This window comes from Silene latifolia, chromosome X (assembly GCF_048544455.1).
Source record: "Silene latifolia isolate original U9 population chromosome X, ASM4854445v1, whole genome shotgun sequence".
Classification (NCBI taxonomy): Eukaryota; Viridiplantae; Streptophyta; class Magnoliopsida; order Caryophyllales; family Caryophyllaceae; genus Silene; species Silene latifolia.
The window spans coordinates 66443820-66510961 of NC_133537.1; the positions used below are offsets into that span (position 1 = coordinate 66443820).

The window sequence follows — 67142 nt, forward strand, 5'->3', positions numbered from 1 at the left end:
AATCCTCAACTGATGATATCCCGGTCTTAGATCAATCTTTGATAACACTCCAGCACCACTCAACTGGTCGAACAGATCATCAATCCTCGACAGAGGATATCTATTCTTCACAGTAACATGATTCAGCTCTCTGTAGTCGATGCATAACCTCAAATTGTCGTCCTTCTTCTTTACGAATAAAACTGGCGCACCCCAAGGTGATACACTAGGTATGATATACCCCTTATCCAGCAATTCATTCAACTGTTTCTTCAACTCTTCTAATTCTTTCGGTCCCATATTGTAAAGGGCCTTACATATAGGTCTCGTTCCCGGTTTAAGCTCCAAACTGAAGTCAATGTCTCTCTTAGGAGGTAATTCCGGTATTTCCTCCGGAAAGACATCCTTGAACTCTCCCACAATTGGTATACTTACTGCTGAAGTTTCCTCCACGCGGGTATCTCTCACATGACACAAAATCATAGGAGATCCCTTCCTCAAATGACTTTAAGGTCATGGCTGCAATGATCTTAACCATTGGTTTCATTACAAACTCTCGATAAGACACTCTAATCCCCTTAGGACCTCTCAAAGACACCTTTTTCTGATGACAGTCGATGTTTGCCTTATACTTTCCCAGCCAATTCATCCCCACAATGACCTCAAACCCATCTAAAGGAAACTCAAGTAAGTCAACTGGAAAATCTACTTGCCCAACAACCATAGACACCCCTTTATACAATTTACAACATGACACAGACTCTCCCGACGGTATAAACACCTCATATTTTACCAACTGAAACTTTCCCAAACCCATAGTCAAGGCATGACTCTTAGACACAAAGGAATGGGTAACACCTGAATCAAATAACACAAAAGTTGGCTTATTATTAATTAGAAATGTACCCGTAACAACTTGAGCATCATATTTTGCCGCTTGTTTATCCATCATAAACAATTTCTCGTTGCTCTTCTGACCTCCTCCATGCACCGTACTCGCCGATGTTGTAGAATTGGCTGCCGAATTCTGGTTCCCATTGTTATTCGGGCGCTGATAAACGCATTTTTTAGCTCTCTTTATGTATCCAACTAATTTAAATTGAGGAGTATATATATCAAAATAAGGGATAATATTTATAAATACCGCAAAATTTAGAGTGATGAAATGTGATTGTTATTTATCGTAAAACTTATTCTAATAATCAAACCTTAAAATTTAAAATTTATTATTTGATTAGATATTAAATTATTGTTTACATTACATGAAAAGCCCAAATTTTAATATTTGTTGTACTCTCATTTGAATTTAATGCATTAAATTTTCTTAACATTTTTTTTAAATAATTGATGATGATGTGGCTTGATAAAATGTTCTTAAAAAGGAGAATGGTGAATTTTGGGGCTTTAGATTGTCTTTTTATTATATTTACAGATAAATTTATAGATTAGGTTGGTTCAACAAGATTACATATTTTTCATTTAATAATATAAATTGATTTATATAAGATGCTATACATACAAACTAGCTAAGTAGCTATACTATGATTTAAATAAAAAATCTTAACACGCACGTGCAACTTTGCATGGGCCCTAAGCTAGTATAACTATATACTAGTTTAGTTGCCCTGAAAATTCATGGGACCGTTAGAGATGTTTCCCCTATGTTAATTTGTATAGAGTATCTGTAACACCCCGCGTTAATTGAAGAGGTCCAGTGATAGGCTTAAATGACTAGTGCTTAAAGGGATTGAAAGTACTACTCATATCAATAAAGTGCACTTTCTTTTATGGTCATCCATGCGAAAGAACTCCAAAGTTACGCGTGCTTGGCTGGGAGTAGTCTTAGGATGGGTGACCTCCTGGGAAGGTTTCCGAGATGCGCATGAGTGAGAACAAAATGCGCTATAAAGGACCTGTGTTGATCTGTGGGCCATGTACACAACCTGGTGAGCTATCATAAATAACCGCTCCAGACCCGGTTTGGGCCGAGGTGTTACAAGTGGTATCAGAGCAACCCTGCAACCGTGTGGTGATGCAAGGCAGTTGTTATATGCTCCATTGTGATCACCCACCTTGCGGGGAAGGATTCTGGGTTAGCGGTTATGCTCTCAAGCGCAACGAGGACATTGCGTTCTTCAAGTGGGGGTGATTGTAACACCCCATGTTAATTGAAGAGGTCCACTAATAGGATTAAATGACTAGTGCTTAAAGGGATTAAAAGTACTACTCATATCAACAAAGTGCACTTTCTTTTATGGTCATCCATGCGAAAGAACTCCAAAGTTAAGCGTGTTTGACTGGGAGTAGTCTTAGGATGGGTGACCTCCTAGGAAGGTTTCCCGGATGTGAATGAGTGAGGACAAAATGCGCTATAAAGGACCCGTGTTGATCTGTGGGCCATGTACACAGCCTGGTGAGCTATCATAAGTAACCGCTCCCCACCCAGTTTAGGCCGGGGTGTTTCAGTATCATCATTTGTAGTTGTATAATTGTGTCTTTTGCTAAAATAACCATTTCTATCAAAGTATTCGCCAAAATAGCCATTTTATCAAAATATTGTCCAAACTAACCATATCTAAGATAAAAAGAGATTTTACTTAACTAAACTAGGCCATAAGTTGCAAAGATCCCGTCATGAATGGCATGAGCACATATAATTTATTATTGTTTCTATCGATTTGAAATAATGTCATGACAAACTATTAAAGATTATTTCTAAGTTGATCAGACTATTTCTTTGAATCTTATGGAGGTTATTCTCTTGTTTAAGATTTCTTATTGAGTCCTTAAATAAGTATTTATGTTTTCTTTGTAATTATTATTGTTTTCAATATTCTTATTACACTTATGATTTATTTACAATAGTTACAGGAGGCTCTCATGGAAATGCAGCAAATTGTTCAAATTACAAAAATTTCACTATAGCCAATTACACGGTAACTAATACGTAGTAGTTAAAGAGGCAAGGCATTCATGGGGTCGCTGAAGGGTTATCATGTAGTTTGTTTAATTGTCTATATTTTACTCTTTAGAGCTCTTAAATTTTAGATTTTGGAGGAATTTAATTATAGACGAATGAATTTTCGCCTTTCAACTACTATAGTGATCATCAATACACATGAATACTCAAATTACCAACCTTTATCTCTAATTTTACGTGCTATGTGATAGCATCTCATCGGAACTCGAAAGTTTGGAACTCGGAAGTTGTGAAACATAAACCCATGTTGTATGGAGCCGAGCAGGTTCATCTATGGTCACAAATTTCCACCCATTTACGTATTTAAAACTCCAATCGTCCGTTGACACTAAGTTCACACCAACTCATAGTCTTTGCGATTTATAATTATCGTAAATCTCTTCTCAACTTACCTTAATACCATGATATATCGAATATTCTTCTTGAAAATTTTGATAATTATCTCTTTTCAATGTTGCCTTATTTTAAATTTTTCTACTTTGAAATGTAATTTTGTAGGTTAACAGAGCAAGTTTTGTTCTAGACATCGTCTTAATTATTAATCTTCATTATTGTCTTCTTGGTCTTGCTTAATACCCAATATTTTTCTTGGTTTTGCAGGTTAACAGAGCAAGTTTTGTTCTAAACATTCGTATGTAAGTTCTTCTTACTATTTCTATCTCTATGGCCAGATTTAGGTTGCTAGCAATAATATTTTACTGTTGCATGCAATCTTCTCTAGATTGCAATTGTCTCTCACTTCTACAAAAGTGAAGTGTTTCAAATGGATAAGTACATAAGGGTTGTGAAGCTTTTTTCATAATCCTGACTGAGGTCCGAAGTAATTGTTGTGTATTTTCTGCTAAATATGGGGGGAAATTAGTAGGTTTGTTTGGCTTATCGATGCATCTTAGGTGGGCTTTAATCTGAAATTGAGTTTGAGCATCAGAAATACACAGGTTTCCATCTGAATATGTTCCATTTGTGGCTGGCTTGATATGGTTTGTCTGTTATATTTTTTTTTTGTACCGGGCGTCACCCCCTCGGTATCATTTAGTTAATATATCTTGTCAAAAAAAGTTTGGTTGGTCTATAATGTCATGTGAACTTTTTATCCCGTTTATCTTATGTTAAAACTATTTTCCACACTTAGCTTCCTAAATTGGTTCTACATGGTACACTTGGAGAAATGACACTAATGTCATCCTTGCTGATGAGATGGGTCTTGGAAAAATTGTTCAATCAGTCTCTATGCTTGGTTTTTTACAGGCTTGGTCTGATTAATGTTAATTTGTCACCTTTTTAGCTATTTTGTTTTTCATTATTTCAAGTTTTTTGTTTTTTGAGATTTGAGATTGTGGCTTTTGCCGAATAGTCAACAAATCTATGGCCCATTCCTTGTGGTTGTACCATTATCGACTCTGTCCAATTAGGCAAAAGAATTTCGGAAATGGCTTCCAAATATGAATGTCATTGTGTATGTTGGTACCCCGATGGAGCAGAAAGGTTAGTATGGGCGACACTTTTCTGTTAATTTATTGTTTTCTATTTGATTAACAATGTAGTTTGTTTAGTTGTCTATATTTTACTCTTTAGAGCTCTTAGATTTTAGATTTTGGAGGAATTTAATTATAGACCAATGAATTTTCGCCTTTCAACTACTATAGTGATCATCAATACACATGAATACTCAAATTACCAACCTTTATCTCTAGTTTCTCTACTTTGAACTATAATTTTGTAGGTTAACAGAGCAAGTTTTGTTCTAGACATCGTCTTAATTATTAATCTTCATCATTGTCTTCTTGGTCTTCCTTAATACCCAATATTTTTCTTGGTTTTGCAGGTTAACAGATCAAGTTTTGTTATAAACATTCTTATGTAAGTCCTTCTTACTATTTCTATCTCTTTATTTGTGTTTCTATTTTTATTTGTGTTTCTATTTCTATCTCTTTATTTGTGTAATACCATTCAAATTTTGACCATTACATATAATTGGGGAGATGCTTTACATTCTAAATAGGATATTAAGATTGATCAAATTCTACTTCATTTTGGCGAAAATACCTCATCGGTGCCTTGAACTGCCTTTGGTATGAACTGTACCTTGAACTGCCTTTGGTATGAACTGTACCTTGAACTGCCTTTGCTACCATTTTCTTGTTTGTATTGATTGGTAAGGAGCCTTTACAGTCATATGATGGCAATGTTTGTCCAATACGTAGATTTGGTGCGCAAACTGGGTTATCTTGTTTAATATATATGATTGAGGTGTTGAGTAGCAAACTGAACCAATTACGCCTAGTTAACTCACTGATAGACAGAGATTATTGATGTTACTCCTATATGTTGATGTATATGTATGCTAATCTTGTTGCTGAATGCAAGCATCACAAATTATATGTTGTTTTATATATCTCCATGAATATAGAAACTTTTGCTTGCATACTCTTAGTGCCCTTGTCGGCTGCCTACTTACTCTTAATTTTGTATAAATGTAGTGCCCTCAATAGCCGCAGAGTTATGAGTGCGGTTATTATGTTATGAAGTGGATGTATGATATTACCGTACGTTACGCATCATCAGAGGACGACATAGTAAAAGTATCTTGATCTATTGTCTCGAACTGTTTGAATTTTAATGTATAGATATTGTTCGTATAGAATTTTTATGTATAGATATTGTTCGTATTTTCTAAGTGTCTACCTCTTCCTAATCCATGCTCTTGTATGTAGTGTGTTTCAGGTTCGCAAATGACAATTGAACAAATGAACGAGGTTCGAGAGCTTTGGTCGCTTTATTGTGGAAAGAATGTTTAGAGTATGTATGGTTTAGTTTTCTAGAAATTGTAAGTGAAAATACACATTTTGCGTCGTAGAAGCGTGTAGTGTACGTTTTAAACTACTTTGCATGGACGGAATTGTATACGCTATGATATTTTTTTTGGTATAATAAATATATAGTTGTGTTTGAATTGTTGGAAGGAATGAGATGCAGGGTTATTATTTGTATATTGATTCATTTTGCAGACCCCTAATAGTGTAAAAATTCACAAATAGGTTATGAGTAAATCGTCATTTGCGAACCTCAAACATACTACAATAGTTTCATACTACATCAGTTTCAGACCAAAACTGATGTAATTGAGACTAAAAACGATGTAATTGAGACCAAAACCGATGTAGAATCGTGTAGTATAGGATTGTCATTTACATTACATCAGTTTCAGACCAAAACCGATGTAATTGAGACACTATTAACATCGCTTTTCACCTATAACCGATGTTAGTAATATACTATTTACATCGGTTTTAGACCAAATCCGATGTAATTGAAACACAATTAACATCGGTTTTCACCTATAACTGATGTTAATTGTATACTATTTACACCGGTACTAACACCGATGTTAAGGTAAAAATACTAAATACGTCGCCCCCAGAAACATCGCCACAAAAGCGATGTAAATGGGGTAAAATAACCGATGTCAATGAGACTTTTTCTACTAGTGCCACTTAAAAAAAAAAAAAAAAAAAAAAAAAAAGCAAACGACCTAAGTCGATTAACCCCAAAAAAATCCATTTTAAAAAATTAAATGTTTGGTGCATATTGTATGGAAAATAACTAAGGCATATTGGACAGCGACAATGAGAAGTAAATGATTGTCAATCAAATGTTGTGTTAGAGTGATTCCTTCTACCTTTTTTTTTCTTTTTGGTTCATTATAAAATTCGCAATTTATGTTTTAGATGGTTGATATTTTTTTGGATTAACAAATGATTTGGCAACATTACTTTTATAATTCTAGAGGGTTTTTTGGAAATTTGGTACAGCACATCATTTTTTACACTAGTGTACGCATAGTTAATTGATCTAATAATTATACAATGGTTGGACCATCTTAAATTGTAATCATCGTTAACAAGTTTAATGGAAGGTAAATATAATGTACAATCAAATTAAAGTATTAAACCGAACCGGGTAGTATTATTTTCTTATAAAACTTAATACTTCAATGGTTATTTTAGTAATTAAAATGGCCATACTGTTAGTTTGGACAATACTTTAATAAAACGGTTATTTTAGCGAATACTCTGGTAGAAATGGCTATTTTGGCTAAAGACTCTGTACCTTGTCTTTCACATTTCCTTTTACAAATTGCTCAATATAAAGTTCACATTTTTTTTCTATTTATGGGCAATATGATTTATAACCTTACATACTCATTATGTCGCAATTTTTTATTTTTATTTTTTCATAATGCAATCCTTCAATCATTGTAATCCCATCATTTATTGTAACACCCACATTTATTAAGGAGCCTTTAACCAGACATTCCCAAATAAATAAAGGTGTTACCATCTCGGTTGTCTGAGGTAGTAAGTATAAAAGACAAACAGATACAAATGTACTTTAAATAATGAGTTCTTTACTTAATAATACTTAAGAAGTTTTATTACAAGCTCAAGCAAACTATTTAAATATATTAAGTTACATAACATCGGAATTAAAGTAAGTAGTGTTATAAAGACAATTATGTGATAGATAGACTCCAGTAGGTCCACGCGTCCCAAAGCTCCCTTTATAGCATCCAACACATCTCAAAAATCCAACCTGTTTATTAATCTGCTCCCCATTTAACCAGAAATATTAAATGGTTCATTACATGCCACCATCAATTAAAGTAGACGACAATTTTATTTTGACAATTGAAACAAGAAATCGTCAACCAAAGGTTGAGTAGAAAATTAGACAGTACAAAGACAAACTATATCAATCCTGCAATAAACAATACAATTAACCAATAAATGCAATACCACCAAATTCACGCCATCCTCACCTCTCGAACCCATCGTGTCACAAAATGACACACATATATCATGTCCACGGTAAACCCCGACCACCACCGTGCCTGGCTGATCACAAACGCACAGATTCACGGCTCTTCACGCCCTGTGCCCGGCCTACCAAGCTCAAGTGCACAATCGCAGTTGTGCCTGGCCGACCAACAATATTACAATATCAATAATTTCACAATACTCCTGCAATTCATTCATTACTCAACAATAATAACAACATAGGCATAAAATAAATAATTCCAGCAATTCATCTCAACAAGACCGTCACAAAGATATCATAAATCATCCTACACAATATTAATTCATCCAACATGCTCAAATTTTACCAACTATGCGAAATAAGAAAGATTGAGTAGTTTCCTATCTTTTAAGCAATTTCTCCAATTAATTAAGCAAATAAGAAATCAAAAGCGCTCTTCCACAAATCCGTCACCTAATTAAGACAATAATTACATACAATTACCAACTAGTCTTATAATACAAACTAAGATGCGAAATCACACTACAAACTACCCAAAACCGTCCTCCCCTTCACGGTCAACCTCGGTGGTCAAACCCGTGGTCAACGGTGTCATACGGTCAACGATGGTCTTGGTCAACGGTGTGTATGTTTGAAACGTAAATAATCAATTTAAAGATGGAGTTATGAAATCATACCTTTTAGATCTTAAGATGAAAGCACAATCTCTCTTCTCTAATCTCCTTTATCTCCCTTAGGTTTTTATGTGATTTGAGTTTGTGAGGCAAAAGATATTATGTATAAGGTTGGTGGATATATTATATATATAGTGGTAAATCTCGCAAAAGTGGCAATTGAGCCTCATTATTTTGCCTAATTGTGAGATTAAGCCCCTTTTGTTTAGATTGTAGCAATTAGGCCCTATAAGTTATGCAAAAGGTAAAATTAAGCCCCTTACCCAAAATCTCTTGATAAATTCAATATATCATTTATTACTTAAGTGAAATTGGTTACACCTTTTACAATATACAATCAAATCAAAATAAAAGTTAATAATGTAATCAAAATTTAAAATGAAATAGCATCAGTTAAAGATGATTTTAAATTATTTCATAAAAATAACAAAATTTATGCCTTATTAAAGAACTGAATATTTTTCTTAAATTTGTAACAATTCTTTACGAAAAAAAAATATGTATATATAATGTTTTTTAATTTTTTTTGTGAAAAAAATGAGAAACACAAAAATATACGTGTTTAGTTTTGTTTAGGTGATAAAGATATATTTTAATAAAAATGACGGTTTTCTAGAAAGACGTAAAATAAAACTAAAGTTTTTATTTTTCCAAAAGTTTAAAATATTGCCTTTGTTTACATTTAAAAAAATAAAAAACAAATTGCACTTTTCTTTAAACAAAACATAACCTAATTGAGTTTTTGTGGTATGACAAAATGAATTTCTTATGAAATTTTGGGTAAGGCTTAATTTCACCTTTTGTATAACTGATGGGGCCTAATTTGTTACAATCTAAACCTAAGGGGCTTAATCTCAGAATTAGCCAAAGTAATAGCCAAAGTAATGGGGCTCAATTGCAACTTTCGCGAATTGCAAAATGTGATCACGTTTTGGTTAGTACTTAATAGTGACTACTTTTGAGTAAATAGTAATTATCCTATGCGACTGGTCACTATTTAAAAAAAATGGTCAGTACTGGTCGCACAAGAGAAATTGTGAAAATCGTAACTTTTTAAAAGCTCGTCAACACTATAAAACGGGTATGAGTTTATAGTTAACTTATTTTAACTTTTCTGAACTTAACTTAACTAATATTTGTTGAACTTAACTTATTTTTCCTTAACTTTTCTGAACTTAATTTTGCCGAACTTAACTAACTTAATTAACTTAGCTTATATTTGGTGAACTTAAGTTATTTTTGCTTCTTAACTTAACTTATATTTGTTGAACTTAACTTTAACTTAACTTATATTTGCTGAACTTAACTTATATTTGCTTAACTTAAATTTTACTTAACTTTTTTGAACCTAACTTAAATAGGTAAAGAAAAGTCTAAAAGAACAGGGGCTAAGACGTTGTTCTTTTGGACTGAAATTGTCTGAACTGAACTGAACTGAACTTAATGAAGTTGAACTGAACTGAATTGATCTGATCTGAACTGAAATAAAAATAAAAAGATAATAATAATAATAATAATAATAATAATAATAATAATAATAATAATAATAATAATAATAATAATAATAATAATAATAATAATAATAATAATAATAATAATAATAATAATAATAATAATAATAATAATAATAATAATAATAATAATAATAATAATAATAATAATAATAATAATAATAATAATAATAATAATAATAATAATAATAATAATAATAATAATACAATAATAACAATAATACCAATAATAATAAATATTATAATAATATTATTCATTATTATCTATAAATATTATTAAAAGGCATCCTACAAAATGCCAACTAGACAAAGCCACGTAGGATGGGAAAAAGTCACATAGACATTCACATTGTCACCTTGGTTAAGATTGACACACGCCTACCCAACCATTCTCCACATAGACATCTAAATCTATAAAATATTATTAAAATGCTACTCTAAAATGACCAATTAAGTCCACGTAGACAATCCCACGTAGGATAAAAAAGCCACGCGGACATTTGAAGCTCACGCCAGCCGCATAACCCAAATGCCACACACACATTCATACCCAATTACCCCGTCTCTTATCATCACTGTTCCTACCGACAACGACAATCCGACGTGACATATTTTTAATGTGACATGGCGAATTAATGTGACATGGATTATCGATTTATTATTACATGCCATTAATTTAATTCATTTATCTATAAATTAATTTAAATCACTTATTTATAATATTAAAGAATATTATCATTATTCTTAAATTAATTTTGTATATTCAATATATTGTTTTCCAAAATTTATATAACCCTTACAAATAATAAATCAAAATTTCATAATTTATAATGAATATTGACATTTTAATTGAAATTTTTGTAATAAAACATGTTAATAAATTTCATAATTTATAATTATTGAAATTTTTGTTATAAATCATGTTAATAAATTAATTAAAACTATTCATATTACTTAACACCCACCATTTTTTTTTAGGAAAGTGCTAGGGCAACACCGGGTGTTACCGAGTTCCGGTAACACCCTAATAAAAAAAAAAAAGAAAAAAAAGAAAAAAATTAATAAGTAGTTTTCATTTTTGCGCCAATATCATAGGGATATAACCGTAATTCACAAACTATTATATTAATGATTTACATATTGAGTGTTCAGTTGTTTTAATTGTGATATATTGAGTGTTGGTGGCGGCGGGTGACGACGGCGGTGGAGGACGGCAGCGATTAGGGCAGCGCAACTGCGCAAGTGTGATAGGTGTATTTGGTGAAATACAAATCTAATTTGTAATTTTGTTTTATCGTATTTTTATAGTCTGGGTTATCATCAACATTGTTAAATTTTACTTATCATTAATACCATTGTTAGGGCACCATAGTCTGGTTATCATCAACATTGTTAAATTGACCTTGCTATCGAAAAGAGTAAATCAAACGCTAGTGCAAAAATTAAGTCGCACTGATAACCAGACTACGATGCTCTATCTTGCGCCGTTATGGATCGCCGGCGGACGGAAGGGGGTGTAGAGGGTGAGTTAGCGTGAATGAGGGGGTGGGATGCGTTGGTTTGACAGTAGGAGGGAGATGACTGGGCCGACAGCGGAGGAGGTGCGGCTGGTGTGCTGGTGGTTAGGGACTGGATAGCCGTCGTTAGAGCGGCAGTAGGGGATATAGCAAAGGTGGTTGGGTATAACCCGCTGCTCAAAATCTTTCAATTTTAATTTTTATTAAAAAAATTATTAATATCTAATTAATGTTAAGTTCCTAATCTACCCTTTAACAATAATTAGTTTGAATTTTGAATTTTGTTGGAGGGAAACTAAAATATATAAGTAAATTACAATAATACCCCGGCTGTCGCTTAATTTGAGGGACACCTGGTGTCGTCATCTCATTTTCCTTTTTTTTTTTAACATTTTTTCCTATTTAATTCATTTTGTTAATTAAACATGGTAATAGATTCCAAAAAAAAACTCTTCATAATACTTAAACGTCCACCAACTTAATTAAAACTTTTTCCTATTTAATTAATTTTTGTAATATCTAATTTAATTTGCCTATTGAGTTTCTCTCCAATTAATTAGAACTATCATTATAACTCAATGCCAAATGCACAATGTAGTCTTATAGTAACATAAATGTTAAGAATTCAAAAGGTTTTTTTTGTTAACTACTCTCATTATTGTAGATTGATTATTCATTACTCCATCACTTCCCATTTTCTTGATATGAGTATAAATTATGAATTGTATCTATAAGCTACTCAATGGCTACATAACCCTCCATGCATACACTAATCAAGGTTAGAATTTATTGTGCCATCAACCATGATCTTCCGATTCACATAATCACATATGAGTATTTTTTAAAATTTTAACATTGTTCTTACCTTTGTTTTTTTTTTTTCTACAATTATGTGTTTTTTATTGGTAAAATTTGATGAAGATCAATATCAAATGTTAATGGTCGAATTCTCATTTGACCATCGTATAGTGCATTTAATGTGAAGATTTGTAGTAGATTTATCCCTAACTCCATTTTCACTCCGTATTATTCTTCTCTAATGTCGTTTCATGTATTTTGTTTTGTTGCCCATGTTTATGAATTGCACTTTCACTTGGCTTAGTCTAAAACCATAAATCATTAACATACATTATATTGTGGCCTATTTGGATTCATCTTCTCCATGCTAATATTTGTCCTTTTGGCCAATGAAACTCTTTATCAATTTCAGGAAATCATTACACGCGATGGTCGTTTTCACCATGTGGACTATGATGAGGTAGAGCACCACGAAAGAAAATAGGGGAAGGACGACAAGTATAATAAATGCAAGACTGACTAATAACTGAAACTTTTTAGGTAGAAGCCGATAACTTTTTGAAGCATTGTTCTATTATTCGGAAATGAATACATATTCTACTATTACTCCATAGCGTAAAACACTTATATCTATAAAGAAGACATTGATCATATTTGTAACTATTTAGTGATAAAAATCAAAACTAACATTGTCAATTTTTAAAAATAAAATGGTAATAACTTTTTTTTTAATCAAAAAACGTACGCATTGTATCGTAAAATGGTCACATTTAATCTGTCTTAATTTCAAACGGAAATCACCTGTCTAAAATGAGGATTTGGAGGAGTTGAGTTCTTCTCATGCTTAACTCAAAAAGTATACCATGTTTCTACGTTCATACTTAATTTAAATGCAGTAAGACGCCCAAGTCCCAACCCACCTCTGTTATCATGCATTCACAAACCTTTCTTTGTTATAAACGTGCTATAAACTTTTTTTTGCATCATGTTTTATACTCATGGTTATATTTATATATAGAGCTGCATGAGAAGACACATACACAAAAACAATAACCTCTTTTCCCCACTTTTAGGTAGTTGCGGACTTGCGGCCATATACCAAGTTAAGTTCTAAATCACAACATCTCAACAAGAAAAATGAAATTGTTGCTATCAAAGTAACAAATATTCCGCAAGGTACAAAAGTCGTAGAGCAAAAATGGCCCAGTGATTTTCACGGGTACCAATGAAAACATTTTATTTCAACCACTATTTAGGATCAATAATAATAATAATAATTTTCATTAACATTTTTTCCTATATGTTTTACCTCTTGAACTACTCATAACTCAAAAATAAATAAAAAGGCAAATTAAAAGATGGGAATCAATAGTTTATAATGGCTATTAAACCTACAATAGTTTCCATTAACTTATCCTCCAAATAACTATTACTCATGAACTTCCAAATTACAAACTAAATTTCTTGGATGAATTTAAAAATTCCAAAAAAAAAAAAAAGATGTAACTTACCCAAATTCACATCAAAATTTTTTAATTTACAATTAAAATTCCCATTTTACAATAAAATAAATGCAAGTGAATCGATTAACATTTTTCATAGTAATATAGCTCATAAAAGTTATACAATTATGACCTTTTATATTCAACCATTATTTAAGTTCAACGCGCGATAATTTTCACATAAGTCCAATGATTTTCTTAAAGGCATCGTTGAATTTTCTCACAAGTCTTTTCTAATTCCCTACCCTAGCCTAACCATTAATCCATTTAACTATCATACTAATTTTGCAATAATTTCTACCACCATAAATATTATATAAAGCAACCCATTATATACAATCCTTTGAATGCTTTTTTTTTTCCTAATTACGTAATATTTATGTCATTTAAAGTTGTGAACAATAATTTTAGTGTACAACATTTTGTTAGGATACACTATTCTCATTACTTAACATATTCATATATGTCACATTTTAATTTAGTCATAAAATTAAAACTAGATCTTATGCATGCAAACTAAAATAAGATAAAAGAAGAAATCGTCAATCTTACATTGAGGTTTCGGATATATGGGCACAAATGAGTTCTCCTTCTCACTTGTTCTTGAGCTTCCTCATAATGGATGAACAAGAATCCAAAATAGAATCCCTTCCAAAAGTTTATACCCAAGGTAACCTCTTAAAAGACTAATATTATTATATCTAGAATAATATTAATCTTACTAAAAATGACCCAAAATATTTGTTTTGGTCTGTTATTATTCGGCCAAGAGAGGAAGGAAGAAGGAGTAATTATCTCTCTAAAATTTCTATAAGTTTTAGATGTAAAAAAGAATGAATATCTCACACTAGTAATTGTAGTGTATATTAGAAAAATAGAGTAAAACCCTTGGCTTTTACCATGCAAAACCGGTTGGAGGGGAGGAGGATGCCCAATGCATGAGCAAGTTTTTTTATCCAAGAAATCATAGGTATGTAAGGCTAAAACTTATGGGTAATCATTGTGTTTTCCACTTAAAATAATTAACACAATTTAAACCTTATACTCCCTCCATTTTCGGCACTTATATAAAATGGGAGGTCCATTTTATATTTGTCATTTGTCAATTGTCACATGTTACTAGTCATGTGTAATTGTAATGTATTTTTAACATATTAAAAATCAACGTATTAATAAAAATACGTCATGTACAAAATCGACTTAGTAATTCATAATTACTTGTACCAAAACGGTTTATCAATTATAAATCACAACGTCTTGTATTTATAATAAATTATTCATTCAGTTTCAATTGTTTCGTAAACAATAATTTTATCTAAGTAATAAAACAATTTGATTACTTAGACCGTATCTTATTTAATCGAATTACAATAAGACACGTCAATAATACTCACAAAATCGTCCGTCAATTTTAAGCAATTTAATTAACCCGTATCGATATGCGATCAATTAAATAATCAATTAAGAGTGTCACCCTTTAGGTATGACCTAAGGGGATCAACTGATCACCACCGTCGCACGACAGTAATGTCAAACTCTAGTCAGCCAATCATTACCGATATGTGTAGACCAGTTGACTATAAAATATTACATCCCACATGAATTCTTAAAATGAGATTTAAACATTTGATCATCATGATCAACAGTTGTGATCGCATTATTGTCGGAGGACACATATTCCAACAATCTCCCACTTGTCCTCGACAAGTGTGCGTCACCAATTCTCTCGTCCTATTACTATCTCTCACTCAATGCAAGGTGTCTTTCAGGTCGTACTTGCAAGTGATCATATCGAGAGTGGTTTCCTCGATCTGGAGAATAACTGATTGACCGGAATTATCTACCATAGATACCTTCTGAGCGTGGCCACGCATTTCCAGTTCATTACTCCTCGAGTGGCCCTGAGATATTGTTATAACCCTGACAAGGGGTGGACAATTCCTATCGCACTTATTCCCTTCGACAAGCCACAGCCATCATAACCCAAAAAAAGCCCATTTGACCCCATTTATGAGGGTCGTAGTAACATAAATCAGAGTTAATCTGAAACTGTGCCACCTTAGGTGAACAGTCTTTAGTCAAAAGAATCGACTCATTAGAATACTATAGTAGCTCTTGCCACGACCAGGCTATATAAATTTGCCAGAACTCTATAAGCGGTCATTAGCCCGACAAAGTGTTCTTAACAGTCTGCCTATGTGATCGACTAGTCATCTCACATGACTCCATGGCACTTGAACTTGCCATCAATCGCATCACACTCTAGTCACTTCGAGACGTCACCTCATGTAAGTGACTATGGGCGAATACAATGCTAATCCATGTTCACTTTAACGGGGTTCAATTGTCTCTACAACCCGTTTGGATGTAACAAAGTACAAGGTGAGTTAATAATAACTCAAACGACAAATGTGGACATCATATTCGGGTAGTCAATACCATATTACTACCTTGTGATGTATATAAGTGTGAAAACACTTGTTGATTGCAATAAAAGTTTAACATACCATGTGTTCATACTTTTCGTATTGCACTTTCCTTTATATTCATGTTATCTCTCATAGCATGAACCTTACCAAGTACACATCTAGGTTCACAACCTAGGTTTAGGTCCTTTATCTTGAAAGAACTTCCTTGTTGTTTATCACATAACCAACGAATTGTGGTGGATGATATAACTTGCACTGGTCAAGTGTTCTACCAACTCACAATGCACTAGGTATATGTTTTGCAGGGTCTTGCAACAATTGTCAAGATGATTAGCCTAACACTTCTCATAAGTCCTAACATATTAGAAAATACTAGTTTTGAGTAACTTCTTACTATAACTAAGTATCTTTCCAACTTCTTATTTCTCTTTAAGCTGAATTAGCTTAGGATCTTCATAAATCCTTATATGTTTTTGAAAACTTCAATATGTGCAACTTCTTATCCCATAACGGAGTATTCTTCTAAACACTAGAATAGCTCATTAGTTCTCCTCGAAAATTCATGACGATTCATATGTGGCTCACCAATGACTCATCATGCTCTTAAGCATATGATTCATTATAGGACATGTGCATGATTATTTTAATGACGGAAACATTAGTAATCTTTAATCATGTGATCAACCATTCTTAGATTCAAAGAATGACCATGACTGCTTATGGTAATTCCATTTTCATCGATATGAATAACCTACGTATCTCGTTGATTTGATGTGTATATCTCAATACCTATCCAACATCCCATGATGTGATTGGATTCATCTTAGTCCATTTTCATCCAGAATTGAAAACTCAAATACTTCTTTGTGAAGATAGTACTAGCTCGTGTAACACCCCTTAATTTTGAAGACCCTTATTATATTTTAAAAGTAATATTTTAATCTATTTTAATTTTATATTAATTTATTTGAAATAAAATTTATTTGATAAAATATAATCTTATTTTATTTTGAAGAAATGTAATTATTTTTTATAGTTTAAAAATGTTTAAAAGTGATTTAAACTATATTTAAACCTTTTCCTTTGATAAAATAGATTTCGGATAAAAGTCGTAAAATTGGGATTTTCCCATTTCTTACGATCGTTGGGTAAACGAGTTTGGATATTGGGCATATGAGTACTTAATCTTTTAGTAAAATTGTGTTTAAGAACTTTAATATTCTCGGAAATCGCGTTCGACGAATATTTCTAATTACCGTCGAAGCAAACCCCAAAACGTAAACAAATGACTCATCTCCCCATGCCTTTTGGCTGGCCACCTACCCTCCATTGTCCCCTCTTTCAATTCTCATTTCCTCCATAATTCACTCTCTCTCCTCCTTTCATCAAACACCAAATTCATCTCAAAAATCCTCCTTACAATCCCTAAATTCACCATAAATCCGTCATTTCTCCACCAAATCTCATAAAAATTACATATTTGGAATCCTCTCTTCAATCCTCATCTCCTAGTAAGCTTTATTTTCATTTCCCTCAATTTTGTTTTAAGACTCATCTTTTAGGGTTTTCGAATTTAAGCTTAATAATTGTGTTTTTGTTGTTTTTATAGGTGAAGAATATGAAGATGAGTTAGGAGACTCATATATTGTAGAAGATGATGAGTGATTTCGGTTTCTAGGGCTCTTTCTCAAGTGTTATTGTTCTCTTTTTCTAGCTTAAGGTAACTATTCCGAGTCACTCGACGAATTAATGTCACATTAGTAGTTGTATTTGTTGTTTGTTGTTGTTTGTTGTTGTTTGTTGTTATTTGAGACGATCTTGTTGATAAATAAATGAATGGAGTAAGATGAGTATGTTTATGTTTAATTTATGTTACCCATTTGTATATTATTGTTTGGAACAAATTTGGATGAGAAATTATGTGTTGTGACAAGTCCGTGTTTTGGCTGGAACGCGTCAGTACCGGACCGAGATGGTTTCCAATGTTTCCAAAAATATGACAGATTGAAAGGCATCGAAAAATTAGGTGGTTTAGCCACTTGAATCACTCAATTCGGAGTCCGTATGAGTAAATGACGTCGTTTTATCGATTAAAATTTATAGAAAAGTTTACCCTTGTGTGAGACCCTTTATTTATACTATTTTATTATGCGAGAATTTTGTGGAATTAGTTATTTTGTAAGTTGGAATGTTTTCTTTATGTTGATAGTGTTCACATGATAGAAATTGGAATATTGCATGAGAATGATATTGTAATGAATGTTGTGATTTGGGCCAAAATGGGCCAAGACTCTGAGCTGGGCCAGTTTGACCGAATGAGTTTGGTCAAACTAGGTTTAAATCGGTCAGCCTCGATTTGACCAATGAACCGTCGCGGGACTCGGGTCGAGGGTTTGTCTTTGAGTGAGATTGGTTGTTATTGGATGTTTTATGTTATGCCTTAATATTTGTAATTATCATTTCACATGTTGGTTGTTGGATGCTTTGGATGCCTTATGCTTGAGTCTTGTTGCCTCTTTGCCATTTTAGCTTGTGGATTATGGTACTGTTGGTTAGCTGGAATTTGAATTATTATTGATTTTGGAGATATTGTTGGATTGTCAGCTGAATATGCTCTTGCGTAGCCTTTCATATGCTAGGGTGTGTATGATCATTTGTGTGTGCAAGTTTGGACTCTTTGCCCCTCTTATGGTTAATTGAGTGTCCTACTTGTCTTGTGTGGCGTGGGCTAAAGTATTCAAGCTGGGACTAGGTCCTAGGTGAGTATTTCGGCCTTTGTCATAGATAGGCCATTATAGTCTTTGACGAGTATATGTTCATCGCTTAATAGCCTTTGTGTCTTAGCTTGGTAGGTTTATATCCAAGTTAGGGCATGACCTCCTGACATACTCTTAGAAGTATGTGGTCAGCTTAAGTACTAGCCAACCCTTTGGTGGACTCCTTAGGGGTACTCATGTGTTGATATCATGGGTCTTGGATGCGGTAGTTTTCCGCATGTCGCTAGGTCTCTTGGAGTTTAGGACTAGGGTGTTTACCTTACCTCGTGGTATAGACTCGAGTTACAGAGTGACTATTGACGGTACTAGGAACTTATGCCTCTCTCTAGATATATTGTCCTTTCTTGTTTGATGATTCTATGAATCATAGAAGGTGAGATGCAAGCCGGCTATGATTGATAGAGTTTGGATTCCCGGATGTTATGTGATTCACATGATAGTGTAGTATGAGTCGGTCTAGTATTCACATGCTAGGACTATGTGTTGTTATATTGTTGTTCACATGATAAGCACGATTGTCTAGCATCTATATGCTAAGGCTATGTGTTATTCATATTCATATTCTTATGTTTACATGTTATATTAATTATGACATTTCGTGGTGGGAGGACTGAGTTACTCCCCACTGATTGTGGCTTTCGTATTTGTATAAAATGCGATTGACGGTGTAGGTGATGCATATATGGGGTACATGGACGAGCTAGCGAGCAAAGTAACCTTGGGACCTAGATTGGCTTTATTTTATTGTGACCCTTAAACACTTTTTATGTCATATACTTTTTAGGGACATATGTCTCCCTTTTTCATATTTGGGTTGTATAACTTTGTTTCACGACTTTAGCGATGTTTTATTTATGAGATTTATTTTAGACCTTGCATGTTTGACACCTTCCCATTTGGATATTTTTATAACAGGTTCAGGTTTCGTTTTCGGTTTTAAAAATTACAAGTTTTTACCCAAATGAACCTATTACAAACAGATCCATGCAGTTTTTATCTAAAATTATGTGTTTACTTTTCCGCAATGAATGAGGGTGTCACAGCTCGTCATTCTCAATGAGTAATGAGTTATAAATTTTACAAGATGATTGCTCCCACTAAATTTCATGTCTTCACATGATAATTTCAAACTCCCACTCAATTCCACATGTTTCGTAATTGACTACTCAATCGAAACATTTCAAGAATTGAAATACATTTTGCTTTGCCAAGTTATTAAGATTAAAACCATATATGTTCCCAACATATCCTTTCAAAATACCTATTTTGAAAAGATTTCAATCTTAAACTTATGGAAAGAGATTTTAATCTCTAACTCATTCATTTTTATAATGATGCGTAGCAATGCTATTATTTAAAAATGAAATCTCATTTAATACACGTCCTTCTCAAAATACCATTTTCGGAAGGAGGCTTAACCATGTCATTTTCATAATGAGGTTATGATAGGCTATCGCACACCTATGCAAATATAATATTTATACCCTAGGCAACAAATTAATGTAGTACTTAGGGGTCGAACCCAAAGGAGACGGGAGTTATTAATTAATTGTTATGGATTGAATTTTACCTTGGTCGATTACGTTTGAATTGGTTTGGGTTGAAGTGATAAAACAATAATAAATAAAATGTCTAGGGAGATCGGGTCACACATGCTAATTATGTAATTGCTCATGACAAGTTAAGAAGTTGATTTTACGATAAATGTTTACGCTTAAAGACACCCATCTTACGATATTAGTGTCAACCATAGACCGGGTCCTAGAGAAACTCTCGTCCATGACTAGGTCGTCCTACTACACATGCTTAGTCTACTTCAATTTCATGCCTCTCGACTTTTAGAACGAATGAACAAACTTAATCAATGAATAAGGCCTTTAAACATAGATTAAACATTATGGTGCAAACATGTGATAGAAATACTTATACAATATTAACTTATCCTTATTTTGACATTTACAAATTACTTAATCATGCATGGCTTCCTTTATTTCCTAGACAAAGGTAAATTATTCTAACATTGTGAAAATATAAACTAAACTAATGCTAAATGAAATGATAAATAATATAATTAAAATAAAGATAAAATTACCTTGAATGAAAATAGAAGAACAATTGCAAATGGAAATAACTTGGAATAAATCTTGAACTTGATAATAGAAATGTTGTAACAAACTAATACAAGCTAAACTAAACTAAACTAAACTACTAATATTTAGAGAGAATTTTGGAATAAAAATATATGTAAGAATGGTGGTCTAAAGTTGTGTGATTAGCACCCCTTATATAAGAAATAAGAGAGCAAACTTTGTAGAGGAATCCAAAATGGCATCCTAGGCACACTCTTAATTTTCTCTTCAATTCTTGGTTTAATGCTCAAGGTATCCAAAGTTGGTGCTTTAATGCCTTGTTTATGAGTGTGGTTAAGAGCATTAAGAAGGGCATTTTAAGTATTTTGGCATCCTAAGCTCTTCTTTAGCATCCAAATTTTCCACCACATTTTGGACTTGAATTCTTGGGTTTTGACTTGCACAATGACTTTGTTTGCATTTTCATTTTGATCCAACACTTTCTTCATACAAAATCCATGCATTTCCAACACTTAGTCCAATCTTACTCTTATACTTAGCCTTGCTTCTAGTGTTAGCACATTTTATAGTACTTTAGCTCATTTTCCTACAAAACACACTTGAACACACAATTGCACTAGAAACACAATATTAGCTTAAAAACACTTTGTAAGTGCTATATGATATATAAAATCAAACTAATATAAGGGGTTAAAATGTATAAAATATGCACTTATCAGGTTAAGTAATGACACTAGCGTGGTTAACAATTAACTTAGCTTTTGTAGATATCGGCATATCTTTCTTTGCAACTTTTAAGCATAAATCTCATTTATATTCAAGGATGCAACTTTGTTTCATTTAGGCTCCTAAATAAATATCAATATTGAAACTCTTATTTATATGTAGGTCATAGCCCAACTTAAAATGCCTTGTTGAGACTTTTCTTTACTCATTTTCTATCTTCTTTAGTCATTTTCTATCAAAACTTTCTTTTGGTCTCCTCGTGTAGTTATCTTAAGAATATATTCTTTTGATTACTTCACTTGGTCTCTTTTGTCATGTAGATCTCATCTATTCGAGACCATAGATCTCATCTATTCGTGTATACTATCTATTTAGGTATACAAATCATTCTTTCTTTCGTAGATCTCATTTACTCAAGCATACAAATTATTCTTTGTATTCTATGTGTCTTCATTTTTCTCCCACTCTATCTTTAGAATAAATACACTAGATATTCAAAGATAGCTTATGAGACACAAGTGATGATTTTAAAGTAGAAGGAGAACTATCTCATAGATTGACTAATAGATTTTAGATTTGATGAGTGTACTTGGTAATTTACATTCCTTTAGGAGAGTTCATCAACTCAACATCACTTTATGATTGATCATACACAAGCCTTAAGCTTGTGGACATATAATGAATCCCATCATTATAGTTGTCTATTGGATCACTTTAAGTAGATGATCATATGTTTCTATGTGCAAGCATATAAAGACGAATTTTAGAACAAACAAATACGATAAAAGGGGTGACTTGGGTTGCAAACAAAGCCACCATAATCCAAAATACAACCATTGTTTAGAAAGGATCAACCATTTCCATGTCGAACACGGAAATCAAAATAGTTCTAAAAATTCATAACATTAAAATAAAGACAATAAAAGCCAAGCTTCATCGGTAGCTACTCCTAGCTCCTTCATGATTTCTCAAGCTTGCTTCTCTTTTCCTTTGTCTTTGCTTGGTGGAGGCCCTATTTACAATAAAAAGGGGATACATTATCACAACTTTGTATCAAAATACCATAGTTGAATTAGAAACATAAAAGAAAGGATAGTCATTTACCTACTGGAGTGATCTTTCCAGCTTTGATGTCACCAAGATACTTGGAACAATTCCTCTTCCAATGTCAACCACCATTACAATAATGACATTTATCAAGAGGACCCTTCTTGGTTTTGGAAGTGCTAGCTTCAAAAGTCTTAGCCTTGGTGGGCATGGGAGCTTGCCTCTTACCCTTTTTCCCATTCTTTTTAAACTTCCCCTTGCTCTTAGTGCTTATATTAAGCACATCCTTAGGTGGGTTAACATTTAGCCCCATGTCTCTTTCGGCTTGCACAAGTAACTTGTGCAACTCTTCAAGAGACATGTTCTTGTTTTGCATATTGAAATTCACCCGGAATTGTACATATGCTTTGACTTTGGATAAGGAGTGAAGAATCCTATCAACAATGAGCTCCTTGGAGATTTCAACCTTTTGAAGTTTCAATGTCTCGATTAGCACCAACAATTTGAGCACGTGAGGGCTAACCTTTTGGCCCTCCTTAAAATCGAGATCAAAGAATGTCGAGGCCGCTTAATATTGGACGATCCTCGATGCTTGCGAAAACATTGTCACAAGTTTGGAATAGATTTAATAAGCGGTGCCCATTTTAAAGGCTCTCCTTTGGAGATCCGCCTCCATAGCAAAAATCAACACATTTTTCATAGCGGCAGACTCTTTGTGGTAAGCCTCATATGCTTCCCTAGTGGCGGCACTCGACCTAGCATTAGGTTCGGGTGGAGAGGTCTCGGTGAGGTAACGAAGCTTGTCGTCACCTTGGGCGGCTAATTTGAGTTGGGCATCCCAATCGGAGAAATTTGACCCATTTTTTTCAAGTTTACAATGATCCATGAAGGATCGGAGCCATGAAACATTAGTGAGAGGTGCGGCGTTGGTGCTTGGTGCGGTCATTTGTTATGAGAAATAAAAGTGGTCTACAAAACAAAATAGAAGGAATAAAACACTTGTCGTTTTAAAAAATAATAATAACACTCGTAATTTTTTAATTTAAACAAGTTTTATTGCATTTATCTAGTGACCTCTACCCAACTTGATAAATGATTTCAAGACCCAAATTCATATTAACTTAGGCATCGGTAAAGCCGAATACAACCCTCATCAATATAACTCGGTGGATTAACTCTTTAATCGATTCTACTCTTAGAACTCTTGGTCGATAAATATACATTATAATTTATCTTTAGCCCGAAACACATCCGGCAACCGTCGAGAATACTTTCGTTGAGTTCAACCCAAATTTCGAATAAATGTGTCCATGATCCAAATTTACATCAACTTGGGCATCGGTAAAGCCGAATACAACCCTTATCTTTATAAATTCGGTGGGTAGACATTTATCACCCACTTCCCCTACGTAGCAAGGTTTGTACCCCGGTAAGGCCGAGTGCACTCCATCACGAAATAGGTTTTCATGGTTTCTAATTTTTGGTAAGGCTAAGTCTCAATTGTTTATTTAAGCGAGAAGTCATGTCAATTTATTATCTATCACGTTTTAAGTGAACTAAAGCGGTGAACTACGATAATTGTAATTGACACGGTCGATTAACTCCATTTAAAATGCATGTTTAGTTATGGCGATTTAGCGATGCATGCAACATATAAATAAAATGCAAAGCATAAAAATAAAAATCCTAGTATGGCCTTCCTAAAATAGTAAATCTAATAACTATTACAAATTCGGAAACCAACTCCTTTGGTCCCTTGAACTTCGGTCTTGACACGCATTTCAAGGCAACACTTTCTTTGATGGATCGCCTTCTCGAGTGGCACCATCTTCAAGGTACTCCGGAATAAATAAATTACAAAATGAATTACATAATTTCCTATTATACATTTGTAATTAAAATAAAAATAAATCTATTAAATTACAAAACGGTGATACGAGATCACAATAATTACAACCGAATCGATATTCCCATACATTTCGGATAATACCAATTAAAACTAAGGCCATACTAAGTAAAATTACATAATTCAAAAATTACGTAAAATTAAAATATGACAATCATAAACAAAATGCAGCATTATGATATGTATGAACATGCTCAATTTTATTCTAAATCGCCTTTAAAGAGCCAATATCGTATATTAATTTAATTGGTTTTTACGGATTTGCGTGATTTAACCTTTTAAAATCACAATAATTACATAAATTCATATTTATGTACAAGTTAATTACCCTAAATATCTTAGGACTCAAAATTAGTCTCCACTAACATTTTGACAATAATTAACCTAGATTTCTTAATATTGTTCATAAATGGACCTAAAATACAAAATTATGCCATAAACTTCAAATTAAATTATAAAAATTTCAAATAAATTCGAAATTTGAAATTTAAACTCATGAACATTATGGAAAAATACCATGACACTCATAATATTCAAAACTTAAGTTAAAAATTTCGAAAATTTATCGTGAAAAACAATGTTGCGGTTTATCGATTTTAACAATTATGACCATAAAAATATGAGAAAAATTTTATTCATCAACTTTTCACTTTTAGATCTGAAATATATAATAAAATGCAACATGTGACATTTTTCCTTAGTCATGAACTATGTTTTAGCATTATTACTAATTATAGTCACTATTTATGTGATTTTTTTATCAAAAATTCATAAATCATGCATAAAGACTTCATTATATCCAAATATTTTAAAAACATCTGGTACAATTGCATGTAACAACATACTAAATTTCCATGACCATATTCGAAATATAACTCATATTAACCTATTTACCCATTTAAATACGATTTTAACTTGAAAAATCCATATTTCGAGCAAAACAACTCATTTTATCATGAAAATTTACAGGCCATAAGTATATAATATATGTGAAAACATATCTAAAAATCACTGAAAAATTCTAAGTTTAGCTAATTTTCGTCCAAAAATGACATTTTTATCATAAAAATCACATTTTAATGCCAATATTATATAAAATGAACAATAAAATCCATAAATAAACCAAAATGTCCTAAAAATCACTTAGGACCAGAAACTTTTAACATGCAAAGTTATTTTAAGGTTTATCTTCATAAATCCAAATTAATTAGTTTTGTATGTTAATCATATAACTCGGAAAAACAATAAACCGATTTGCATGCAAACAACCTAAGGCTCATAATACCGCTTGTTAGGATACACTATTCTCATTACTTAACATATTCATATATGTCACATTTTAAGTTAGTCATAAAATTAAAACTAGATCTTATGCATGCAAACTAAAGCAAGATAAAAGAAGAAATCGTCAATCTTACATTGAGGTTTCGGATATATGGGCACAAATGAGTTCTCCTTCTCACTTGTTCTTGAGCTTCCTTATAATGGATGAACAAGAATCCAAAATAGAATCCCTCCCAAAAGTTTATACCCAAGGTAACCTCTTAAAAGACTAATATTATTAGATCTAGAACAATATTAATCTTACTAAAAAATGACCCAAAATATTTGTTTTGGTCTGTTATTATTCGGCCAAGAGAGGAAGGAAGAAGGAGTAATTACCTCTCTAAAATTTCTATAAGTTTTAGATGTAAAAAAGAATGAATATCTCACACTAGTAATTGTAGTGTATATTAGAAAAATAGAGTAAAAACCCTTGGCTTTTACCATGCAAAACCGGTTGAAGGGGAGGAGGATGCCCAATGCATGAGCAAGTTTTTCTACCCAAGAAATCATAGGTATGCAAGGCTAAAACTTATGGGTAATCATTGTGTTTTCCACTTAAAATAATTAACACAATTTAAACCTTATACTCCCTCCATTTTCGGCACTTATATAAAATGTGAGGTCCATTTTATATTAGTCATTTGTCAATTGTCACATGTTACTAGTCATGTGTAATTGTAATGTATTTTTAACATAATAAAAATCAACGTATTAATAAAAATACGTCATGTACAAAATCGACTTAGTAATTCATAATTACTTGTACCAAAACGGTTTATCAATTACAATAAGACACGTCAATAATACTTACAAAATCGTCCGTCAATTTTAAGCAATTTAATTAACCCGTATTGACATACGATCAATTAAATAATCAATTAAGAGTGTCACCCTTTATGTATGACTTAAGGGGATCAACTGATCACCACCGTCGCACGACAGTAATGTCAAACTCTAGTCAGCCAATCATTACCGATATGTGTGGACCAGTTGACTGTAAAATATTACATCCCACATGAATTCTTAAAATGAGATTTAAACATGTGATCATCATGATCAACAGTTGTGATCGCATTATTGTCGGAGGACACATATTCCAACACATTTAACTTCCAAATTAGCATTATATAGCCTCTCCTATTTAAGATCGTCTCATTTGTTTCCTCCAAAACAATCATTTGGGGTGGTAAAAATTTGCAGTATTTTCTTTAACTTGAATTTGGAATGACGAATTACTAATTTGTGTATTATTTTTTGTTGTACTTTTGTTTTGTAGGCGGTACGAAATGAAGACCTTGCGGTGAAGTCCTATGGTTAGCGGCTAACTCTTGATGCCATGCACACTCCACAGGTAAATTCACTTTTATGCAACTAACAACTTCAATATTTTAATTTGGTTTTATAGTTTTCTAATTCGTACATAATCAAATTCTAAAATTTATGAATTTTTATTAGATGATGATCAAAATTAAAGAATAGAAATATGTATCAATGATGAAATAAATTCCGATTTCATTTGATATTCACAAAAAAAAAAATCAATTATCTAAATTTTTAATTTTTCCTAGAGATAACTCGTGATTTTTCACGGGTAACAAAACTAGTTATTAATAATATATTAATATAATCTAATAATAATCTAATAAGTAATATAAAAAATAAAATAGTAATATAATAATAAATATAGTAATAATAATAATAATGTAGTAATAATAATAATATAGTAATATAAATGATAATATTATTAATAATATTATAATATATTAAATAATATAATATATTAATAATAATAACTAAAAAAAATATGATAAGCATAATATAAATATTATAAATAATAATAAATAATAATAAATAATAATAATAATAATAATAATAGATGTAATATAATAATTTATTAATATAATAATAATAAATATGTTATTAATAATATTAATATAAAATAATATATTAATAAAATAATAAATATAATATGACAATATAATAATAATAATAATAATAATAATAATAATAATAAAATATTAATACACTAATATTTCCATGAATCATAATAATATAATCATAAATAAATATAATAAATATAATTAAAATGATAATAATAATAACTATAATAGTAATATAATAAATATTAAAAATAAATTTTAATATAATAATAACAATAGTAAATAAATTGATATAATAATAATGATAACAATAAGAGTTGAAGTGAACTGAACTGAACTGAATGAATGAAGTTGAACTGAACTTAATAGAGCTGAAGTGAACTGAACTGAACTGAACTGAACTCATTAAAACTAAAATTAAGTTCAAAAGAACGGGGGCTAAAAGTCGTTAATGGAACAAAAAAATCTGCTCTCATAAAAACGTAAAGAAATGGGTCACGAGTCACGACACGAAAAGCCCACATTTCGTCGAGTCATGAAAGGTGTTCATCTCTTGATGATTCATGAATTCCACACCTCCGTTCCTCCGTGTCTTCTTCTCCACAGCTCTATATTAGACACCAAAATTGTAAGCATATTGATTGTTACAAACTTACAACAATGGCGTTGCGAGCAATTTCAAGAGCATCACGCTCTAAGGTTTTGCCTATGCTATCATCTGCTTCTCGTTTACACTCTCATGCCACTAGCTTCGGTATCACTCCTCTCCTCTCCTCTCTTCGCATTTTTCCGCACATTCATCCTATTGTTTTTTGTTTGAATCGTTTCATTTCTCAATTCTTCTAAATTGTTGGTGTTATACTGCGTTGATTTCGTATCGCTGATTTTAGGAATGATCCAAATTACGAATTCATTGATAGTTTAGTCATATCATATGTTAGTCGCCGAGACCTAGAATTTTAATTCAACCAATTTTTTGATTGTTGAGCTGTGATCAAGGTAACTTGAGATGTTACTCTTCTTCTAACATCGTATTTGCCTTCATTTTCGATCATCGTTTTCTCCGGATACGATTTCGGACATTACAAGTACTGAAATACATATAGTGAACAAAAATCTTCGAGGAGCCTTCACTTTTTCAGTGATCACTTTCTCAATCACAACATGAATACGATTTCGGACATTAAAAGTACCGAACAAAAGTCTCTTAGGACTGCTACCGACTTTCTCTTTTCTGCCTTCTCTAACCTTCTATGATCACCGGCTGATACACAAGTACTACGTATTCTATTTAATTGTTATTGGAGGAGAGGGTTAGAGAAAAAACCGGAAATAGAAGGTCCTTAGCAAAACTCAAAAGTCTTTTGATTGTACTCCCTTCATCCTCTTTATATCGTCACCATTTGATTTTAGTGGTCATCCTTGTTCACTTTTAATGATTTTTTCTCACAACATAATAACTACACCTTTTTAATGTTGCTTATATGAAATATTTGAAATTTTCACTTTGCATCCCTACGTATTCTTTAGAGTTTAGATCAACGTATCAGGTACAATCAATTAATTTGGGATGGACTATGGAGATAGTATAAAACTTGGCCATTTCAAGCAGACTGGAGAAATTTGTATCCAACTCGTGGATGTGAAGAATATTATGAACGTCGACATGATTTGCTTTATGCATCATAGTTATTATGAAGCAATCTCTGCCTTTGGATGCCTGCTCATTGAAGGGCCTTATAATTGCTCGGTAGCTAGGTTTCTGTTCTTGATTAGTTTAGGAAACATTCATATTTTTAGATAGGTACGTAAAGTAATTTTTGCTTTCAGGATTTAAGGAGGTGCGTGAGGAAGAGAAAAGTCAGCTGGTCGGAAATGTCTTTACCAATGTTGCTTCTAAATATGATCTGATGAATGATGTGATGAGTGCTGGACTTCATAGATTGTGGAAGGACAGGTTTGTTTGTTTGTAGTATGTCTTTCTATCGATTAAGTTGTCTATCAAATGTCCGTGTGTGTTGGGGTGAGGGAAGAGGGTTTTCCCCTTATTCAATGAGCATTTGAGGCACTGCGTGAATATTGTTATTGTTGTTGATGTTGTATTAGGTGTGTAAACAGTATTTCCTGTCATGTCAGGCTGGTAGAAGAACTGAACCCGTTTCCTGGAATGGAGCATCTGGATGTGGCTGGAGGGACAGGTCAGTATTCTATTCCTACTTCCCGTTACAGTCAGTTGTAATTTTACGGATCAAGTTATCATGGAAAGCAATATAAGTATATAACCTCTTGAAGGCATGTCTATTTGAGAAAGAGAAATTAATATAACAGTTGGATTTAAGACACGAATTAAATGGGTATGTAGTTTTAACATCTAATTAGATTAGATCTACATCTGTAACTTATCTGATTACTTAGAAATTTTAGTCAGTTTTCGGAGATTCAAAATAGGCACCTTTCTCTTCCTTTTCTGCCTTAGCTCACGAGTGATCCCGTAAAGTTTTTGGAGTAATGATTGAAATTTGGACCACAAACAGGCACTAAGTCATTCTTTTATGCTCATACAACTAAGATGTTGCGTGGATAATTTAGAAGTTCAAACATTGTATCAAAGTGTGACATAAGAATCATGCTCACTGCCAGAATTTTTTCGACAAATATAACCATGTAGTATTCTGATTTAAGAAGCAGGTTTTGAAGTCAGAACTGACTTTAAGCATATACCTATGTCCATATATTCAGTTGAGCTTCTATTTGTGTCATAAGATATACCATTAAATATTTATTCCAATGATTCAAGCCCTGCACAACATGGCTTCTAATTGAAACTGTAATCTCTTCCTTCAATTAGCATTGCTTACTGTCTGTTTCCAATCTGCATACCCAACTTTGAGCAATTGAGCCTTTCTAACATGAATATGATGACGTACAGCTGTCTTCTATCACTTGTTTGAAGCGAGCGTATATAATTGACTTATTTATATATTTGAGTTGCATTGAACATTTCTATTTTTATTCCTCATAAATATGGCAGGTGATATTGCCTTCCGGGTTCTGGACTCTATAAACATGGTTAACCTCAGAGCACTAAGAGATGAATCTGAAGACCACCTTCATGAAGAAACTAAGATATATGTGTGTGACATCAACCCAAACATGTTAAATGTTGGTAAAAAAAGGGCTTTGGAAAGAGGTAAACAACAAAATCATACATACATTTTTTGCCTTTTATCTTTTCTTTTTGGTAGCTCTTGAGCTTATTTCACAGACAGAATGTGGTAGGCACTCATACTCCAAGAAATTTGCTTGAGTCCTGGTGATTGTATTGTCATCTCTATGCTAATTTAACAGCACTTTTAAGAATTTCATGTAGTGTGTTTGTTCTTAAAGTTTCATATATTCTGTTAGAGCTAAATGTTCCTCTTACCATCAGTTCATCATTTTAGTTTTTCTGTTTCTGATTTCTCATTTGGCAACTGGACACCAGTAGTTATGATAAGAGTATAAAACAACAATACACAGACTAGACAAATACAGCTTATATGACCGAGCAAAAAACTTGTGATTAACTGCATCATTGTCCATCACCTTCGTATCATCGCGTTGCGGCAATAATATCAATACTGTGACTTTAAATGATGTTCTAGTGACCTTGAATTTGTTCATGCTTGTATCATTAACTATTTCACTTCTCAGAATCATCCCTGTGGTTTTTTTTCCATTTTTCCAATGGAGCCAAAGACTCATTACTCTTTGGTTTTGGATTATGATGGAGTAAAGCAAAATGGCTCACTAAAGTGGCTCTGCTTCTTTCTCTTGTGAAGTAGCAGTCATTCGATGTAGTTCCCGACGCAATTTTCATCTTGGGTCATTCGGAAACAGCCTCTTTGTGTTTCTAACACAATGGTAAGGCTGCGTACATCCGACCCCCCTTACCCCGCAATTTGCGGGAGCCATTGAGGCACTGGGGTAATGTTGTTGTTGTTGTAATCATCCCTGTGGTTTCATTCTGTTTCTCCTTGTGACTCTGTGATATTTCCTCTAAATTTACACCAACTGTTTTATGAAGATTCTGCTTATCTTACTATCTAATTGGTCTGGTTTTACAGGTCTCAAAGATAATAGACCATTAATATGGGTAGAAGGAGACGCAGAAGCCTTGAAGTTTGAAGATAATTCGATGGACGGCTACACTATTGCATTTGGCGTCAGGAATGTTACACACATAGAAAAGGTTCTGGCAGAAGCATATAGGCAAGTGTCATATTGAATGCTGGTGAATTTTAATACTGATTTAAGTATCAAATCGCTGAGCCATCCTCATTTTAAGCTATTGTGTTCGTTTTTCATTTATGTTACTTGGTGTCAGTTATGGTTGTTGGGTATTGGTATATGTAGCTATGTACAAAGTGTTGGACTCTCCATAACCCAATTTTTAAACAACGAGGTCTTTCTCAAAATGAGGAGCTGGGTTGGGAAACACGTCTTCAAACCCAAACCCAAACTTTTCTTATATTCTTGAATTACTTAGTGTTGGACTCTTCAAGCCCAATGGGCATTCGAGTGAGGGGGCGTAATAGGATATAAATATAATAGTTGGGCCTCAACCATCACCTAAAGGTTTTGGTTGAGATGGTTCATCTATCAAGATGTTTGTGGCATAAGATGGAGAGATGTATGCTAATTGTGCCAAGAATCGTTCAAAAATCATATTAAATCTTTCATAGACGATTGCTTCCTCTACTATTGTCACATGAGCCTCCCATTCCGTCTTTTCTAGGAGGAGTCCGAGATTTGTTAGGGTCAGGGTTCGGACTCAATTCCTATATTCATTGACATCCTGTCTGATGACTTGGGTACGACCCCATGACATAGGTACAACGCCATAAGTGATGAGTCGAAGTAACTTAGTTTTCCAGGCGATCCTGAGTTTAATCGTGCCTCATCCTATATTAGATTTGTGACTGCTGAAGAGCATCTTATAGTTTTATCAATTTTGACTTGTACCATATAGTGAGACTGAATTGATTCACAGTATAGGTTACCCACTTGCCCTTCAGTTCTGGTAATTGACCTTTAAAATAAGGTCAGAAAGTGCTAAATTCATATAGATTCTGGAGAAAAGTAAAGCAGGTCAAGATCTTTAGAGTGCATCTCAATTTTATGTACTCATCTGAAATGGTTTGGAAACTTGATGTCTATGTATAATACTGTCAATAGTCAATGAGAAGTACTGAAGTACCATGTGCACATTCATTTTTTAGCATTCCTGTTTATTATATTATTCCTTGACATTCCTTTGTGCTGTGTCTAATGCCTGTGGAATCCCATAAATATAGTCCCTCTATTCATTCCATTTCCATACGTTTTTCAAAATATCTGAGGAGATTTTGAAAAACATATGGAAATGGAATGAATTTAGGGAGTAGTTAACAATATTATAGTTCGAATGTGCAATAATTTCAATATTTTCACAAAGTGCAAGTGATTATTTCCTATTTAAATTGGTTTCTGAAATTCTTCTTTCACAATGCTTCACCGTGGTCTGTAATCATTCTGGAGTTTTGCTATCATAATGTTTCGCTGTCATTTAATGACGTGACTGCTTATACAGTCGGAGTTCTGTTATGTATTTGGAAGAATTCTTTCTCATAGAAGATAGTTTAGTTTTCTGATTTGTTGCTGCAGTTGGGAATGTTTTTAAGTGAACAACTTGTGAAACATAGCTATGCCTCTACATTTGAACTGTTAAGGTCTACAGTTGTATCCATTTAGACATAGGTATGGTTATATAAATTTCTTATTTAGCGTCAATATTTTTCACTATTTTTTTTTATGCGCATGTATTGGATTCTAGTTTCTTCCATATTTCCTATGGAGCCAAAGACTTGTTACTCTTTGGTTATGGATTATAATGGAATAAATCAAAATGGCTCACTAAAGTGGCCGTGCTTCTTTCTTTTGTGAAGTAGCGGTCCTTCGATGCAATTCTCGACGCAATTTTCATCTTGGGTCATTCGGAAACAGCCTCTTTGTGTTGCTAACACAAGGGTAAGGCTGCGTACATCCGACCCCCCCTTACCCCGCAATTTGCGGGAACCATTGAGGCACTGGGGTAATGTTGTTGTTGTTGTTGTTATTGGATTCTAGTTTTAACAACACCAATCTCATTTTCTATGTTTTGTTTGTTACAGGGTACTGAAACATGGAGGGAGATTTCTTTGCCTTGAATTGAGCCATGTCGAAATTCCTGTTTTCAAACAATTGTAAGTGGACCTTTAGCTTACCTACATTAGAGAGCAACTTATTTCCTTTTCAAACTTTACTCCGATCTTATCATGCTGTTTTCCTTTTTATCCCGCACATCCTTATCGCGTGTCATGAACATTCCACGAAAATGTCCTCAGATAAAAAATGATTCACAATCCATGGAGAAAGTTGTAACGGGAACCAGGTCTCCAAAAGGGGAACCTTATAAGGGAGAATATCAACCCCAGTGGACAAAAGTGAGGTCATTGTTTGTTGGATACCCCAAAGGGACATTTTTTCTTTTTTTATTTGAGAGAGATTCTTTGATTACTGGTTGGTGGGACACCCAAGTTTGAAAATGGTGCTTACCCTCATTGGCAGTGCCTATGAGATAGGCACTAAGCTACTGGCCTAAGTTAAATCTCTTTATCTTCTAAAATTGTAGAAAGAGAGAGAGTTGTGATACATTTTTTACTCCTGAATTTAGCTTGATTGCTCATACTGTCATGTAAATGTGTGTCTAGTTACATCTTACATTGCCTACTTCAAATGCAATAAGTTACTGATGTTTGCCAACGATTACATTAAAGGGTAGAGCTTTAAAGGATTCAAGTAACAACAAAAACCAGCATGAGTAAATTCTGTGAAGGATTAAGTTCCAAACCCCTGAAATAACCCAATAAAAAAGCAAGGAATCATGTAGAATTTGAGCCATAACAGGAACTTTAGAATAGAATGTGAGAATCTCTCTTCTACAACTTACACGTAATGTCGTCAATAAGACATAGATAGTGCTAATATGCAGTAACGCTTGATCTGGACTTTGGAAGGAATTCCTTTCCATCAACATGACCACTTTATGAAATGACTTGTCTACTTACATTGTTGCTAGAACATAATGCTAAATATTATTAATTAATATGCCGTGGATCTTGCTTTGTGTAGTATAATGGGTTTGGTTCTTTAGCTAGTTTGAATTACTATGCTTACTTGTCAGAGCAAATCTTATTTGCAGGTATGATTTCTATTCATTTTCCATCATTCCATCAGTAGGAGAGTTGGTTACAGGTGATAGAGAATCTTACCAGTATTTGGTTGAAAGTATTCGTCGCTTCCCCCCACAGGTGATTTGTCTTTATATAACTCATTCGGTTTTGGATACAATACAATGAAGTGCCTCTTTGTCTAAAAATAATTGTTTCTCTTCATTTAGGATTGTTGGTGCTTTATCATTAAGGGTGTGATTGGATGAAGGGTTTTGGAAGGAAAGGGAGGGGAGGGAAAGGATACAAAATCCCTTGTTTGGATAACAAATGGGGTAGGAGGGAAAGGGGGTGCTTGGAGGGATCCATTTTCCTTCCTCCAAGGCAAACCAAAATCCCTCCATCATAGAAAATATTTGATGCGAAATTGTATCCAAACAACCATACCCCATTCTCCCTCCCCTTTTCTCCCCTCCCTTTCCTTTTCCCCTATCCCCCTCCGCTCCTTTTCCTTCCTATTTTGCAATCCAAACAAGCCCTAAGACATGTATATAGAATATTCTCTCAGATAGAATATGATTATATGAAGGCATGAAGTTGAAATTGTAGGACATAGTTTGAACCTCCCCATATTGGCATTGAGTTGGAAACGTGACGTCCTTAGATATGTTGTATGTATGTAGTCTCTCTACTCCACTTGAAATAGGAAGGAGAAAGTGGAGTAGAGGAATTAGTATTTTGGGTCATCTAATTGGGCTCATTTTCGTTGGACTTATAATCATGTTTAGATTAACTCGCCACTTGAAATCCTGACTACTTCTCTTCACTTTTCTACATCTTGATCCTTTGCTGTCAATTTATCTTGGAAGTATGATTCATGGTTCTTACCAAGTTGATACCCATAAATACTGTAAATCAGTGGCCTAATCTGGTTTTTGTTGATGTCACTTTGTGTAGAGACCTTCACCATCAAATCTGATATTCTTCATAACCCTATGAAACTATGTTACTCTGACTCGTCTGCAAGTATCGGACACAACACGGTGTCGGAGTATCGGATACAGGCATACAGCTATTTTGTACCAAGTTTTCAATTTTTTGGTCTAAAATGAAGTGTCGAAGTGTTGTGTGACTCGTGTCGTATCGGACACAATACGTATCGGATACGCAATACGGCAATTAGGTGAAGTGTCGGAGTAACATAGCTATGAAACGTAGGGAGTTAAATCTGCATAATTGAATGTACGGGTGTCTAAAACTAATATGCATTTTCCCTAATCTTTCAAGTACCTTTTAAGGGCGCCTTTGGATCAAGCATGACCTTGCCTTTGGAAGAAACCTTTCATATATGAGATGGATCCACGCCTGATAATCTGAAATAGATGTGCTGGTTTCTTACTTTCTTATACTAACCATCTGCTTATTTGTATTGATCACTTTTTTCTTCCTCCACCGTATGCATTTTCCCAATTTGAGTCCACAATAGGTAATGGATTCAAAGCAAGGGGAACTAAGGGTTCACTCCATCAACAATTTCAAGTTGGGATCCGCCATGAGCTTTGGTTGGGTTTCTATTGAAAACAAACACAGCATAAGCTAAGATGGAATGCCAGTCCTTGAAAGTTTTTTGAATTCAAACCCCTCATAGCATACGTGAATGGATTCTGCTGTGACATCTGTCTGCCAATTAATTTGAGGGTGGCAAGTGGCACAGGATATACTCCCCCCGTTCCATGTGGTTGTGTATACTTTTCTAGGTGTGCCACATATTTTGAAAAATGTAAACAACCTAATAGAAGGGAGTAGTAACAATAAATCTCGAGACACTAGCATTAGAATGCCAAGGAGCTTCAGAACTTCTCAGGAAAATAATGCCACTTAGAACTTGCATCTTAGTTTTAGGTCAGACTGAAATGAGCCATTTTAAAATCAGTCCACTAAACCACTACTGCCGTGAAGCTGTCCTTGTTACTGACATCTAGCTAAGGCCATATTGGTACTATCAAGGGATTGTACAACCCCCTCAGCCACGAGTTTTGAACTCTTCATTTATCCGCTATAATTCTTTTGGATTTTCAAAATTCAAATCTCAAGATCTTGATCCATCATCCATGTATAAATAATACCTTCTAGGACAGTGATTGAATCACCACATTTTGTTGACTTGTTCCTTGATTGTGCCTAATCACAAAGGTGACCTGCTGTAAGTACTCAACCTAGTTGGCATGTCTGTGGTCCACTGGTTAGTGTGTGTTCGATACTCTTTAACATTATTTTAGTGATTCATGGTCTTTATGGAGAGTGCACTCTTTAACAGGGCCGTGACTTTGTTTAAGAAACATGACTAGAGCATAGCACTCTCCATCTAAGTTGAATATTGCATTTATTTATTTAATATATACACTAGTATAGATCCCGCGCAATACATGCGCGATATATATACAATTTTTATTTTTTAGGGTATTATTTATACATTTTAAATCGACACCTCATTAATGTTTTAATATTTCACTCTATTGTAGTTTGATATGAACATAAAAAATTGAAATGGAAAACTAATCAAAGAGAATTTTGTAAAGTTATGAAATGTGTGTTTTTATGAAAATATTTTTTCTACCCTAAAACTAAGGATTTCGTTTTATAAATTTTCTCCAAATATATATATATATATATATATATATATATATATATATATATAGAGGCCGGATCCGGTGAGGCACCTCATTATGGCGAGGCGGCCGGTCTCACCAAATTCATTCATTAAACTTGGGGCGGACTGAATGTGGACTGATCTTAAACGGGCTAATTCAATGTGGTCGTCAATTCATCTTTTCCTAATTTGTCAGTTCATCTTTTCTAAACATCTAAACAAAATTTCTTCATCAACGATTAATATGTGATTGTAGCGATTGTTCATAGATTCCAAACCCAAACTCCATAAACTAATCAACGATTCATCAATTGCAGCTATTGTTCATTCCAATTGATGAATTCCGTGAGGGTTGTGAACCGATTAATATCGTGATTCCAATTGCAGCGATTTGCCGATCAACAAGCTACAGCAATAATATCGTGATTTCAGCAATTTCAGAAGACTTTATTCGATTAATTTGAAGGTAATTTCATCAAAATAACATACAACAACGTGATTTCAGCAATTTGGAAGAAGATTTGAATAATTTCGAGGTAATTTCATAATTTTGATCAAAATTGAGCTCGATTAATTTGTGTTTCGGTTTTAGTTTGTAAAATATTGTGATTGTAGTGGAATCGAAGGCTCGATTTTGTGTAATATGAGGAAAGTGTGGTGGGAATAGGTGATTAATTATCATGTGAGTATTTGGTTGATTACTTGATTGTGCGAATTTTAGTGGGTAATCGAACAAACAACAACAGCTTTACAAACGTCAACTTATTATATAAAATTTGGCGCAAAAATGTAATCTGTTTGATCTGGTCCTTTATATGTAAGCATTGGTTTATCTCTGATTCTCTTAAACGGAAACAGTTTAGCTGAATTTGGTACTTTAAGCTTGTATTATGCAGTTTAGGTGACATGGTTTTAATGCAATTTTGCTGGTGTCTGAGCAAGTGAGCAGCGATTAATCTTTGGTGTAGAGGAAGTAAGGGAGGTGCTCCATGACCATGATGGTGTTATTGGAGTGCGGAATTTACGAATACAATTGTCCCGGCTATGGGGATTGAGGCTTTGAAATACATTAGTTATCCTGCTCAGGTATTGGTTTCGGTCTCTTTTAAGTTTGTTGCCATTTCTGTGTCAGCTTGCGTGATTCAAAGAGCGATGATTTGAAATGTGATCATCGTTGTTTGTGATTTGTGTTTGAGATTTGTTACTGTACTTGTTAGTTGATGTTCATTGTTACTATTAGTTTAATCATGATATTTATTTGTATAATTGAGGGAAACGACATTGAAATTTGTCGAATTTGGTGTGCTGATGAACATGTTGCAAAAGATATCTAACTTCAAAGACATTGCTTTCTATTGGCTTTGCTTTTCTTTTTCACTTGAAAATGCTAATTGTGTCTGAAGAATCCTTCTCTTGACCGTGTAAAAGACATTGGCTGCATCATTCTTTTAATTAGTTTAATGTTCTCCGTATGCCTTTAATTGACCCGTATTTCCTTTCCTCATTTCACTAAACAACCTTTTCCCCTTTATCTTCTTTTGTGTAATAGCTCCAAAAAAACCAGTTGACAAGCCACTCGTTCGGGGAGATACCAACAAGTGCTCCAAATAGGTGATTTTGTGAATCTCGGTCCTTATGTTGTGAATCCTATAGCTTGTTTTGTGAACATGTAAGATAATTTTCTAAAACTTGGTCATTATAGGTGTTAGGAATCACCTATTTTGTTCTTTGCCTTATTTTGTGAATCTCAGTCCTTATTTTGTGAATCTCATACCTTATTCGGTGAATCTTAAGGCTTGTTTTGTGAAACTTGATCATCATAAGTGGTTAAAATCACCTATTTTGCTCTTTTCTTTATTAGGTGAATCTCGGACTTTGTTTTGTGAATCTCGGACTGCTCGTTCGGTGAATCTTAGAGGTTGTTTTGTGAAACTTAGTCATCATAAGTGGTTAAAATCACGTTTTTTGCTCTTTTCCTTATTTGGTGAATCTCATACCTTATTATGTGAATCTCATACCTTATTCAGTGAATCTTAAGGCTTGTTTTTGTGAAACTTGATCATCATAAGTTGTTAAAATAACCTATTTTGCTCTTTTCTTTATTAGGTGAATCTCAGACCTTATTTTGTGAATCTCAGACCTTGTTCAGTGAATCTGAGAGCTTGTTTTGTGAAACTTGGTCATCATAAGTGGTTAAAATCACCTATTTTGTTCTTTGCCTTATTTTGTGAATCTCAGTCCTTATTTTGTGAATCTCATACCTTATTTAGTGAATCTTAAGGCTTGTTTTGTGAAACTTGATCATCATAAGTGGTTAAAATCACCTATTTTGCTCTTTTCTTTATTAGGTGAATCTCAGACTTTGATTTGTGAATCTCAGACCTTGTTAAGTGAATCTTAGAGCTTGTTTTGTGAAACTTGGTCATCATAAGTGGTTAAAATCACGTTTTTTGCTCTTTTCCTTATTTGGTGAATCTCAGACCTTATTTTGTGAATCTCATATCTTATTCAGTGAATCTTAAGGCTTGTTTTGTGAAACTTGATCATCATAATTGGTTAAAATAACCTATTTTGCTCTTTTCTTTATTAGGTGAATCTCAGACTTTGTTTTGTGAATCTCGGACCTTGTTCGATGAATCTTAGAGGTTGTTATGTGAAACTTGGTCATCATAAGTGGTTAAAATCACGTTTTTTTGCTCTTTTCCTTATTTGGTGAATCTCAGACCTTATTTTTGTGAATCTCATACTTTATTTAGTGAATCTTAGGGCTTGTTTTGTGAAACTTGGTCATCATAAGTTTCTTTGGAATAACACTACATGCTCTTTGGAATAACATGAGAAACATATGACTCGAATACTCGGGTGAAGTGGTGACTTATAAACTTATATTGTGGCCATTACATCAATCGTAGTGTGTTGGTGGAATATTCGGTTTCTACTAAACTAGCTCATTAGCTCAATTGGTAGAGCATTTGTGCAATTGCACAAAGGATGTAGGTTCAATTCCTACATGAGCTTCTATTATCAATATATGTAACATAAGTGTTACTTTATCAAATAAACAGTGTTATTATATATACGAAACAATGTTACATTATCAAATAACTAGTGTTATTCTTAGCTAGCATCACTTTGTTCGATAATTATTGTTACCACATAGAACAACTAATGTTACTACAAAGTGTAACTAGTGCTTTATATATGTTCGTCTATGTGGGGCTCGAACCCACACCATGTGCAATAACACATTGCTCTACCTTTTGAGCTAATAGACGACAATGGCCAAATCCGATATGAAAGTAGACAATTATAAGTCACACTTGACCCTTCTACGCTTTACTTCTTCAATCTCCTTCTAATTCACCATCTTAAATTACACACCTCTAATGGAGCTCACCAGTCGCCGGAACCACCTGAGTACCTCTCGTCTCGTCACGGACATTTTCAATCACTTTTAATGCTAGTTATTTGGTGATTCTTCTACACCTGATTTGATCTCATTGTGATAAATGCAGGACAAGGCGGAAAGTGCGGCTAAAGAGGCGAGATCTGACAAAAGCGAGCATGGCATGATTCCTTGCGGACACGTCCTTTGTCGTAGATCCTCATCTGCGGTTTCGGATGCCCTTTTCGCCGTCTTCAAGTCTCTAAAACTATGAAGATTTTTCGGCCATGATAGTCCAATTACCTCTATTCACTAGTTTCCATACTGAAGTAAATAACAAGATAGCTCGTATAAATCTGAGACAAATAGGAACACAGAACTTCGGTTTTGCAATTGTGCATTATGAATCATGTACAGTGTATAGCTAATTTTATTTGTCTTCCATTTGATCGAAATAACAAATGTTGAATGAATTATACACACATCCCATTCAAGTAAAATGATTGATAACCAAAAAGCGAGTGGATTGATCAAAGAACAAACTATTATTATACCTCTCAATTTTTAACAAAACTCAATAAGATTCATAGATTTTCTATCAAATCAAAACACATCAAACTAATAAAATAACATGATAATTCTATCAAATCAAAACACAATTACTCTCCTTCTCCTGATGCTGCATGGGCGTGGAAAAACATCTGTAAAATAAAGGATAAACTGAAGAATGGCTATACTGATAATACCTGGACACCTAACACTAAGGGGTACACAGTTAGAAATGGCTATGAATGGCTTAGATATAAGCATCATCAACAGCACTGGACTCCATTGATATGGAGCACTTGGATCATTCCTAAGCATGCTATCATCACCTGGATCAGTATGCATAAGGGACTAAACGTGAAAGAAAAACTGTTCGACATCGGGATCTTTGCTCGATCGATGACAGTGTATCATCCGACGGGGCAAGCGAGACTCAATCCCATCTGTTCTTCGACTGTCAATATAGTACCCAGGTTCTGCAACTGCTAGAACAATGGTGTGGCTTCAATATTCATGTCGGTATACATGGTGGTCTCCAACACGCAAAAAACAGTCTAAAACAACGGGTTCATTACCTGCTTTGTGGAATGCTGTTGTATTACCATGTATGGAGCCAAAGGAATGCAGCTCACTTCCATTCTGTTCTCATCAGACCTCAGAAACTAGCTGCACAGATCAAGGAGGAGGTATGTCGCAGGATAAAAGCCAAGGTAGACAAAAATCCCAGCAGGAATGACCGCAACTGGTTGAAGAAATGGGGACTATTATTATGCTAGTGTAGCCAAGGTATACTCTCTCACATTTTACCAAAAAAAACATGATAATTCTTCAACAATTAGGCAGAAATATCAGCATACACAAAAATTCCAACTCCTTTTGTTCGATTCAAACTAAAATATTCACAGAATTCTTTTGATATTCAACAAAAAACCAACGCAATTTGTTCGATTCAAACTAAAATTCAAACTTATCTGTATAAATGTTCGTCGCCGCAATTTGTCTCGCCGCATTCGTCAACTCTTTAGAAAGATGTTCATGAATCAATCTCACTACTGATCAGTAGTCTCATGTTCGCTAAATCGGCTCGTCATTCTCATTCTCTTGCCGCTCCTCTCGCTTCATCGTCGATTCTTCACCTAGTTGATCGATTCAATCGCTCTTCTTCATCTTCATTCATCGATCGACGTCGAGCTTTTGTTGAATTCAAATAATTCGAGAAAAACAATCCAAGTGTTTCGAAATTGTTGAAGATGTTGATAGTAGTGAAGAACGGAATCGTTGCAGGCATTGAAGATGATCGAAATGCGACGAAAATGGTGATGGAAAGCACAAAATTGAAGAAGCTGAAGACTGGAGATAAATGACAAAGAGAGAGAAAGAGGAGAGTGGAAGGAGAGTTGAATAAATGATATAAAACGACGGGAAATGAGCAACATACCTGAGATTTTAATTAGTGGGACGTGGCACAATCTGGTGCATTCATTTGTTTTTGATCGGATGGTGGAGATGGGTCCAGCCGCCTCACCCTAAGAAGGGTGCCTCACATGATTCAATCTCTATATATATATATATATATATATATATATATATATATATATATATAGAATTAGGATCACATGAGTCCACCCTATCTTTTTGAGTCCGTGAGTCCATGATACAATATCACACTTTATATTAAACAATATCACAGCTTATATTCAAAAAAAAAAAAAATCGAAAAAAAAAATTTGAAAAAAAAATTGAAAAAAAAGTCGTGATATTGTTTTGTAATACAATATCACACGTTATACTAAACAATATCACATCTTACATAAAAAAAAAAAAAAAAAACTTTTTCGAAAAAAAAAAAATTGAAAAAAAAAAATCGTGATATTGTTTTGTAATACAATATCACACGTTATACTAAACAATATCACATAAACTTTTTCGAAAAAAAAATGAAAATAAAAATTCGAAAAAAAAAATCGTGATATTGTTTTGTAATACTGTTCCGGGTGTAATTCCAGAGCAAGTATAGTTACCACCCGTGGCTTGTTGAATGATGTCTTGAGTTGGATTCTCCCTTGGTCTTAATCGTTCCTCTCGGCCTCTCCTGCAACAATGAACGAACTGAGGGCTTGGCTTTGAGCCAAGCGTACCCACTCCGACGCCCAAGTCAGTAAACTTAGATGTATAAGTTGTATGCTAGTTGGCTAGGAATATATTGTAGAGAGATAAGGAGGATTGTACCAGATGAATAGTGTATTTAGGTTAAGTTGTGTATTTCTGGATTGGATCCTTTCCTCAATGAAGGTTGAGGAGTATTTATAGACTTCACCTTTTGTCACGTAGTGGCCAAGTGGCCAAGTGGCTAGCGGGTGGAAAGACTGATCTACCCCTCGGCCGAGGGACCTATGGCAGGCCGGCGGGCCCGGTTGACTCACCGCCGAGGGGTCTTGGATATGAGTACGCGGATATGTGTTCCGGTGGCGGGTTGTCATGCCGGGACCCAGTTGGCAGCCGATGGGCCGATCGGCTAGGTCGTCTAAGTCGTTGACTTTGTGGATATCTTTGACCTTGCTCAATATGTTGACTTGGTCACGGTGCGAGAATATGCCCCATCAATTTGCCCCAGCCGTAGTCTATGCCGTGGTATGGGCTCCGATGTACGTTTGAGCGTATATTCTGCGTAGGTATTTTGCGGAAAATTTCTGCATCGGCTTCTTCTGCGGCGGCTTCTTTTGCCTCTGCCTGGTCTTTCTTAGGCCGTACCATATCCCCCCTCCACATGGGTGTGTATTGGGCATCCGATGTGGAAAAAAAGAAAGGGACGCTGGTCGAGACCGGGTTTGAGAGTGCCGGTAGTTTTTGATTGCCCCCGGCCGGCGCTGTCTGGCCTGGTTGATCATGTGGCCTGGTTGATCATGTGGCCGGCGGAGAACAAACTTCTTTACTTTTTATTTTGTTAAATAATTGTTGCTATTATGTCGCTCTCGGCGCCAGGGACTAGTACTTCATGCGGAGGATTCCCCATTGCGTCTTGATGGGGAGGAGATACTAGACGCCATTCCGATAAGGTTTGGGGGCCCTAGGTCTCCTTCTCCCGTAGTCGATCCACCAATTTCGGAGGGACGGGAGGATGAGGGTGAGGATGCGATGAGGATGAGGGGACCCCTTCGATGGTGGGAGGTCGTCTGTCTGTCCGGATCATGGCGAGCCCCGCACGACCGGGTCTTGAACGTGGTTGGTCCCATAAGTTCGCCAGTTGTTCCGGCGAGACATTTTTCGGAGGCCATTTCTCGTTCGGTGAGGGGTATAAGATGGTTATTCCTAAAAAGGGTCGCGGCGGTCTGTTGCCCTCCACCGGGTCACACCGGCGTGTACATCGGGGCATTTGGAGTATGGGTGCGGTTTCCTCCGAATAAATACGTCGTGGCCATTATCGAGCTATGAACGTCGCGGTGGCCCAACTACATCCGCCTGGCCATGAGGACGATAGTTGGGTTTGTGTGGCTTTGTCTCTTTAGGGGGAGATCCCGACAATCAACTTATTCCGCCGACTCCACGAGTCTTCGACCGTCAATTGGTAAAGTGGGGTGGTACGGCGTCTGAGATGGAGCCGGCTATGTCTCCGTGAACAAGCTTACTTCTTGCAAAGAGGGCAACGGCGGTGGGTGTACGTCCAAGTCTTGGGAGGATTACCCATTGCCCCGGTCTTTCGAGCCCCGTTTACTTGCGGTGTGAGAACCGGGAAGAGTATGAGGAGTGTACCTCCCGGGGTAAGGTGAAAATGGACGCTTCGAAGGTTCCTCTTTCGAGGATGAGGAGCGGGCGTGCATTGCTCGATCTTTGAGAAGGGATGGCTGCCCCCGACTCAGATTATTCTTCAAGATGAGCTGCTCTGTCACGTCGGCCTCATACCGGCCCTAGCGCGGGGTGAGTGGGGTCGGTGTGAGGCCCATCACCGTTCTCCTTGTGTCTTTGAACTTTGATTTATTTCTTCTACTTAATTCTTGCTTCGTTTCCTTCGCAGGCCATTTTGGACCGGACCTGTCTGAGGATATCCTCCGGAGAATGGGGCTGAACAAAGATAAGACCGTTGCCAACTTACGTCCCAAAGCTCTCCCCAATGACCGCAGGAGGTCGCCGACTGATCTCATGGAGCAGCGGCTGAAAAGCTTGAGTGCGGTGGAGACCCAGGCGAAGGTCGTTAGTAACGTGCCGCGCCACACGCGAAAAACGAAGTCCTCGGCGGTGGTGGCGTCGACATCGGCTCCGCCTTCCATCCCCCCTGTTCAGAAGAAGACGGTGGAGATCGTTTGTATCTCCAACGGGGATGACTCCGACGAGGAGGAGGGGTCGCCCCTTGTCCGTAAAAGAAAGCAGACGGTCTTTACCGCGACCGTTGATTCTGCTGCTGACGAGGAAACGCGTCTTTCGGCCAAGAAGGCCAAGCACGGTATTGTTCTATCTGTGGCTTCAGATTTAGCTGGTTCCTTAGGCGCTGCCTGTGACAGGCTATCCGACATGTCTGCGTATGTCGATACTTATGCCTACTTTAAATTTTGTAGATCGACCGATCGTCTGCCGCCTCCCTGTTGGGCGACAAGTGGAGGGGAGTTACGTGCGGGCGGGTGATCAACACGTCACCGTGAACTCTTCATCCCGAAGGTTTTCCTCCCCTGTGCAGCCGGTGATCAAAATGTCACCACTTTGTCCCTTCATCCCGAAGGTTTCCTTCTCCCGGCCTACAGTAGGTGATCAAAGGGTCACCACTGTCCCTTCATCCCAGAAGGTTTCCTTCTCCCAGCTCATAGATGAGGGCACGGAGCTGATCAAGGAGCTGGCGAGGTGGAACAGTCTTACCGGTGCTCGTATCGTAGAGCAGGAGAAGGCCGTGGCTCAATCCGCTTTTGAGCTTAATGCCACTAAGAAGGTGGCCGCGAAGGCAAAGCAGGATCTTCTCAATGAGCAGAGGCTTAGGGGAGATCTTTGAGAGGGCGCTCTTGGTGAAAGAAAACTTAGGCGGGACGTTGAAAAGGAGGTCCTTCTTTGAGAGAGCCAAGGCCGAGGGCCGCGGGGCGAAGGCCGCTAAGCTTTGGAGAAGTGTAAACTTGTTCGAGGCACGCCGACCTCTACCTCCAGCGAGAGGAATGAATCCAGGGACTGTTTAAGGCCCGATCGGAGGTGGTTCGGAGCAAAGAGGCCGTCATTAGGCAAAAGGAGAAGGACATTGAGATGCTTCAAACCGTCATGCTCCCTAACATGTGTCTTTGAATTAGGGATTTGGCCGAAGGAGCCGCTAGGGAAGTGATTGAAGAGCTCTTCCCTCTTGATGGTTCCTTTCCGTGGGATAGATATGACGAGCTGCTTGATGACAAGCTCGAAGCCAAGGAGAAGGCCGTGGCGGAGAAGGCTAAAGAGGCGGTGAGGGAGAAGGCGGAGAAGGAGGCGGGCGCCGAGAAGGCACTCTTCTTTGCCGAGAAGGCTAAAGAGGCCACGGAGGAAGCAAGCGGGCAAGGGGTGAAATTTGAGGCCGCCGAGGCTAAGGCCGAGGTCTTGAAGCCGAGGCCGCTAAGAGAGCTATTTGGGTTACCCGCCGAAGAAAGTGCGCTGCGCTCTTTGATGGTGAGCAACAACGGACATAGGGAGATAATATCGTAACCTTTTGTCTTTTGGCTTATGCTTGTAATTTCTTGTAATTCGTTGAACATTCTTAATAAGAGTTCGTTTCTTTTGCCTCCCGCCCGGCCGAGGTTTTTACCTCACTTCTTTTTCTTGCGCTAGTATTTGTGCGTCTCGATCGTACCTTAGCGTCTATGTCTTCGTCTGGGTTGTCTCCTTACGTTATTAATTGAGTGTCTCTTTTGTTCCAGCCTCGGCTTGGCCGAGGCAGTCTAGAGTGCGTATCTCAATTGTGTTAACGCTTCCAAGGCGTTTTGAACGCTCTGCGAGTATCACCTGCGTTGGTCATTGCCATCGAGGTGTCTGCTTCCTAGCGGTGATTGCCGCTCTTGTCGGTGTGTGACAAAGTGTGAGCCAAAGATCTGTCATTTCTTGTTATCGATCGCCGTGGCGTCTACCACTTGAGTGATGCGACGGCGTCAACCCTCTTGGGGTGATCGCCGTGGCGTCTACTACTTGGGGTGATGCGACGGCGCTGTTTCTTCGTAGAGATCGCCGCTCTTGTCGGTATGACGGTGTGTGAGCCGACATCTGCATCGATAAAGACTGCCGCTCTTGTCGGTATGACGGTGTGAGTCGGCGTCTCACGCTTCCTAGTGACTATGGGAAGAGCGAACATTCGATGGAAGACTTGGACGATTTTTCATTTAGGTAAAAACATGCGTCGGGGTGCCCACAGCTGTTTTGGACACCTCCGCCGCTACATAGATTATTCCCGAGATTACCAGGGTCCTAATGGCCTAGTCGACCACTAGTTACATCCATGAGGTCGCCCTCCGTTGTAAGGATAGACCTTTCCCTTTTTCGATTTCTTTGCCACTTTGAGGGATTGCATGTTGCATCCTCCGGCGGCTATCCGGACGTTGACCACCTCGTCATTCTCGTCTTTGGAGACGAGCTTATGCGCTTCCCCCGGTCCGAGACATACATCAGTGTTAGGGCCCGGATGGACATCACCGCGTCGGCCTCGCTCGTGGTGACTCGGCCTATGAGAACGTTGTAGGCGGACGAGCCGTCGATGACCACGAACTCGGCTAGGACATTCTTAGCCGCTTTCTTTTCGCCGAACGTTACCGGGAGTCGGATTGATCCCAGTGGTACCAGGCCGGCCCCAGAAGTTTGTATAGTGGGTTGGTGCAGGGCTCAAGTCCTTGACTTTCGTGCCGAGGCCGAGGAAGCACTCCCGAACATGATGTTCGTGTACGCGCCCTTTGTGTCAATCGGGCACCTCTTGACCAGGTGGTTGGATATGTCCAAATTGACTACAAGTGGGTCGTTGTGAGGAGCGATGACTCCTTCGTAGTCCTTCCTTCCGATGGTTATATCGGGGATGTTGGAAGCGGGGATCGTTGTGTTGGGCACAAAGTTGATGGCCTGATATAGCTCGTTCGGGTGCCGTTTGTGCCCATGAGCGGACCCTCCGTTCTCGTTGCCCCAGATGACAACATGGATCACTCTATCCGTTCAAGACGGATTTCTTACCCTGTCTTTGCCGGCGTCGGTCTTTTGGCCTTTGGCAACGTACTTGCCGAGGCTCCCCTTCCGGATCATCTCTTCAATGGCATTCTTTAGATGCGGCGAGTCGTTGGTTAAATGGCGGGGTGTGGCCGTGGTACTCACAAAGATCTTGGCTCGTGTCACCGTCACTTTTTGGCTTGGGGGGTTTCTCCCACTTCTGGCCCTCGCTTTTGCTCAGGGCAAAGACCTCGGCGGCTGATACGACGAGTGGGGTTTTATCACTATACCGCCTCTGGTGGTACGTTCCCGAACTCCACCCGGTGCCCGTCGAGTCCTGTCTCCTGGCAGGTTTGTCCGACCGTGACCTATTATTCTCACGGCGTCGTTCATCGGACCGTGACCTATTGTCGTCACGGCGTCTTTCATCCGGATTATCCCCCCGGCGGCTCTTCTTTTCTGAGTGCTCAGCCTCGCTGGGGCCTACCCAAGTCTTGTGGTAGTCCTCCACCTTAATGGCTTGGTCGGCCATCTTCCTGGCGGAGTCTAGTCTTTGGCCGCCGCACTTGATGAGCTCATTTTTTAAGTCCCCTCTCGGGAGACCTTTCATCATCAAGGCGAAGGCGGCCAGTTCGCTATTCAGATCCCGAACCTGCTGAACTTTGGCGTCGAACCTCTTCACATAGCTTCGGAGAGTCTCGCCTCCCTCCTGCTTGATAGTCAGGAGGTCCGATGTTTCGACGGCCCTCCTCTTATTGCAGGAATACTGGGCCAAAAATCTTTCTCTCAGGTCGCCATACCCGTATATCGATCCGTCGGGGAGTCCTTTGTACCAGCTTTGTGCCATCCCATGCAAGGTTGTGGGGAAGACACGGCACGGACCTCATCAGTTTGTTCCCATACCGACATGTGGGACTCGAAAGCCTCCGCGTGGTCGGATGGGTCGCCTCTCTCCCGAGTACGATATGGGTGGCAATTTTAGCTTAGTTGGCACCGGGATTTCTAGGACGTAGTCGCCGAGGAATTTGTCGACCACGTGTCGAACGGCACGCGGCGATCGGCTCCTCACGTCCCTAGTTTGGCTCCTCTCCCCGTGGCGGGAAGGACTCCTTCACGACTGGCGAGTCGGGCTTCTTCTTCTCCGACTCGATGAGTCGGACTTCTTTCATTTCTCGGGGCGGGCCTCGTGGGTCGCGGCGGTGACGCTGTCCTCCGCGAGCGCGGTCGGGACTTGTGTCCACCACTTGCATTCCAGGCTCTTCCGGCGTTTTGACAGGCCGGCTTCTTCTAGCGCTCCATTCAAGTCTCTTGGAGTCACATTCAGGCCCTGGTCTCTGTGCGGGTTCCGCCGCTCTTGTCGGTGTGACAGTGTGAGCCGACGTACTACCAATGAGGTCTAGAAGTTGCTTTAGTAATGCCACGTCGACCACATGTCCCATGAGGGTGACTTGGTTGGCGGGCGGCGGCGCATCCGGTGTTATTGGCATCCGAACTCCGGTTGGATCACTCCGGCGGTGGGGCGCATGACTCGCATTGTTGAAGGTATCATCCGGGTGGAGGGGCTCGTCGATTACGAACACCTCTTCTTTGTTTCGACATCTTCTTAGCTTTTGGGTGGGTTTTTGTTTTGTGTTTTTAAGGGATTTTATTAGCTTTTAGTATGCCTCCCCACGGGACGGCGCCAATTGTTAGGGTGTAATTCCGAAGCAAGTATAGTTACCACCCGTGGCTTGTTGAATGATGTCTTGAGTTGGATTCTCCTTTGGTCTTAATCGTTCCTCTCGGCCTCTCCTGCAACAATGAACGGCGAGGGCTTGGCTTTGAGCCAAGCGTACCCACTCCGACGCCCAAGTCAGTAAACTTAGATGTATAAGTTGTATGCTAATTGGCTAGGAATATATTGTAGAGAGATAAGGAGGATTGTACAGGATGAATAGTGTATTTAGGTTAAGTTGTGTATTTTCGGATTGGATCCTTTCCTCAATGATGAAGGTTGAGGAGTATTTATAGACTTCACCTTTTGTCACGTAGTGGCCAAGTGGCCAGTGGCTAGCAAGCAGGTGGAAAGATCGATCTACCCCTCGGCCGAGGGACCTATGGTCTGGCCGGCGGGCCCCGGTGACTCACCGCCGAGGGGTCTTGGATATGAGTACGCGGATATGTGTCCTATTTGGCAGGTTGTCATCCGGGACCAGGTTAGCAGCCGATGGGCCGCATCGGCTAGGTCGTCTAAGTCGTTGACTTTTTGTGGATATCTTTGACCTTGCTCAATATGTTGACTTGGTCAGCGGTGCAGAATATGCCCCATCAAATACAATATCACACGTTATACTAAACAATATCACAGTTTAAAAAAAAAAAAAAAAAAAAAAAAAAAAAAATTTTTCGAAAAAAAAAATTGAAAAAAAAAATTTCGGAAAAAAAAAATTTGAAAAAAAAAAATTTTCGAAAAAAAAATTTAAAAAAAAAAAATTTGAAAAAAAAAATCCGTGATATTGTTTTGTATAGTGCGTGATATTGTTTTATGGACTCATGGACTCAAATATATAGGTGGAATTTCAGGATCCTTATATATATATATATATATATATATATATATATATATATATATATATATATATATATATATATTTTGGGTCACGAAGTTATTTATTGCATTCATGAAACATTACCAACTTATGGTTTACCATTATTACCAATTTTATTATTTTATTTTAATAAAAAAATCATAATATTGAATTTAATCAAAAAATTAGAGTTTAATTATAAGATTATATTTTAATGAAAAGATAATAGTATGAAGAAAGAAAGTTTCACTTGTTTCCTTATTTAGATAGATGCATTTTGGAGGGAAAACTAAAAGAAATCCTTATTCTCTTAGTAGTAAAAAGGGTATTATTATCACTGTAGTTTGATGTGGGTTGTCCTTCTTTCAAAAGTACTCCCTTATGTCTATTTTAGATGCATCTTATTCAATTTGAACCAACGTATCGAGATTAGCTAGGGCAAGGACTGGATTTAAGTTCAATTTTTTTTTGTGAGCACCAGAGCTTTAGGAGTAGACCCTTTGTTTCATGCATTCAGTGACAATTGCAATGATGGTCCTGAAATTAAACGAGGCTAACTCATGAAATGTTTCAAATTCTCGTAAGCACTTTGGCGTTCCCAGGATAGTGTGACACTATGACTTCCATTTCATTTGGATGCACTTCCATTTCTTGAAATAAGATGATGAACCGTAATACTATTATGAGTGAAAAAATGACGCTGCTACAAATTCCCAGCTTCATTTGCACGAGCTGTTGTGTTCTTGAAGAGATACCATTAAAGAAGACTGCAAGGAATTAACTTTCCTGGGTGGGAACAAATGATTCACAAAGTGTTTTGCAAGTTTGCAACTAAATACTAGGGGGTTAGTCTAAAAAGACGAGTTACCACTCATACAACCCCCTTTTGTTTTTGATGCAGTTTACACTTTGCCTACTTCTCTTGTCATATTTTGGTATTGCCATTCACCACTCCTTAAATGTATCTTGGAGGAAGAATACTTTTGTAGCATACTATATATCTAGCAAGTCATTCAGCCTACTGAAAGGGGTTCCGAAATCCAATGTTGATTTTGTTTATTCACCTTCTGTTCATGGATACTCTCTATCTTCCATATTTCTTAGATATCAGTCAACAGTGACTTTGCTAAACTTGACCAGTTCTTCGACAGTAACTCTTGGACCTACACTTGAATATCTGCTGTATAACCTCATCATGTAATCTGGCGTATACGGCAGTAAAAAAATATGCGGTTAGATCTATAAGATATTGAATTTCTCTCTTGAAGTGTATAATCCAGATGGAATTTCTTTGGGCGCTCAGGAAAACAAGTGTAATGGATAAACAGATAAAGGGAAAGGCCCCCTCGGGTCTAGTTCCTTCTTTTATATCATTCAAAATCTCATCACTTGTGTCTCCATTCAGGGTCAACGATTTCTCATCAGTGTTTCTTTGTCCAAGTATTGTTTTATGATTTGATGAGGTAGTACTGGGGATAAAGGGATGTAACATACACCCTTCTGAGAAACTTAGGTGTTTAGTTTGCCACTATATTTTATGTCCTATCAAGGCCTGCTGACTAATTGATGACAGACTTCAGTAGGAATGATATCAATCACATTTCGTCACGATAATGAGTGGAAGGGAAGTGAGACACGTTTGGTGACTCTTAAAGTGTGCCTTTAGTTAAGTCATTGTGACATCTAAGGTATTTATGAGCGTGAACATCTAAAGGTGTCTTGAGCTTAATCACCAACTCTGTTGATGTTGCATTTTTTCGCAGCTCCCATTGTTACTAATAAGGTTGTAGACCTTCCCGCTGATGGTACACCTGGCATGAAAGGTATTTTCCCCTTTGAATATGGTATTTAGGTATCTGCACGATGCACAAGCTCTTCTGGCAACCAATGTCTCTTGTTCACCAGCAATTCAGCATCCTGACGACCAATAATTTATATTGTTTGTCCTTTTAGTTCCCTTGGGACTCTTCTGGGTTACATGGTGCTCATTGCACAGAATTTTAACCACTTTTTTCATTTGCATGAGTAGCAGAGGACTAAATACATAACCAATTACTGTCAAATCTAATTGCATCTTAGCAATAGTATAGGACATAGGCTTTGACTTAGCAATTCCTTCAAGATGCCAACCGCAGGTTTTGACTACATTTTCATCCTTGCTTGGTAGTTTTCTAAGGGTTAATCTAGTCTTGGGGTTCGCTTGTATTGGAGGTAATTATTACGAAGGTAATAAATCTCAAATTAAGGAGAAAAGGAGGAAAATGATGATGGTGTGAACAGAATATAAGAGATGGTGGGGAAAGTATTGCTTTCATACGATGGTAATGTCTTACCCTAGGGGGGGAGATGGGTTACTAACTTTCTGTTACCCTCTTCATGAGGTAGTTATTATTAGCCTATCTCCATCTCCATCTGCTGCCACTACAACTACCGCCTACTTATCCTTGTTATTTTCCTCCTTTTACACGATAACTATTACGCTCAATCCAAGAGTAGTATTACAATATTCCCTAACCTCACATCTTGGAGTTAATTAGGTCTCATAATACTCTCCGTACACGATCCACACATGTTGCTGGTTTACATCCTGTTTCAATGGGTGGGTAATCTTCCAGCTGCTAAACATGAGAGGTCTCTGAATATGTGCGAGACTTAAATAAATTTCCCGCGGCATTGATGTTTAGTCTCTCGTGACTTGGTACGATGGCCTTCAGTTGACGTGGCTGGAGGAGACATGACAGAATACCAAATTGGTTACATCACTATACCTATCTGCTTTTTGTGTTCTTGTATGTTTAAAGAAATACCAAATTGGTTACATCACTAAATTGGTTACATGACAGAAATACCAAATTGTTTATTTATTCATATGTTTCATGTCTCTGGGTATGAATCTGTGAACCTACAGTACTTGATGAAATGGTACTGATCTTCACTGATATCCACCTTCTCATTCTGTTCTGTACATTCATTGCAGGATGTGTTTGCTTCTATGATAGCCGAAGCAGGTTTTCAGAAGGTAGAATATGAAAATCTCATTGGAGGAGTGGTTGCCATTCATTCCGGTCTGAAAGTTTAGGTACTGCGACTTTCCGTTCTATAGCAAACTTGTATTTCCGTTCATCTAAAGAAGACTCAAAATTGCAGTCTTTAGTGGATAACATTTTATGTTTTCAACACCAAAGACTAATTTTTGTGTTGAGAAAAATTCTACTAGTTCCCAAGACAAAACCCTAAATGTATTATTCTGTTCTTTTGTAACACAGTTGGCTGTGAATCTCGTGCTTCCTAATGTAACACTTTGTTTTGCGCTCCAGAAGACTCGAAAACATGCAATGGGCAAGTATCTGGTACAAGAGGAAAGAGTCCACAGTGGTGCGTAGTCAATGTACTTAATATTGCAGTTGATAATTGGTGCTGATTACTGCTTATCTGAAATCTGAGAGGATTTCTGGTTTCTAGCTACTTAGAACTTGCTTCGTCTTTTTCTGTAAAAGGCCCTAACTGCATACTTGACTTATTGATTAGAAAAATATTAACACAAATTTGACTGGGTGGGTATACAATATACCTCTATGGAGCATTGGCTGTCAGGTCCGAAATTCACCTTTTACCTGTTTTTAAATGCAATCATCCATGAACTGGTGATAATGTTAGCCTGTTAGGTGCAATGGGGCCGTTAACGCACAGGGGAGCCATTGGTTAAGCACTTAAATGTGAAGATTTTTTATTGTCTGCTAATAATCGAGTTCAAGATTGGCTTCCCATTTTTGTGCTTGGCTCATTTACAAGCTCCACTAAACGCCTTTGGCTTGAACTATGGAGCTAATTGTAAGATCGTCCCTACTCCCTCTCTTCAGATTATTTAGTTACATTTGCTTTTGGTATAAAGACTAGGGAAACCGGGATTGGACCATTCCTGGCTTATTAGTTTTGCATGACTTGTGTGCTAAATTATACTTCTCCATAACTGGATGATCAAGTTATGTATTGAAAACATTCTACGGAAAATGCACACGTTGCCCTTGAGGTTTGACATTTTGCCCGAAATACCCAATTTTTTGTCCGAAAAACTTTAAGAGGCCATAACTCGCGTTTACGAGTTTAGAAAATGATAAAAAAGAAATTCAAATCGATCCCGTGGCTAGAAGTTTTTGTATGTCAGTTTTTTTGACCGAAAAAACTCCGAGTGACCATATCTCTTGGTCACGAATTCCAAACTCGACAAATTTTTTTTCAAGTCGTAGTTTTCAGAAAGATGATCAATTTGAAAAAAAAAAATCGTCACTTTCTGAACTCGTAAACGCGAGTTATGGCCTCTTAAAGTTTTCCAGATCAAAAAATTGGGTATTCTAGGCAATACGGGCATCGCGTGCATTTTATGTTCTTAGAATATAAAAATAATGAAAACATTTTTCTCAAAATATGAAAAGAAACGAGTGTGGTATATTTTTCAGAATAGACGTTGATCAAGACGGAACACGCACAGGCCACAGCAAAGAGACTGGAAGATGAGATTTGTGGCGTGGAATGAAGACGAGGAACCAACTCCATCATACCGTACAACTTTTTGTAAGGTATTCCCTATCTGTTAGAAGATAGTGATCAGTACCTCACTGAGTCACTGGACATGTTATCCTAGTATGTTGGTACAAAGATTGTTATCAAACTACATTTGACTTGAGATGTCCTATAAACAAGGTACCGGTAACTCTCATATTCGCATTATATACAATGAGACTAATGTACGATTCTCTAAACTTAATTTAGGACCACAGTAGATGCTAACAGTTAAAGCCTAAAATTGTTGATACAAGAGGTAAAGATTATATAACATTGCTGTCATTTACCTTTGCTAAAAACTCCTACTACTCGACTTTATAGTTCTTCTTTGCACTTTCTCATTCCGTTCAGTTCACTGGGTTCATTTTTACATCAAATTTGATTATACTTCTTTTTTTGGTGATTGCAAGTGTAAACAAGTGGTCTATGTGCAATTCTACTGTCTCACTACACGGGAACAATTGTGTCCAACCAAAATTTGCAATTAAGATTACCGCAAAATTTTGAACACAATCGTCATATCTTAGTTGGTACTCAGAGTACTGTATAAAACAGAACTCATGCCTGTTAAGCAATGAATTCATAGAATGAAGGATATGGAAAATGAATTTATAGAGTTAATACACTATGCAAATTATTCTCAAACCTGTAAAATATACGCGATATGTTAATTTCTATGAAGTATTTTGATCATAGATCGAAACGTATTAGCAGGTAACACGGGTGAAATGTACCACATCGAATAACCGTACAAGTCAATATCAGCTGATTCGAGTCCATATCAGCTGATTCGATATTAAGGTCGTTTTAAGACTAATAATCAGTAGAGTATTAGAGACAAACCCAAAAAAAAAGACAGATACATAGGTGACATCGAAGATGAGTCAGGAATGAGATGATTAATACGAAGAAATGTAAAGGGGCGGCTAACTTTACTGTGTATAACAACACATCGAATGGGAGAGATGAGCGCACACATTACGTCTACTTTTTCAATTTTTCTATAAAAGCAGGGGGCAGTATTCATACCAAAATTATGTGCAATTGGCCTTTTAATTAACATTTAATTGAATTTATAATCTCACGACTCTATACAATGAAAGTAAAGAATCTAAGGACACATCATTTTCGAAGCACAAAATCTCATTGAAGACGGCGATATCCGTCACAAGCTTATCACAAAATACCCATGAGAGGTGAGTGGGGAAGCACATGAGGGATGCCCCACCTTGTCCCCTCTCCCTTTTTGTGAGAGGTCTTCAGTTTGTGACCGGATTAGCCCGTCACAAGCAAGACGCTTTGTTTTCGAAGAAATTAGGCATTATATTTATTAATTATTCAAATGCCTACTTTATTATATCCCTCTCAATTCTCATTCTAATCGAATTGTTAACATATTTCTGCCGCAAATACTAAAATTGTTTGAGCAAGGTGAGTTTCAACCCAAAAAAAAAAAAAGTAAAAATATACTATTTCGGGTATAAATGTACTTAATGTTGATTACAAACACACAACAGACTTAATGATGAAATAAGAGTTCCAAGTGACACCGAGCTTGACTCGGCTCCTGTGGACTTAAGGTCCATGGAATGATTCCCTTCTTTCGGCTTACACCGGTAAACAAGAACAAATCTTACCTCGGGGGTTTTTAGAAAAGCCCCTCTAATACCTAAGTCAGATTTTTTTTAGGTTACTTTAGGCCGACCAGGTTCATCTTGAGGAGTTACCTCGGGGAGTCTGCTTGTAATGAGAGAGTTTTATGGCTTGTTTAGATTGGGGAATTTGGAGGGAAAGGAAAGGGATGAAGAATAGGGGATAAGGCAAATCAAAATCTCTCTATAATAGAAAAGATTTGGAGGAAAATTGCATGCAAACATGAAACACCCACACCCCATTTTCCTTCCCCTTCCCTTCTCCCCTCCTATTTTGCTATCCAAACAAGGCCTTAGAGAGTGGAGATTAGGTAAGAATTGAATTACCTTGTTCCATAAACATCACCCTCTATCAATAGGGTGAATGGTGAGGATTTTGAGGTGCTTACGTGACAGCTCTCATTTAGATAGGGATAGACATAAGGGTGCAAATGAGCTGAGTCCTCGGTTTGGTCAAAGCATGTCTCAAGTCAAACTTGACTAAATCTGAGTCTATTTCGAGTTTTGTGGAACCTATATTAAAAATCGCTAATATTTATTTAAAATAATTTTAATACACCATATATTCTAGTTAAATTTATTTTAAATTATGTTATTATATATATATATATTGTTCCGGGTATTAATTCCGAAGGAGGCTTGTTTACCACGCCAGCTTTGTCGAATAATGCCTCTTCTAGCCTTGACTGCTCTCCTCGGCCTCTCCTGCAACAATGAGCAAACTGAGGGCTTGGCTTTGTGCCAAGCGTACTCACTCCGACGCTCAAGTCAGTGAATTTACTGTGATTAAGTAGTATGTAGCTTGATGACGTGTATTGTAGAGAGATGAGAGAGATTATACCAATTTAAGGGGTTCTTAGGTTAGATTCTGGATCCCTTCCTCAATGAGGATTGAGGAGTATTTATAGACTTTCACCTTTTGTCACGTAGTGGCCAAGTGGGCCAAGTGGCGTAGCGGTGGAAAGATCGATCTACCCTCGCCGAGGGACCTATGGCAGGCCGGCGAGCCTGGTTGACTCCATGCCGAGGGTTCTTGGATATGAGTACGCGGGTATGTGCCCTACTGGTAGGTTGCCATGCCGATACCGGTCGGGCAGCCGAAAGGATGCATCTACGGGATGTCTAAGTCATTGAATTCTTTGTGGATATCTTTGACCTCGTTCAATATGTTGACTTGGTCGGTCGTGGGTGAGAATATGCCCCATCAATTTGCCCCAGCCGTAGTCTATGCCGTGGTATGGGCTCCGATGTATGTTGAGCGTATATTCGCGCAAGTGAAAATTTTCTCGCCCCGGCTTCTTCTCCCTCGGCTTACTTACGTGCGCAGCCGTACCATATCCCCCTCCACATGGATGGGTAATGGACATCAAATGTGGAAGAAAAGATGTTTCTTGGCCGGCGGACTCAAGGTTGAGAGTGCTTAGGTGTAATTTTGATTGCCCCCGGCCGGTGCTACCTAGCTTGGTTAGTCATCTTTGGCGGAGAACAGATACTTTAGGATTTTTCTTTGAGGAAGATGAATAGTCACGGGGATATAAAGGGGCGTGTTGAAGACGCTTGGTTCTTCGTTGCATTGATTGACATTCAACCGTTGCGTCGATTGACATTCCGTGTACGCATGCGACATGTGTCTCTTCGTTGATTGGCCGATGCTTTATGGGTCTGCGTTTTGATTGGTCCTCCTTTATGGGCTTTTGCCTATAAATACCAGACTTTTGAAGTGAAATTGGTTAGCAATTTCATTCATTCTAAAAATTTTCTTCTTTCCAAAATTCCAAGTCTTTTCCTCTCTTCCGATCTTCAGAATTTTTACGTCGGCGTAGCACTTTTCTTCAAGGTAAACCGAAAAACCTTTTCAACTTTTTGTTTTGTTTAAGTAATTGTTGTGAACCATGTCTTCTACTGATGCCGGTCCCAGTACTCGTGCGCCGGGGGGTTCCCCGTCGCGTCTTGATGAGGAGGAGGTGGTGGCCGCAATTCCATTAAGGTCGAGGGGCCCTAGGTCTCCTTCCCCGGAAGTTGACCGCAGAGTTCTGGAGGAGTGGGAGGACGATGACGATGTGGATGACGGTGATGATGATGAGGAAAGGAATCCTTCCGGGGCGGAGAGGGCGACAGTCTTGCATCATTACGATGCCTGTACTACCGGCGCCGATCGTGGTTTTATTGATAAGTTGGTCCGCCGCTCCGGCTCCGAATTTTTCAAGAGCACTTCTTTTTTGCAAAGGGTACAACATTGTCATCCCCGGGGAGGGTCAGGCCGTCTGTTGCCCTCCTCCCCGGTCACATCGGCGTATATATGAGGCACGGAGTATGGTCTCCGGTTTCCTCTCAATATGTACGTCTCTTCTATAATTCAGGCGATGAACGTTGCGGCGGCGCAGCCTTCACCCTTTGGCCGTTAGGACTATAGTCGGCTTCGTGTGGTCGTGTCGTCTGGGGGTGATCCCAACGGTAAACTTATTCCGCCGAATTCATTTTCTTCGAATGAATGTTCAAGGTGGCCGGGGGTGGTATAGCGTCCAGACTGAGCCGGGCTATCTCACCGTGCCTAAGCTCACCTCTTGCAAGGGCTGGAAGGAACGGTGGGTGTATGTCGAGGTCCCAGATGATTATCCGTTGCCTCGGTCTTTTGAGCACCATGTTAACTTGCGGTGCGAGAGCAAAGGGGAGCGTGAGAAGATGATCCCCAAGGGCAAGAATAAGATGGACGCCGGGAATGTCTATCTTAATGAGGACGAGAAGCAGGCACTGAAGCTTTTCGAGGTCGATGATGATGGGGCGCCGAAGGTTTGGTTGCCCCCGACGCAAGTCATCCAGATGGATGAGCCGCTTTGCCACGTCGGCCTCATACCGGCCCTAGCACAGGGTGAGTGGGGTCGGTGTGAGGCCCATTTCTGCTTTAATGTTTTTCGTTGTTTGTTTCTTGACATGTCCCTTTGTCTAAGTTTTGCTTTGTTTCTTTTACAGAGCACTTTGGTCCCGAACTGTCTGAGCAACTCCTCGAGAAGATGGGGCTGGACAAAGACGGAAACGTTAAGGAGAAGAATCCGAAGGTCGATGTGCATGACCGCCGTCCGTCGCCTCTCGACCTCCTGAAGGGCTTGGACGATACGGCGGCCCGAGGCCAAGGTAGTGTTGCCATTCCTCGCCGGGTCCGAAAAGCCAAGTCTACGGCGGCGACGGTGTCAACCTCTGTTCCGCCTCCACCAGAGGTGGAGGTCGTTGACATTGTCGATGGCGAGGATTCCGATGCTGAGGGATCTCCGCTTAGGCGTAAGAGGAAAAGATCTACCCATGACACCGATGCTTCTGCTTCCGTCGCTCATGTTAATGCCAGCGCCGAGGAAACGGATCAACTGGCCAAGAAGAGCAAGCCCTCCGTACAGGTCTAACTTGCGGCTCATTTAGCTTGGCTCATTAGATATACCCGATGACCGGCTCTCGGTATGTCCATGAACGTTGACGTGGACTCTTTGGTTGAATTTTTGTAGATCAACCGGCGCGATCTGTCCCGATTCATCGAGCGGCGAGTTGAGAAGAGGCCTATGCGCAGACGGCGGGAAAAATGCCGACTCCGTACTCGCGTCGATATCCAACGACCGGCTCATAGCGGAGGGTACAAAGTCGAGCAAGAAGGTTGGGATTTGGTCCGATCTGGTCGGCTCTCGTATTAGGGAGCAAGAAAAGGCCTTGGCCGATACGGGACCGTTGATAGAGCGTTGAGGCTCGATGTTGTTGCCGCAAAGGGGTGGCCGGAAAGGCTAAGCATGACCTCCTTGCCGCACAAGCGCGAGTCGAGGAAATTGAGAAGTCTTTGTCGGCCGAGAAGGCCAAGGTAGAGGTGCCGATTCCCCGCCGCCGCCAAGTCGAAGGAGGAGGGACAGTACAAGGGCGGCTACGACGTTGTTGTCGCCCAAAGGGAGGAGTCGAAAAGGGCGTATCGGCTCCAAGCAGTCGCATAGGAGACTAGTGCTATCCTTGCCCAAAGGGAGAAGGATATTGAGACACTTCAAAACACGCTTCTCCCACGCATGTGTGCTCAGTATAGGGACCTGACCGAAGAAGCTTTCAGGGAGGTGGTAGATGAGGTCTATCCGGATGGCTCCTTTCTATGGACAAAATTCGACGAGCTGTTCGACGATAGGCTCGAGGCTAAGGAGAAAGCTGCGGCGGATAAGGCTGCCGAGGATGCGAGGGCCAAGAAGGAGGAGGAGGCGACCGCTGCAAAGGCGGCCCTTGCAGAGAAGACGAGGGCGGCCGAGGAGGAGTCTGCTAGATTGAAGGCAGCTGAGGATGCTAAGGCTGCTAAGAAAGCTGAGGATGCTAAGGCTGCCTAGAGTGCATCTAAGTCGCTCACCGAGGGTAACGTCGCTGGATGATGGCGGTAAGGGCAAGCAAAGAACGGGCATAGGGAGACGGGCGGTCGTCACCAGGCTCACCGGCGTCTCGGATAGCTTCAGCTATTCGGGGCCAATTATTAAGCCTTTTCTCCCGCCATCCTTTTGGCGCTTCAAAGAACCAAAGTCCGTAACCTTTTGCTTTACTTTTCCTTGTATTTTGTGAAACCTTGGTAGGTAGAGTCTTGGCTTATCCCAAAGGGGACGGCCGTCGTCTGTATTTCTCCTTCTTGTAATTTTGTTATCTTTTTCTTTAATGAGAACTCGCTTGTCTTGCCTCTGGCTTGGCCGAGGCCTTTGATTTATTCCTTCACTTGTCTTCTTGCGTTAATTAATTGAGCGCTTTTTCGTTTCTACCTTCGGCTTTAGCCGAGGCAGTTTAGGATGCGTATCTCAACTGTGTTTAACGTCTTTAGGCTCGGTCTTAATTTGCCGAGTGCAGTTGCGTTAATTAATTGAGCGCTTTTTCGTTTTTACCTTCGGCTATGGCCGAGGCAGTTAGAATGCGTATCTCAACTGTGTTTAACGTCTTTAAGCTCGGTCTTAATTTGCCGAGGCGATCGCGTTCGCTCGTCTCTTCCGCACATTCGGGGCAACGGAGTTTACGTTTTGACCGCCGTTGAACATATGTTAGCATATCGGCTCGTCCCCCGTCACTCCCGTTAAAGGTAGGGATGAGACGAGGTTTTCGCTCTGTCTGCTTTGTGTACATATGTTAGTATGCCTTCGATTGGGGTGGATTAACACTTTGATAAAAACTTGGATGACTCCTCATTAGATATGAATATGCATTGGGGTGCCAACAATTGTTTTGGGCAACTCATTTGTTATACAAAGTATTTTTCGAGATTGTCGGTGTTCCAATGGCTCATCAAAGGTACATCTCCATGTCCGTCCGCCGGTATGTACCGGCCTCATTTCTTCAACTACCTTGTAGGGACCCTCCCAGTTGGCCGTCAACTTGCCATGGATGTTTCCTTTGTTGGTGGCAGCTGACTTCCTTAGGACCAGATCTCCTACTTTTAAGTCCCTTTTGTGGACTCTTCGGTTGTAGGCCCTTTTCATTCGGCTCGATATACGCCAAGTTGAGGCGTGCCGTATCTCGGCTTTCTTCGACCAGGTCCAGGGAGGTTCTTAGGCCTTCCTCGTTTTCATCCGGGTTAAAAGTGGCCGTTCTGAATGTTGGCACCGTTGCTTCAATCGGCAGGATCGCTTCGGACCGTAGACTAGGTGAAAAGGATGCCCCGTTGCTTCTTTCTCCGTGGTCCGGAGGGACCATAGAACGCCGGGTAGCTCATCGGCCCATCTTCCCTTGAGGTCTTCAACTGTCTTCTTCAAGCCGTTGAGGATCGTTTTATTGGTCGCTCCTCCGTCCGTGTCCGTTGCTCGGGGGTGGCGGACGGAGGAGTATGCAAATTTGATGCCGAGTTCTTCCAACCAGCTCATTATTGTGTCACTCCAAAATTCTCGGCCATGGTCGAACACCATGACTTGGGGTAACCCAAAACGAGTTATGACATTTTCCCAGATCACCTTTCTTACGGCCGCCGCGGTCTTCGCAGGCACTGCCACGGCCTCAACCCATTTGGTGAAGTAGTCGACGGCGACGATTAGGAACTTTCTTCCTCCGGATGCCGTTGGAAATGGCCCTAGTAGATCCATTCCCCACTGTGCAAAGGGAAGGGGATTAAGCATGGTTGCGAGGTCTCGGGAAGGTGCGTGTATCACCGGAGCGTGCATCCGACGATTGTTGCATTTTCTCGGTTTTGTTTCGGAATCTTCAAGCATGGTGGGCGAAGTATAGCCGGCTCGGAGAGCTTTGTGGGCTAGTGTTCTTGCCCCCATGTGATGTCCACAGATGCCTTCGTGTATTTTCACAAGATTAGCTCTGCATCGGTGGACCGACACACTTCAGAGTGGCCTTGTCGCGGACCTCCTATATAACTCTCCTTCAAACACCAAGTACCTTGCTGCGATCCTCTTTATCTTTTGTGAGAGGTTGCGGTCCTCTGGTAATTCATTTGACAGTTTATACCCCTTGATCGGAGTCATCCATGTCGTCTCGGTTTCCACGTTGCACACCATGCCGATGGTTTCGTCAATGCTTTTAGCGTTCCTGATGTCCACCAAAGACGGTCCCGGTGATATTCTTTATGGTTGAATCGGCGACTTTGAGAGAGCGTCGGCCGGTTGTTCTCGACACTGGGATGTGTCGCATTTTGAATGACTTCAATTTTGAGGTCTCGGCTTTTACCTTTTCCAGGTATCTTACCATCCCATCGTCCCGAGCTTCGTATTGGTTAGTCACCAAGAGAGAGTCTGTTTTCAAAATGATGTGTTCTGCCCCGGCGGCTCTGGCTAACTCAACTCCGGTTATCACTGCCTCATATTCGGATTCGTTGTTTGAGGTCGAGAAGGTAAACTTCAAAGCGTACTCGAATTCGTCCCCGTTTGGGCTGATGATAAGGATGCCGGCTCCCGAGCCGTTCGTTGTGGAGGATCCATCGGTATATACCTCCCACATGCCGGGACACGATTCTTCCTGATACGTGCATTCGGCCAAGAAGTCCGCGCCGCCCCTTTATCGAAGGCCTCGGTTTGTATTGAATGCCGAAGCCGGATAGCTCCACCGCCCATTTGATAAGTCTGCCGATTGTTCGAATTTTTCAATGCTTTTTCCAACGGCCTGGTCGGTTAAGACCGTCATGGGATGCGCGTCAAAGTAGGGTTTCAACTTCCTTGCGGCAACAACCACGGCAAAGGCTGCTTTTTCAATCGCCGGGTAGTTTCTCTCGGCGAAGCAACAGTGTATGGTCGACAAAGTAGATTGGGTCTTCTTTGCTTGTTTTTTCTTCTCGACGATTACGGCAGACCGACCGTGGCCGAGGTTCCGCTAGATATAGATATAGTGTTTCCCCAGCGTCGGTGCAGGTCCGGGAGGTCGGGAGAGTTTGCGATGGGCCTTCGTTGTTTGAAAGCCGTGCTCTGTTCCTCCCCCAGCAGAAGTCTTTATTCCCTTTTAGCACTTTGAAGAATGGGGTGCTCTTGTCGTACCGACCGAGAGATAAACGGGCAAGGGCCGCCATCCTCCCGGTCAGTATCATGACCTCTTTGCGATTCCTCGGCTCCGGCAGGTCTAGAATTGCTCGCACTTTCTCTGGATTGGCATCAATTCCCCTGGCGCTGACAAGCACGCCGAGGAATTTGCCGGCCCGGACACCGAAGTTGCACTTTGTAGGATTAAGCTTCATCTTGTATTTCCTTAGTGAACAAAATGTCTCGTGTAAATCGGCTAGGTGCTCGCCGTCGGACTTGCTCTTGACAATAGCATCGTCGACGTAAGCCTCAATGTTTCGCCCTTTTTGATTTTGGAACACTTTGTCCACCAGTCTTGTGTAAGTCGCGCCGGCGTTTTTCAAACCAAACGGCATCATCTTGTACATGTAGGTGCCGTCACTACTACAAATTAGCACTTGGGCCACGGCTAAATTCGTGGCGCAAGTGCTAAATTTCCGTGGCTATATCATTTTGCCACGGGAATAGCTTCCGTGGCGCAAGTGGCCGTGGCAAAGACATAGCCACGGGAAAAACAAGAACGTGGCTATTATTGAATTTTTGGCCACGGATTCTCTCGTGGCTAATAACTCCCGTGGCCAAAGAAATTTCCCGTGGCGAAACAATAATTCCCGTGGCAAACAATATATATGAAAATTAAATAAATAAATCGTAAAATAATTTATTTATTTTTCACAATTGGTATTTATTCATATACGGAACCATGACAATCAAGGTAATTGTTTCGCTAGTTAACTTGATTCATTTGAACGTTATTTGGTTTCGCCGGTCATGCATTTGTGAGCATCGGAGAGGCTTCCCAGGAGGTCACCCATCCCAACACTAATCTCACCTGAGCACGCTTAACTGTGGAGTTCTTTTGATGTGCCACCGAAATTAAATGTTAACTTTGTTGATATAATTAGCACTTTGAATCCTTTTCAGTTTATTTTTTTTTTCAAATCTTACCTTTAGTACTATTTAATTACATAAATGTTACATGATTTAGAAAATTTTGCGGGAAAAACATTATTTTGGCCGAAAGAATTAAATTTTCGATAGTAACCTCCTGACTAATGATTTTGACGTCATTTTTTTGCCGAAGTCAGCAAACCATTTTCTCCAAAAAGTAAACGTAATTGTGTTTTCCTAACATTTTTTTTATTTCTTTTGTTTATCGACCTTCTTATTTTCATTTCTCATGTACTCATTTTTTCATATATTTTTCTATGCAAATTATATTGTATAACCGTCGTACCTGATGTGACCATTTTTTGGTAAAGTAATGACCGCTTTTTATAACTAAAGGTCTTTTTCCCCAAAGTGATCGTATTAACCAAAAAGTAGTCACTTTTTTTACCCAAAAACACGAAAAAGACTATTGTACAAAAGAATCGCTTGTTTTCCTAAACCGATTTCTCTTTTTTATCGTTTACCGTTTCTTTTCTCAAAATTTCACATTATTTGGAAATGTGATTTGTAAATTATTATAATTTCTATATTTCTCTCGTAATGCGCTTATTATCAATGAAAAAATTTGGAATTTTTTTTCAAATGAGTTAAATTTTACGTTAATTGTTCATGGTACCCTCGAATTTTGACAGATTAAATATGATGCCCTTTTTTAAGTTTTTACATATAGTACCCCTATATTTAGCTTTTTCAGTCCCATAATACTCGTTGACAAACTTCCGTCATAACGTCGATACCCATATGTCTTGTGACGCCTTTTTTTGTTATCTAATGCACTATCAATTCATCATCAAATACCTAATTCCTTATTTTGTCTAATAAAATAACATTTAGTACCTAAATAATATAACAATAACAACAGAACATACTTAATTATTCATCAAATTACTTATAAGAGTAACGGCGTTATGACGAATTTTCGCTAAAGGGTATTCTAGTAATGAAAAAGGTAAACACAAGGACACCATATGTAGAAACATAAAATAAGGGGTGTCATGTCTAATCTGGCAAAGTTCAAGGGTACCACGGGAAATTTCCATAAATT

The 67142-nt window shown here is 37.9% G+C and overlaps 1 protein-coding gene and 1 long non-coding RNA gene across 9 annotated transcripts; one reads left to right on the plus strand and one right to left on the minus strand.

Moving 5' to 3' along the window:
- Positions 1-7539: 7539 nt before the first annotated feature.
- LOC141621425 (uncharacterized) lies at positions 7540-8634 on the minus strand. The gene is made up of 2 exons (XR_012532320.1): positions 8455-8634; positions 7540-7935 (listed from the first exon to the last, which is right to left on the minus strand). It is a non-coding gene; the product is annotated as an uncharacterized LOC141621425 (long non-coding RNA).
- Positions 8635-28464: 19830 nt separating this feature from the next.
- Positions 28465-56173, plus strand: LOC141623370 (2-methoxy-6-polyprenyl-1,4-benzoquinol methylase, mitochondrial-like). 8 transcript variants are annotated; one of them, XM_074439482.1, is made up of 10 exons: positions 28467-28714; positions 29791-29917; positions 30097-30158; positions 30992-31150; positions 32067-32211; positions 34152-34223; positions 35222-35330; positions 54434-54535; positions 54774-55287; positions 55914-56173. In XM_074439482.1, exons 1-8 carry the CDS (start codon positions 28621-28623, stop codon positions 54533-54535), a joined length of 870 nt encoding a protein of 289 aa, XP_074295583.1. In that variant the 5' UTR covers positions 28467-28620; the 3' UTR covers positions 54774-55287; positions 55914-56173. The 8 variants fall into 8 exon arrangements, with proteins under 8 accessions (XP_074295579.1, XP_074295580.1, XP_074295583.1 ...); XM_074439484.1 differs by having other exon boundaries at positions 54774-54831; XM_074439483.1 differs by having other exon boundaries at positions 54777-55287.
- The last annotated feature ends 10969 nt before the right edge of the window (positions 56174-67142 follow it).

Excerpts from the sequence above, each read along its gene's own strand:
- LOC141623370 (XM_074439478.1), top strand. The coding sequence starts at position 28,621 with ATGGCGTTGCGAGCAATTTCAAGAGCATCACGCTCTAAGGTTTTGCCT. Across the intron at positions 34,224-35,221 it reads ATTCCTGTTTTCAAACAATT|GTATGATTTCTATTCATTTT; the intron begins GTAAGTGGACCT and ends TCTTATTTGCAG. Across the intron at positions 35,331-38,156 it reads TTCGTCGCTTCCCCCCACAG|CTATTGTTCATTCCAATTGA; the intron begins GTGATTTGTCTT and ends CATCAATTGCAG.